This window comes from Triplophysa dalaica, chromosome 17 (genome assembly GCF_015846415.1).
Source record: "Triplophysa dalaica isolate WHDGS20190420 chromosome 17, ASM1584641v1, whole genome shotgun sequence".
NCBI lineage: Eukaryota > Metazoa > Chordata > Actinopteri > Cypriniformes > Nemacheilidae > Triplophysa > Triplophysa dalaica.
This window is the reverse complement of record NC_079558.1, coordinates 21,199,214-21,271,302: the sequence shown is the minus strand read 5'-3', so window position 1 is coordinate 21,271,302 and position 72,089 is coordinate 21,199,214. Positions and strand designations below refer to the sequence as shown.

The 72,089-nt window shown below is 36.6% G+C and overlaps 3 protein-coding genes and 4 long non-coding RNA genes across 7 annotated transcripts; 6 read left to right on the top strand and 1 right to left on the bottom strand.

The window, feature by feature from the left end:
- Positions 1 to 17,776: 17,776 nt before the first annotated feature.
- Positions 17,777 to 46,322, bottom strand: LOC130438685 (deleted in malignant brain tumors 1 protein-like). The gene is made up of 26 exons (XM_056770766.1): positions 46,200 to 46,322; positions 45,974 to 46,046; positions 45,846 to 45,872; positions 45,370 to 45,700; positions 45,012 to 45,310; positions 44,019 to 44,113; positions 39,261 to 39,333; positions 39,131 to 39,157; positions 38,680 to 38,985; positions 38,297 to 38,602; positions 38,230 to 38,240; positions 32,594 to 32,666; positions 32,464 to 32,490; positions 31,988 to 32,318; positions 31,630 to 31,928; positions 31,563 to 31,573; positions 25,925 to 25,997; positions 25,795 to 25,821; positions 25,319 to 25,649; positions 24,961 to 25,259; positions 19,488 to 19,498; positions 19,195 to 19,267; positions 19,065 to 19,091; positions 18,586 to 18,916; positions 18,228 to 18,526; positions 17,777 to 17,842 (listed from the first exon to the last, which is right to left on the bottom strand). The coding sequence occupies exons 2-26, from the start codon at positions 46,020 to 46,022 to the stop codon at positions 17,793 to 17,795; spliced, it is 3,786 nt and encodes a 1,261-aa protein (XP_056626744.1). The 5' UTR covers positions 46,023 to 46,046; positions 46,200 to 46,322; the 3' UTR covers positions 17,777 to 17,792.
- On the top strand, positions 19,824 to 21,311 carry LOC130438823 (uncharacterized). Its single transcript, XR_008909382.1, has 3 exons — positions 19,824 to 19,995; positions 20,744 to 20,830; positions 20,948 to 21,311. It is a non-coding gene; the product is annotated as an uncharacterized LOC130438823 (long non-coding RNA).
- LOC130438821 (uncharacterized) lies at positions 26,186 to 27,981 on the top strand. Its single transcript, XR_008909380.1, has 3 exons — positions 26,186 to 26,687; positions 27,414 to 27,500; positions 27,618 to 27,981. It is a non-coding gene; the product is annotated as an uncharacterized LOC130438821 (long non-coding RNA).
- LOC130438822 (uncharacterized) lies at positions 32,853 to 34,648 on the top strand. Its single transcript, XR_008909381.1, has 3 exons — positions 32,853 to 33,354; positions 34,081 to 34,167; positions 34,285 to 34,648. It is a non-coding gene; the product is annotated as an uncharacterized LOC130438822 (long non-coding RNA).
- Positions 39,520 to 41,294, top strand: LOC130438824 (uncharacterized). Its single transcript, XR_008909383.1, has 3 exons — positions 39,520 to 40,021; positions 40,748 to 40,834; positions 40,952 to 41,294. It is a non-coding gene; the product is annotated as an uncharacterized LOC130438824 (long non-coding RNA).
- Positions 46,323 to 48,937: 2,615 nt separating the features above from the next.
- LOC130438684 (deleted in malignant brain tumors 1 protein-like) lies at positions 48,938 to 50,382 on the top strand. Its single transcript, XM_056770765.1, has 6 exons — positions 48,938 to 49,102; positions 49,241 to 49,313; positions 49,416 to 49,442; positions 49,588 to 49,893; positions 49,968 to 50,144; positions 50,342 to 50,382. Exons 1-6 carry the CDS (start codon positions 49,100 to 49,102, stop codon positions 50,380 to 50,382), a joined length of 627 nt encoding a protein of 208 aa, XP_056626743.1. The 5' UTR covers positions 48,938 to 49,099.
- Positions 50,383 to 60,986: 10,604 nt separating this feature from the next.
- On the top strand, positions 60,987 to 71,040 carry LOC130438780 (alpha-tectorin-like). Its single transcript, XM_056770946.1, has 24 exons — positions 60,987 to 61,045; positions 61,592 to 61,734; positions 61,960 to 62,238; positions 62,317 to 62,409; positions 62,498 to 62,651; positions 63,008 to 63,261; positions 63,340 to 63,486; positions 63,575 to 64,148; positions 64,251 to 64,834; positions 64,923 to 65,490; positions 65,609 to 66,213; positions 66,299 to 66,851; positions 66,958 to 67,154; positions 67,322 to 67,531; positions 67,644 to 67,829; positions 67,921 to 68,210; positions 68,568 to 68,839; positions 69,188 to 69,304; positions 69,393 to 69,577; positions 69,715 to 69,875; positions 70,003 to 70,245; positions 70,414 to 70,576; positions 70,696 to 70,798; positions 70,902 to 71,040. The coding sequence occupies exons 1-24, from the start codon at positions 61,003 to 61,005 to the stop codon at positions 71,003 to 71,005; spliced, it is 6,228 nt and encodes a 2,075-aa protein (XP_056626924.1). The 5' UTR covers positions 60,987 to 61,002; the 3' UTR covers positions 71,006 to 71,040.
- Positions 71,041 to 72,089: the final 1,049 nt, after the last annotated feature.

The window sequence follows — 72,089 nt, the reverse complement described above, 5'->3', positions numbered from 1 at the left end:
AAGACAAAGAGAGATGTTAAAATTAAATATACACCAGTAACAAATGTACTCATGTTCTCCTTTTAGCGTAAATATCAAAACTAAAACTGGAACTTGAGACGTTGATCAAAAGGTAAAAAGCTATAAAATGTAGTCATAGCCTCTTTTGTTCTTTACTTAGTGCATTCGTGCAAACTTTTGCCGTGGTTCAATTAAGTAAGCTTTACTAGACTGTATTAAAAAAAATAAGGTCTAACTTTTTAAATAAGTTAAATGTTTCTTACTTTTCGGACTTAAATTTACTTAAATTACAGGCAAAATCTTGGCGATTGAACTTAATTAATTTATCTAAATACTTTTGGTGTCTTTATTTTACTTATTTCATAGTGTTGATAGGCTATGTATACATTATATTTATGCAATTCTATCTGAGCAAGAAGATGAAAAAAAAGAGCTTGATCGAATAATGTAAAGATTGCAAAAGGATCAAAGAAAATATGATGCGTTGTTTGCGTGAAATATTTTTGAGCACTTGAATCTGAAAGAAAGGTTGCTTACAGCACGTTATTTGTGAGAGCAATATAAACACACGATACAAACGAGCAAAATGTTAAAGGTTCTACGGATCTTCTTTAATCATCATTACCTGTGATTCCTGATGTGAGTGTGTTTAGAATCATTGATATAGCTGAAAGATTAAAACACACAAATAGACAACACTGAAACATTTGAATTAAGATGCTGAAATATAAAAAGTATTTGAGATTCTCTTGTCCGTTTTTCTCATACAGTTCTACAAGACTACAATTCATAGTCTTTGATAAAAATATCTGCTTTAAATTCAGGTGTTTGTGTTGTTACCTGTTCTCACTGGTGCAGTTGTTTGTGTCGAGCCAACTAAAAAAGAGATTGATAATTCTGGCATATTTCAGTGACAGATTGATTTATGTTTTCATTTTTAAAAAAGCAAATGGATCTTGCCATCTTTTTGACATATTACAACAAAATACTGAAGATTGATATACGAACAATTTAGTTGTTCTAAGAAAATTATTTTCTTATTTTTTAATGTCAATAGTTACCTGTCCTTGGTGCTGCAGTTGCAGTTTTCCAGCCAACTAAAGACAAAGAGAGATGTTAAAATTAAATATACACCAGTAACAAATGTACTCATGTTCTCCTTTTAGCGTAAATATCAAAACTAAAACTGGAACTTGAGACGTTGATCAAAAGGTACAAAGCTATAAAATGTAGTCATAGCCTCTTTTGTTCTTTACTTAGTGCATTCGTGCAAACTTTTGCCGTGGTTCAATTAAGTAAGCTTAACTAGACTGTATTAAAAAAAATAAGGTCTAACTTTTTAAATAAGTTAAATGTTTCTTACTTTTCGGTCTCAAATTTACTTCAATTACAGGCAAAATCTTGTCGATTGAACTTATTTCATTTATCTAAATACTTTTGGTGTCTTTATTTTACTTATTTCATAGTGTTGATAGGCTATGTATACATTATATTTATGCAATTCTAACTGAGCAAGAAGATGGAAAAGAGCTTGATCGAATAATGTAAAGATTGCAAAAGGATCAAAGAAAATATGATGCGTTGTTTGCGTAAAATATTGTTGAGCACGTGAATCTGAAAGAAAGGTTGCTTACAGCACGTTATTTGTGAGAGCAATATAAACACACGACACAAACGAGCAGAATGTTAAAGGTTCTACGGATCTTCTTTAATCATCATTACCTGTGATTCCTGATGTGGGTGTGTTTAGAATCAGTGATGTAGCTGAAAGATTAAACACACAAGTAGACAACACTGAAACATTTGAATTAAGATGCTGAAATATAAAAATTATTTGAGATATTCTTGTCCGTTTTTCTCATACAGTTCTACAAGGCCACACTTCATAGTCTTTGATAAAAATATCTGCTTTAAATTGAGGTGTTTGTGTTGTTACCTGTTCTCACTGGTGCAGTTGTTTGTGTCCAGCCAACTAAAACAGAGATTGATAATTCTGACATATTTCAGTGACAAATTGATTTATGTTTTCCTTTTTAAAAAAGCTGATGGATCTTGCCATCTTTTTGACATATTACAACAAAATACTGAAGATTGACATAAGAACAAATTAGTTGTTCTAAGAAAATTATTTTCTTATATTTTAATGTCAATAGTTACCTGTACTTGGTGCTGCAGTTGCAGTTTTCCAGCCAACTAAAGACAAAGAGAGATGTTAAAATTAAATATACACCAGTAACAAATGTATTTATGTTCTCCTTTAAGCGTAAATATCAAAACTAAAACTGGAACTTGAGACGTTGATCAAAAGGTAAAAAGCTATAAAATGTAGTCATAGCCTCTTTTGTTCTTTACTTAGTGCATTCGTGCAAACTTTTGCCGTGGTTCAATTAAGTAAGCTTAACTAGACTGTATTAAAAAAAATAAGGTCTAACTTTTTAAATAAGTTAAATGTTTCTTACTTTTCGGTCTCAAATTTACTTCAATTACAGGCAAAATCTTGTCGATCTAACTTAATTCATTTATCTAAATACTTTTGGTGTCTTTATTTTACTTATTTCATAGTGTTGATAGGCTATGTATACATTATATTTATGCTATTCTAACTGAGCAAGAAGATGGAAAAGAGCTTGATCGAATAATGTAAAGCTTGCAAAAGGATCAAAAGAAAATATAATGCGTTGTTTGCGTGAAATATTGTTGAGCACGTGAATCTGAAAGAAAGGTTGCTTACAGCACGTTATTTGTGAGAGCAATATAAACACACGACACAAACGAGCAAAGTGTTAAAGGTTCTACGGATCTTCTTTAATCATCATTACCTGTGATTCCTGATGTGGGTGTGTTTAGAATCAGTGATGTAGCTGAAAGATTAAACACACAAGTAGACACTGAAACATTTGAATTAAGATATTGAAATATAAAAATTATTTGAGATATTCTTGTCCGTTTTTCTCATACAGTTCTACAAGACTACAATTTATAGTCTTTGCTAAAAATATCTGCTTTAAATTCAGGTGTTTGTGTTGTTACCTGTTCTCACTGGTGCAGTTGTTTGTGTCCAGCCAACTAAAAAAGAGATTGATAATTCTGACATATTTCAGTGACAAATTGATTTGTTTGCATTCTAAAAAAAAGCAAATGGATCTTGCCATCTTTTTGACATATTACAACAAAATACTGAAGATTGACATAAGAACAATTTAGTTGTTCTAAGAAAATTATTTTCTTATATTTTAATGTCAATAGTTACCTGTCCTTGGTGCTGCAGTTGCAGTTTTCCAGCCAACTAAAGACAAAAAGAGAGATGTTAAAATTAAATATACACCAGTAACAAATGTATTTATGTTCTCCTTTTAGGGTAAATATCGAAACTAAAACTTTTTTTTACAGTGCGAAGCTTGACTTAAGAACAATTTAGTTGTTTTAAGAAAATTATTTTCTTATTTTTTAATGTCAATAGTTACCTGTCCTTGGTGCTGCAGTTGTAGTTTTCAAGCCAACTAAAGACAAAGATAGATGTTAAAATTATATATACACCAGTAACAAAAAAATAAGGTCTAACTTTTTAAATAAGTTAAATGTTTCTTACTTTTTGGTCTCAAATTTACTTAAATTACAGGCAAAATCTTGTCGATCTAACTTAATTCATTTATCTAAATACTTTTGGTGTCTTTATTTTACTTATTTCATAGTGTTGATAGGCTATGTGTACATTATATTTATTCAATTCTAACTGAGCAAGAAGATGGAAAAGAGCTTGATCGAATAATGTAAAGATTGCAAAAGGATCAAAGAAAATATGAAATGTTGTTTGCGTAAAATATTTTTGATCACGTGAATCTGAAAGAAAGGTTGCTTACAGCATGTTATTTGTGAGAGCAATATAAACACACGACACAAACGAGCAGAATGTTAAAGGTTCTACGGATCTTCTTTAATCATCATTACCTGTGACTCCTGATGTGGGTGTGTTTAGAATCATTGATGTAGCTGAAAGATTAAACACACAAGTAGACAACACTGAAACATTTGAATTAAGATGCTGAAATATAAAAATTATTTGAGATATTCTTGTCCGTTTTTCTCATACAGTTCTACAAGGCCACACTTCATAGTCTTTGATAAAAATATCTGCTTTAAATTCAGGTGTTTGTGTTGTTACCTGTTCTCACTGGTGCAGTTGTTTGTGTCCAGCCAACTAAAAAAGAGATTGATAATTCTGACATATTTCAGTGACAAATTGATTTATGTTTTCCTTTTTAAAAAAGCAAATGGATCTTGCCATCTTTTTGACATATTACAACAAAATGCTGAAGATTGACATACGAACAATTTAGTTGTTCTAAGAAAATTATTTTCTTATTTTTTAATGTCAATAGTTACCTGTCTTTGGTGCTGCAGTTGCAGTTTTCCAGCCAACTAAAGACAAAGAGAGATGTTACAATTAAATATACACCAGTAACAAATGTATTTATGTTCCCCATTTACCGTAAATATCAAAACTAAAACTGGAACTTGAGACGTTAAAAAATGTTAAAAAGCTCTAAAATGTAGTCATGGCCTCTAAAATAATATTTTAAAAAGCACAACAGGGTAACTTAACACTTATCACAAAACTTTTAGTTTCTTTATTTTACTTAGTCATAGCCTCTAAAATAGTATTATAAATGTGTCCCTGTGATGCTACACTGTAAAAATAAACTGAAACTACAGCAAAACATTCATAATTAAAACATTTTGTTGTACAATAAGAGATTTGTAAATAAGTTGTAAATAATATGGTAAAATGTTGTCACATACATTGGCAGATGACTCCAGCATCTTTACGGTGTCCACATTTGTGTTTTCCCCATGGTGATGCTGGACAGTCCTTCAGGGTCGTTTCATACCCTGTACACGCTACATCATCCAACCATATTTGTCCTGAACCTTTTCCAAAATAAGCTTTACTCTTTGCCTCTATAGCAGCACCACAGCCCAGCTGTCGACACACCACTGCAGCATCCGATAGATCCCAACCATCATCACAAACAGTTCCCCAATCTCCTTCATGAAGAACCTCCAATCTTCCAGAACACAAGCTGGTACCATTCACCAGCCTGATATCTATCATGAGAAAAACAATATGAAAACATGTCACTCTAGTTTATAAGACATGACCCATAATTTTATGACAAACATGTAAAACATGATGAATGAAACGATGGAGATAACACCATCTTGAGCGTCATTACATATGGATACCTGTTGTTTGTCCCTTTGGGATTTCACCTGTTAATAAACAATATGCACATTATAATTGAAAACTGGAAGATTATCTTAAAGGTTCACATTTTAAAAACTGCCAACCAGTTTTGTGTTTTAAAAGGTTTAAAACTCACCATTAATCAGAAGCAGACACAATAAGATCAGAAACCTCATTGTGAAAAACGTTACCTCTGACACCTGCATGTATACACAATAAAGCATGTCATATCTATAATCGAATTGATTAAAATTGTTTCTTTTAATCAGTCTCACAGCAGTTTATGACACGGTACAAAAAAATGTAATCTATTGATTTGCGATTATGGACGTGAATTTTCCACATTTTCATGTCACTTAGCTTGACTGAGCATGATTACATTTATGTTTATATATTCATATATTTATAACCTTTCCTGATATCAGGGGAAGTATGTCAAACATACAGTATGTTATGGAAGACCAAAACGTGTGAAACCAATTAATGGTTTCACAGAAACACAGAATAAAGTGACACAGAATAAAGGGGAAATTGGTGTCCATGAAGACAAATCAATAGATTAAATTTGGTCACCGGTTTCAAAGAGAAGGCTTAGGGCTAGTCCAGGATGAAAATGAATGTCTGACCTATCTTAACTGAATATAGCTTGCCCAGAAATATCTTAAAGTATATCAGGGCCATTGTTTTTTCTCCAGATGCACACCAGTAATATATTCTTTAAAGGCATTTGTTTAAAAAACGACACAAATTCCTGTGAGACTGTGTTGAAAGAACAATTAACAATTCAGATTGTAAACTCAATACAAAATAAATGAGAAACCACATTTTATCTTTACCTGTAACTTTATTTGATCACTTGGAGTGAATTCTCTGTTCATCAAATTAAAGCAACACTATGTCATTTTCCAACTTTAAAATGTAGAATTCATCATAAATTCTGTGTTATCAAATAACAGAAAAATATGGCCACAAACCCCCAAAAATATCCATTATTTTATCCACCAAGCCTTTATTTGGAGACTCACACTTTAAGCAGAAAATGTATTTATCAATAAATCCACCCCATCGCTCCTTTGCGGAAGCACCGCCAAGTTTGCATCTTTGCGTGTAGTTTCTTGCACAAATAATTAAATTCGCTCTTGTTGTGAACACACCATAAGGAAAAGTTTCTTTACTGGAGATACAGAGTATTTAGCAGTTTTACCAGAACACAGACTAGAATAATTCTCTTCTGATTTTCCATTATCGGGTGATCTATTGGTTTGAATAGGACCCTTTCAGTTGCCATCTAAATCAAGTTTTCATATTCATTTACATTTAGGCTACATTTAGTCATTTAGCAGACGCTTTAATCCAAAGCGATTTACAACTGGGGTTCCCATTATACGTAATTGAAACAACATAAGGACAACAAAACAAGCATAAGTGCAATAAAACTAGTCTCACAAAGCCTACCACAGTGTACAGAGCTAAGATTTTCTGATAGGAAGAGACATAAGCTAGAACTGATCGGTCTGGTGCTGACGGAAGAGATGTGTTTTCAGCCGATTCTTAAAAATGGCCACAGAAACTGATATTCTAAACAAATGATCAGATTTTACCTTCAGCAGGCGATCCACTTGAAAGAAGTCGCTTAATTTACTTACCTGTGGGAGATGCTGATCATTCGTCCAGCTGGATTCTTGACTCAGATGGACAACCTTCCCAGAACAGATTTTTTGTGCACTAATACCATTGAGTCGATCCGCAGCAATATCTGTCTCTTTACTTCGAGAACCAAATAAGCGACACACCCACACGCACACAAGGTTACATCTCAGTTGATTCTGTATTTATCTAACAAACCCGCCTTCATCCATACATCCTTGAGATACAATGAAGTTTAATCAGGGAACAGTTTGTCTCCAGTTATCAGAACAGAAATACTGGCAGCAGACAGCAAAGTATGTGTAAAGGTTATATTGGGGAAACGTCAGTATTGTAATCTTAAGAATAAGAGCCATGTTAGATGATTATTTTACTGGTGCTAAAAACTTCAGTTGTATTTAGTTGAATGTTGTAATGGATTCAACAGCTCCGGTGCTGGAGGCTAGCAGCTCCTTTTTTAATTCTCTGGGGATAATGTGTTTTAACCTTTAAAACTTAACCCTTTAAATCAAAGCCCTCTCTGGAAAACCATCCCACAGGCGTGGTTTCCCGGGACAGGGTTTAAACTTGTCTCAGACTTAAATACATTTTAGAGCAGTCTTAACTGAAAACTGCTTGCACTGACAGATCTGAAAATATATCAGTGCCATTGTTTTGTCACAAGATGTACTATATTTAATCAATAGTCTGAATGATTTCAGTTAAGTTGAATGCCAGTTGTTCATCGCCAGTGTCGTTCACAAAAAACATGCATATCTTAACAGACATCAAATAAAATATAGTATATAGTAAGAAGTATATGGTAAGACCAGGAGCCCTTGACTTTTTCGCTTATTTTTCATGGAAGTTCAGAGATCTGCCCACTCTCCAGGGTGATTTACACTTCTAAAGTTGGATAAAAGCGTCTGCCAAATGCATAAAAATTTAAATGTAAAAATGTAAAATTTGAAATGAATGATTTACAGTAAATATACAATTTGTCACTGAAGTGTAAACTATAAAACTTTGCTGTAGTTTTGGCAGCAGGTTTGCCAGTAACTAACTGTAGATGTATTTACTACTTAATATACTTTCCAATAAGTACTGTTTTCAATTCCTTTAATCAAATTAAAACACTTTGACTTTTGAGAATCAAAATGATCAAGAAGAGACTTCCATTAGCACAGCAACTCAGCTAAAATGACATTCTTAATAAGCATTTTAAAAAATTGTCCGTAGGGTGTGAGTGCGTGAGTGAATGAGTGAGTGTGTGTGCCCTGCGATGGGTTTGCACTCCATCCAGGGTGTATCCTGCCTTGATGCCCGATGACTCCTGAGATAGGCGCAGGCTCCCCGTGACCCGAGGTAGTTCGGATAAGCGGTAGAAAATGGAATGGAATGGAATAAGCATTTTTTTCTTGTTTTTAAAAATATATATAAGACTTCTTAAATTATAATACATTTAGATGACAAAAAAAGTGACCAAAGATATTTAGTCTTGTTTTATGAAAGAAAAATATATAAACTTTGAAAGTTTATGCATAATTATTTATTTGTACATTAAATCTACGGTAAGTTACTGGCAAACCTGCTGCGAAATTACAGTAAAGTTTTACAGCCTATGTCTTATGTTTGAACTACTTTTCCAAAAATTTGGAGTTTAAATGTAAACGAATGCAATTAGACGGTGTAATGTAGCACTTGGACGTTCATTCAAATATCAAGAGCCGTACAATAAATTAATTTACTGAGGAAAGAGGATTTTTGAACTCACAACTGAGAAGTCTTTGTTGTCCCTGAGACAAAGGTGAACGTTGCAGTGCAGATAAACATTAGTGGAGCATCCAGTTAACATAACCTTAAAGGAGAAACGGTCAGATCTGGAGATGCCATTCTGCATGACCTCCGCTGTATTTTTATTAGGGCATCTGAGAATATAAAACTATATATATATGTATATGAATGTAAACTCCTAAAGTATATTCTTTCCTGTGGCTCAATGGTTAGAGCAGGGCACTAGCCATGCCAAGGTCATAGGTCGATCCCAGGGGATTGCACAGAAACAAATGTACAACACAATACAATGTTATTCGCTTTGGATAAAAAAAGCATTGGTAATAGGTGTGTTTGTGCAGGTGTTTGTGTGAGTGTACCAACAGATTTCTTTACTTTAAATCTTTTAATTTGTGACTTAAAGTATGTGGAAGTGTTGCTAGTGTGTGGTGCATTTGCATTTGACTGTGTTGTGTAAAGGTATGTGTGACATTAGCAACTGTGCCAGGGTGTGTCTCTCTGCTGTCTTACTATCTCTATGACACTTTGCTCTTCTGCAATGCAACTGCTGAGATGTCTGCACTGTCCTGCAACATTCCAGTTTTGAATAGATGAACACACAATTCAATAAGAGAGTTTTTAAGTTAGCCAATGGCTTAGAATATCCCATCTTATTGTTGCATTTAAGTGCTTGCAAAACAACGCCTATGTTCCACAAAAGGATTAATGACATACTTTAATCTATATATGCATGTGTTCAATGTTTTAATTTGATATTATCACACATTTATTCAAAGTCAAATTAATTACAAATGTCCAGAGCTATGGCTTTTATTCTAGGTTTTTGACGAACAGAGCTACTATATCGCAAGTAACCTACAGCAGTCTTAGTCTGTTCGGTAAACACTGTTCACCTTAAATTCCACCTTATCTATTGATATTTCAGCCATGCAATTCAAGCTTAACCAGTGTAACCAGCTGTGTTTTCAGTTTTCTTACCTCTATTGCACTGTTGTCCTCCGGTGCAGCAGCCAAATTAAAACCTTTTGAAAATAGTTCTGTTAATTTAACGCATTTGGCAGCATTGGACTGTTTTTGCTTTCTCTGTCATTTTTTGGACCATCTTTCCTTTTTTTAAAGGGACATTTGACTCGGCTGAAACAAATATAATTTTTTGCTTTAGATGTACTGCAATGTGTATACGATTTAAGGATTTTCAAAATACCATGCATGTTTGAATCTCTACTTTTCTCCGCCTCTCTGAAATGCACTGATATTTTACTCATTTTTGCTCATCGCTCGGAAAAGCACAAAACAAAACGATACCCAATCAGATAGCCAGCTGACAGAGGCTTAACAATGCAGTCATGACTTTTCAACGTAATTACAAATAATTTCAATTTAAAAAATAAAGTTATGTGCAAGTGGCGGTTGTAGTAGGAGTCAGAGTGTGCTGACTCTTTAAAGAAGAACAGAAAAAATAGGTCTAGTGAAGCTAGTGAAGCCAGTAGACTCTTTCAGGTGTCAACAGCAGTTTTGTACAAAATAGTATTAATATTCTTTTTTAATTATTGTGAAGACATAAATACAACAATATTTGAAAGTTGCAATAGAAATAATAACGAGTGCTGTGCCACCTTTAATGCTATAGACAACGCTGATTGAGCCTTTTCCTCAAGATAAATAATATTTAAGAAATCACATAAAAGGTTATATGTACACATTTGTTTATATTGAATACATTTATAATAAACATATAGTGAAATAATAAAAAATACATTTCTTGTGTTCACAATCAGGACTCTGTTTGAAAATCTGTGACATCGTACATTTCTCTATACCCAAGGTTTCTTTAAACGTTCACAGAATCTTTCTGTTTGACCAAAAGTTCTTGTGGAAAAAGTTCTCTATTCTATTCTTAGAACCTTCTGAGTGAGTCCCAAAATGGTTTTAAGTATCAAGGATATCTGCAAAAGGAAAGAAAAATAAGATAACATCCCCTCTTTAAATAAATTGTGATCCTTCTAGTAGCCAAAGTTTGTTTGTCAATTACTGAAGTCTTTTATTTTAAAACCGGTCTTGAGTGAGCAGCTCTTACGTTGGTGAGGCAAACATCACTTTATAACTGTTGACTTTGTTATGTGTAATTTAATCAAAACTTTGTTCTTCCAAGAAATTCAAGTCAATTTATAAATGGGTTCAACATCTTTTACTCAAACAAAGAACAAGCATCAGTTTTTGAATACAGGTGAAAAATCTGTAAACAGCAGGATGTATGATGCATTTTTTTATAAAAAATATCTTCATTTTTCTGCACATCATGCTTTTCTAGTTCTCTAGTTGAAGAGGTGTGTCCGTGTGTACATTTAAAAGTCCCAGTGAAGACATACTCTTTTAAAAATTCATGTGCCCTCATAATCTTTAGTAAAAATCTAAAAATGCACTTCTTTCCTCTTATCTTAATGTAATATATGCATTTCATAAATAAAATGTTTAGTCAGTTAAGATTTGACAAATGCATATATTTATCTATCATGTCATCCTGTCCTTATCCTCGGGAGCTTTCTGTGTTTTGGACAGGGTCGTGACAGTATGTCTTGTGTCTTCGTTGCGTTCGTTGTGGGGACATGTGGCCTGTGTTATGACATTGCGCCATGTGTCCTATAGGGTGTGCTGAGGCACAATGTACAGTCAGCCGTTTGTTATCTGAGAAATTATTTCGCGACAACAACCGGCTGCCTGTAGACTTTTAAAAACTTAGCATGACCAAAGTGTGTCCATGATTGTGTGTGGGACCATGCTGGATCAGATCGAAAGTGTTTAAAACATTTTTGAGTTCATTTTGAGCGTTTTGTTTTCTGTCTTGTCGACATGAATATCATATATAGAATATACATTATGCAGGGATGCATTGCACACACAAAAATGTACATTAAACGCTCCCTCACACAAATACACACGATGCAAAGTGCAAAAACAAACCTGAAGAACCTGCTCAGGAGAGGTGGAGTCCTTATCCTCAGGAGCAGACAAAATTTGAGAAGACACTTGTGTGGCAGAGGAAGAAGTGGATGGCTTCTCATCCTGCCCAGTGCTAAAAAGTGCTCCAAAATATTTCAGAAGTGACCATGAATTTGCATTAAATACAGCATAAGTCTGTAAATTCCTCAATACTGTGAATAAAGAATAAATGCATGTCATTATGCACATTGTAAAATGTATTAAACTTTCAGAAAAGGAACCAAAGAAACATCCATTTCACCTGGGGTTTGGCTAATTCCATATACATATATAGAGACAGAGGCACATTTTTATTTTAGATGATTGTAAGGTTTCACAAACAGTAATAATCTTTTAAAAAGATAGCATAAACATTAGGAGTGGCCAAATAAAAAAATCAACCATTTCTAACTATACATATCGGAATCTTTTCTGAACTGGGCACCTGATGGCTTTGACCATTTTTGTCTTATCCATCGCTCACATCTATAGATTCCCATTCATGCTGCTCTTATTACAGACATCATTGTCGCCAAAAGAGATGTCAACAAACGCCTCCCCATCTGTCGAATTGCCCAGTAAGAATACAAGTGTGTTAATGATTTGGACAGCGGTTTTAACTGCTTGCTTGCGCAGCAGATGCAGATCCATCAAGGTATGACACAAAAATACAGCAAGAGCAATAAGTGCCCTCACGAGACGTGGGGGGGGGGGTAATTCAGGAGTTATAAGCCAATTGACATGACATGATTGGCATAAATCCCAATGGCCTTTTTTTGCATGGGCGGCTGCCCATGTCGCCCATACCTAAATCCGTCACTGATAGCAGGGACCCAACATATTTCAGGAACCAGCGCTCTTTGCAGTCCTGTATATACAACCACCTACAGCTGATGGTGGTTTGTGTGATCCCTGGCATTGCGGCAGAGGCCGGAGAGCTCTTTCAGAGGAAACGGTGGGCTAGGTTGACCCAGAGGCTTTGGTGGTTGTTGGCAGTGTTGTTTAAATTATTGTATTAAATTAGGTAATAAATTAGTTACTAAGTTACTATTTACATATGTAATGGTGTAATTAGTTCACTGTACAAATTACTCTCTACCAAAAGTAATTAATTACTTATTACTAATTTCTTTCTATATCCTACATCAACCTTGATTAGAAGTGATTCAAGTATAGACATAAAACAGATTATTTAATGAATTCATATAAATAAATACAAAAATTATTCTTATTAATTGACATAAGTATACAAAGAAAGAAAAATTAAAGCATATATTTTATTTAGTTCAATTATTTCAGAACTAATTAATGAAATTGCAGAAAAAATAAGTAATACGTAATCCCTTACTTATTTTCAAGGGAAAATAAATTAAATTACAATTACTAATTACTTAGTTACTAGTAACACCCAACACTGGTTGTGGAGCCCGGTTTTTTTTGTTGAAACTTGTGGACAGGCGACAATAGAGTGTGAGAGTTTTGTTCCCACAAACACTAGTTCCTTCTTTTTCTGAGAAGCTCAAAAGAGATGATGTAGGAGGGAGGGAGAGAGTGTGTAATGAGAGGGATAGCGAGTCTGGTGTTTCTGACTGCTGAACTATGTTGTTTTGCTTGTCCTGCTTGTTATCCACAGAAACGTCCTTGGGTGTTGAGTCTTCATCATCGTCCAACTGATGTGATGTCACTGGGCAGGGTACAGCCTGAATGGTGTTATCTAAATGTCCATCCGACTGCTGAGGTCACTGAGGCCAGGTGTATGTGTGCTATTCAGGAGTGAACGGGAACACTCTGCTGATAAGTGAAGCAGGGAGAACAGGATATTTTCCTTTAGCAGTCTTGAAACAAGTTTGTTTGGGTAGAGGCCATCTGTTCTAAAATTTTGTCTTTGACTCCAAAAGAGATTAAAGTTGTCAATGAAATTCACACCTCTCATGTAAAAGGTTTTTTGCAGGCTTGTATCCAGACTGAGTAGCCGAGAGAACAAATTTGTTTCCTGAGCTGGGAGAGGACCACTGATGAATGAACAAACTTTCAGCTTTCCAAGCATTTCGAACAGTTCTGAATGCTCTTTTCGAATATAATGTTTCCCCAAATGTACGACAATCCGATTTACAGACTTATGTTGGGTCAGGATGTAGGACAGTTCCTTGCTTACATCAGCAATCATTGCTTGAGGGAAATAGTATGTAAGTAAAGCCCTGCTACAAAAGTTTCTGATAATAGTCCCCCACTATCAGAGAATTGGGCTCGGCTGTTTTCTGAGTAGAGTGCCGTTGTCTGTTTGACACAGAGCGTCTGCCAGCAGCAGTGTTCACTTTTGATTTTTAACAGACAACATTTTAGAATTCTTCACCCATATTCATTAGTGCCTCAAATCTATTTTCAAGATGTACAGGGGGTGGTAGAATACCAAAATTGTCTAATCGAGTCTTAACCATATCTGGGGTAGATAAGGCTAATGCTAATGCAAATTTTGACAGTCTGATGTACAAGCACCTTTGTTTCTTACGCCCGGTTTCTGCCAACGGTTTGAGTGGTCAGTTACCTTTGTTTGCATCTGTACTGCAGGTTTGTCTGAGGTCACTATAACCTGTTGAGAATTACTGTGTACACAGAACTCACCGGCTAAATCCCGAGGGGGTCCAAGGCGAGGCTCAGCTGTGTGTTCCTGCAGGGATGGCAGTATTGCAAGTGACTTTCAAGAACTGCAATCTTTTCTCGAAGTTTATGGCAGTTTGAGCAATAGGTGGTTGTTGATCTAAAATAAGCCATTTTCAACCAGTTTGAAAGTGGGAATCGAGTTGTTATCACAGTCAGCAGCTGGAGTGCCCTCTCAAATCCACTAGAGGGCACTCCCCTCATCACACAGCCTGTCTTTGCTCACTACATTTCCCATAACCCATTACCTGGACTAATAGAACACTGATCACGCTCCTGTTTGCAATAACCTGTCTATATAGCAGGGTTCATTCTCTCTGTCATTGCGGAGTCTTGTTCGTGTCAGCTGCATTTCTGAGTGTTATAGATGTTTTGTCTATCAGTGTTTCGACCTTACTTGTCATTTGGATTACGACCGTTTGCTGCCTGCCTCGACCATTGCCTGTGACCCCGTTTGAAATTGTTGCCTGGCCTGGACTTATTGCCTGTTTATACCAGTTCTTCCTGCTAATAAAGCTGGATTTAGATCCGAAACTCTTGAGTCGTAGCAGTTCGTGACAGTTATCCTTAAGAATTTCAATTGTCGGCAGTAATCTTGTAGACCACTATCCTAAAACATCCTGGATGTTTAGTATTTCAAAAGCTTTGAAGTATTTCCCAGAGTCTATTTTGTCTAAGTGCCTAATTGTTTAGTCTGAGCACTTTACTGAACTGCTGGTGTTTTAATAAGATAAAGCATAAAAGCAGAAGCGCAAAGCACAGAGCGCTAGTAAATGTGTCCGAATAGTAGCAAAGCAAGAAGGAATTATTAGTTTTGAGAGGTTATCTGGGAATAACGAATCGGCAAATGTCTCGACTGGCCAGTCAGAAAACCAGACAGGATGTGGCTCCACGTTAACCCAGAATTCCACAAGGTGACCAGCAAAATCAGATATACCACAAAATAAGAACTGCCCTTTGCCTCTATAGCAGCACCACAGCCCAGTTGTCGACACACCACTGCAGCATCTGATAGATCCCAACCATCATCACAAACAGTTCCCCAAACTCCTTCATGAAGAACCTCAAATCTTCCAGAACACATGTTGGTACCATTCGCCAGCCTGATATCTATTAGCATCACAATCAATATGAACATGGAAGAATGTCAATGTTTTAAATACTATGACCCCTACTCTTATTATTATTGAGAAACATGTAAAGCGGAATCATCAAACGATTAATGTAGTGGGGTACACATCATCAGCCTACATATTACCTGTTCCTCACCCCTTTGCGATATCACAGAATAGGTTCATTTAACAATGGAAAGTTATATTTATGAAAGCTGCCTACCGGTCTGTTTTAAAGGTGTAAAACTCACCATTTATCAGCAGCAGTATCGACACACAGAAGAAGATCAGAAACTTCATTGTGACAAGTGTGGCCTCTGAAACCTGCATATATGCACAATAAAACATGTGTTATAAATATATATATATTATTGTTTTCAATTTAATATAAATATGAATCACATCGAATGAAATAAGTAGCCTACAATAAACAGATTATTAGGCCAATTTGCAAACGATAAATGAGAAAGCCTTTTATCTTTACTTTTATCTTTACCCGTACCCGTACCCTCATCACAGAGACTGCACGTTTGCTCACCCTGTAGTGATGGGAGAAACGAAGCTTTGAATCAATTGAAACAAAACATGATTCAGGTTTTCGAAGCGTTCGAAACACTACATGCACGCGACACCCACTGGGGAAAATGTTGTAGATGCATCGAGATCTCAGGCCAAACTCAATGACAGAAAATTGGAAATCATACGTTTCATTAAAAATCAGTGCATGAATTTGGGGATTTTAATTGTAGCACATTTAATTATCGTCAGAGCACTAACAAAATGTAGGAGAACCATCACTTTCCCCTTTTAATTATACACTCATGTCAAAAAAAGCTGTTTAGACAAATAAGCAAGTAAAGTAAAGATAGTATTATATATCTGAAAAAGGACAATGCAATGATTTTTTAAATGTTTCAGTGTTATGCAAAGTTAGCTTTAACTTTATTTCCAGATATTAATTGTAACACAAGATGTTTCTTGTAAACCTCAAAGATAAATGAACAAATTAATCTTTACTGAAATATATCATTTTGAAATTTACTGCCCAAAAGCATGCTTGTGCAAAGCATGCTGGGAACCCGAAAATTCCCTTCAACCAGTTGTGAAATATGAACTTGTTAATATTAATAAACTCCGCAATAGGTCTTATAATATTGAGTTTTGCATTTTACTCAATGTTAAGTTGACCAGTCAAACACTTAAGTCGACAATAAAACATTTTGGGGTATAAAAGTTATTTTTATCTATGGTTTAATAAAACTAACAACAGTTCATATTTTTAAGTGTGTGAGGCCGAGAACAGTGTTCGGTCTTGGTCTCTGCAGCCAGCAGTTAGCATGCTTTGCTTTCTTTTGCCATGGTGTAGAAACGAATTCACGCATGTCACTTGCAAAAACAAAAAATGGTGGCAGTGGCATGGGTGGACACGTTCAGAAAAAAGGACTGTAATATAAGAACGGCAACCTACTTCAGAAAGGGAGCAAAATCTGGATCAAGTACTCAGATACCCAAGTGGTGATTCTTTCCTCATGTCATGTGGGTGTCAGTTCTCCATGTTGGTGTTTCTCTTCCTTGAGATGTTACTCGTGAAGTCCATGGCTCTGACCAGTGCAGTCATGTCACATCAAACTCAAGCCAAGTCAAAGCTTGTCCTAGAGATTATTATGTCTACAAACCGTGCGATCGCAGGCCCTGTATATTGTGCAGGTACCTTCTGCTCATAGACTTGACATGTTTATCATATTGTATATAGGTAACATCATCCTGCTCGCATTTGCAATCAAATCCAATATAGACTATTAAAACACTTCATTTCCCAAAATACTTCAGCACTCCAAGTGTGGACCTCTGTGACAACTACACAAGTTTGGATGAACCCTGGAGATCCACTGATCATAATTACAACCACACTGTGTGATTCTGCGGTGGTACAGACCAAAACATTTGTTTAGTCTATACTACTAGGTACTTTCACAATACAGACTGGGTTAAAAAGAATTTCATTGACTAACAATAGATAATTCTGACAAATGCGCAAACCTAGTCGACTGAAACTTGACATTGGAAAAGGAGAACAACAGCTTGACAAGACTAAAACAGGCCACCATAAACAGTCTCCCATTCAAACTAAGATTAACAACTTAAACCTTGAAGGCAAACGAAAGCCTTTTCAACTATAGGGCCATTCATATTTCACATCTGAAACGACAAATCTTATCTTTGTGGGAAAACCGGAGCTTTAAGGGTGTCATCAGCAAATGACAGACCTGCATAAATAACCAATTAGAAGCGATATTTTGATTAGTCAATGGAGCTTTCAGTCACACACAAAAAAAAGACATTACAAGCAATATTAATAGGATGCCATTTATTTCATATTAATCTGTTGTTGTCGGTGCTGCTGCTGTCGGTGCCGCTATCAGTTCAGCTAGAGAAAAATAAAGATTGTTAATCAGAAAGAAGGTTTAAGCTCCAAAGTATTATAACAAAACCTGCCTTATTTTGTTCTCAAGACATTAGGGATTATTATGTAGTAGCCTAATAGTATATAAAAGCTTTAAACTGTTCCATTATAAACTGGTAAATGTTTCTAAGGGGAAATGAGTAATAGATGCTTTTTGTCAAGCACCTACTACAAGTAAGCTCCATTCACTTGAGTTTCAAAATGTTGTGGTCCTGCTGTAAAGCCTTTAAGGACTGTTCAGTAGAGCACCATCAGGGGTGCTCCATCAAAACCAACCTGCTCAACCTTACTGCAAGAAACACTAAAATAAAGGATGAATAACACCACCAAATAATAATGATCAACTCACCCTGGCAGATGACTCCAGCATCTTCATCATGTTCATGGTTGTGAGTTCCCCATGGTGGTGCGAAGCAGTTTTGTAGTGACGTTTCATTTCCTCTACACGCCACATTATCCAACCATATCGGTCCTGTACCTTGTCCAAAATAAGAACTGCCCGTTGCCTCTATAGCAGCACCACAGCCCAGCTGTCGACACACCACTGCAGCATCTTTTAGATCCCAACCATCATCACAAACAGTTCCCCAAACTCCTTCATGAAGAATCTCCACTCTTCCAGAACACTCACTGCTCCCATTCACTAGCCTGATATCTATCATCAACAAAATCAATATGAACATGTCACTACAGGATGGACGCCACACTTCATTTTAATGAGGTTTAACTCACCTTGGCAGATGACTCCAGCATCTTCATCGTGATCATGGTTGTGAGTTCCCCATGGTGGTGCGAAGCAGTTTTCCAGTGACGTTTCATTCCCTGTACACCCCACATTATCCAACCATATCGGTCCTGTACCTTGTCCAAAATAAGAACTGCCCTTTGCCTCTATAGCAGCACCACAGCCCAGCTGTCGACACACCACTGAAGCATCCGATAGATCCCAACCATCATCACAAACAGTTCCCCAAACTCCTTCATGAAGAACCTCCAATCTTCCAGAACACAAGTTGGTACCATTCGCCAGCCTGATATCTATTAGCATCACAATCAATATGAACATGGAAGAATGTCAATGTTTTAAATACTATGACCCCTACTCTTATTATTATTGAGAAACATGTAAAGCGTAATCATAAAACGATTAATGTAGTGGGGTACACATCATCAGCCTACATATTACCTGTTCCTCGCCCCTTTGCGATATCGCCTGCAAATAAACAATATGCGCATAATAGGTTAATTTAACAAATGGAAAGTTATATTTATGAAAGCTGCCTACTGGTGCTGTGTTTTAAAGGTGTAAAACTCACCATTTATCAGCAGAAGTATCAACACACAGAAGAAGATCTGAAACCTCATTGTGACAAGTGTTGCCTCCGACACCTGCATAAATGCACAATAAAACGTGATATATATATATATATATATATATATATATATATATATATATATATATATATATATATATATATATATATATATATATATATTTGTTGTTTTCAATAAAAAAATATGAATCACATCGAATTAAATAAGTAGCCTACAATATACAGATTAGTTGGCCAATTTGCAAACGATAAATGAGAAAGCCTTTTATCTTTACCTGTAACTGTACTTTACCGCTTCAGCGTGACTTCTCTCTTCACCAAGTTAACCAACACACACTGATGCTGATCGGAATCCTTTATATACTGCTCGATGTGGGTCGACCGCAGCTGAAACCAAAATTATTTCCAGGTGTAACAATTATCAATCACAGTCGCAATCAACTGTTAACTATTTTCATGAGTCACTATTGTTTCAGCATGAATTCGCCCACTATCTCCTATATAGTGAACAATTTCGGACAATGACGTAATATATCCTGAAAAATGCTGGGTTATTTGTTTAACCCAACAGCTGGGTTGAGCCTGTTGGGTCATTTTGTTCGGTTATTTTCTTAGTGTTGGGTCATTTTTTGAGTAACCCAAACGCTGGGTTACCAGTCTGGTCCAATTGAGTGACAGTTGAGAGAGTAAACCCCTCCCACTCCTCTACGCATCAGACAAACTTTACCTTCGCGGGCATTTTGATCCACTTCATCTCGGAAAGCTGTTATTCGGAGAATAAAAGTATGTTTTACGAGTTTTTAATGTATAAAACTATTACTGTAAAAAAAAATGCAAAAGTATGCAAAATTCGGCTGTTCGCATTAGGTTTGAAAGTAACGTTACAATCTAGCTTCGTTAGCTTTGGATAGCTAGTCTGTAACGTTATGCCCACGTTGTTCTAATTTACAGCTTTTTAATCATTTAAACTTCCTTTTTGGTGAACATTTCCTCTGAAATGTGTGACTTGTGTGAGGAATTTAGTTCAGTAACTTACGCAACTTGATATTAGTTTAAGGTCGACACGAGAGCGTCGTGTCAAAAGCAAACATCCAGCAATTTTTTTTTATAAATACCGCTAATGTTCGGTGACGGAACTTAGATTTAAGAGTCTTTTAGACGAGAATGTAGTTGTTAAGAACACAAATACGTGATTTATATATAAACATAACGCCTCTTTGAGAATTTGTTAAGACGCTGTCGGAGGTGTGAGCTTCAGGCTGTCAGCGGTCGTGTCTCCGTGGAGAGCAGCTCTATCTCGGCCATTGCTTCGGGAATAGCCGCTGGCTCTTATAACGTTAGTGGTTAACAATGCGATATAGTTAATTTTGGGTATATGAGACGAACAATTGTTGCTCTTTTTAGACTTATACTTATTCCCGAGTGTGTCGAATTAGTGAAGGGTTGTTTTAACGTTTATAATATTATTTTTTTAAGACTCTATTTCACTTTCTGTACTAGAGCCCACTCTTCTTTTTTCCCTCACTGACAGGTTGCAGAATAACAGCTAATATTAATGGATCATTCTATTCAAGAAAATGTCAACTGGAACTTGGATGTTTTCATAACAGGCTTAAAGGTAAACATTATTTAGGTAAAATGTTAATGTACTTCTTTATATATTTATTATAATCCATTGTGCTCTGGGTAGGCCAGTTTCCTTACATTCTTCTCTTGTCTCTTTTTCTCTTTCTAGATGTACAAATTGATAAAGAAACCCTCCTGCTGGACATCCACTTCCAAAAGTGCACACCACACTGTTGTCTACAACTCCCAGGAAAAGAATCCTCTTCAGTAAGACTGCTCCGTGGATATTTTAGGTTAAGCAGTGCTGAAACCGAAAGAACTAACACTATTTAAAATGTTTTGTGAGTTTATATGAAGAGGAAAGTTACGGTGTCCCTTTTTCACATCCATAACGCTTGTTTATTTCTTTTTTTATAGAAAACTTGTGCATAGACTTATATTTTATCATATAAATGCGGTTCTATTAACAAGGGTTTAGTAAAATACTTTTTAAAGTGTTTTGAAGTGTTAAGTTGTCTAACTGTTTATATTTACTTGCGCCACTTTAATAACCTTGTTAAATGTATATGTTAAAATCTAAACTAATGTAATTTATTGAAATTAATTTTCTTTAAATATGTATAAACATACATTTCATCAAAGTGTTTTATATGCCATTTTATTGTTCATTGAACATAACATATTGCATGTTTTTATGAATTCCTTTTGTCTTGCAATTTGATCCTTAATAAAACTATTGATTCTTACTGATGCCTCGAGTATTTCTCTGTGATTTTGTTATTATTTTTAAACATTTCAGGTTTGTTTTAAACCATCAATGTAATTTTTAAGCAAAAGTTGATTTAAATGAAACAACCCAGCATGTTGGGTCAAAGATTTAACCCAACTGGCTGGGTTAAAATAACCCAACGCTGGGTTTGTCCATATTTGACCCAATGTTGGGTTACCAAAATAACCCAAATTGGGTTGTTTTAACCCAGCCTTTTTTTAGAGTGTACTGACGTGACATTCTTCACAACGATTATTACACCTGTGTGGCTTTATGGATTTTTTTAATGATAAAGTTCATTGTTACATTATTTGTCACCTTTATTACATAAGTTTTAAATAAAGAGAACAAAACAAAAGATTGCCACGTTTATGTAGAATTACATTGCATAAAGGGAACTTAAATGATTACATATATTTAAAATAAAACACTGATATTTATAACATTCATTTAATCTGTTTATTTTCAAAAAGTAGAAAACTAACTGTAAACAAGAACAAACAAGTCTATAAACGTACACTTGTGGCATTAACAGTCACTCCGGCTAATTCGAATCAGACCTTCGCATTGTATCATGGGAAATATGAATGAGCGAGTGTGCATCGGATGTTTGTTCTTGTTGACACTTATTTTCTATTTTTTGAGAATACACAGATTAAATGAATGATAATAATATCAGTGTTTTATTTTAAATATATTAAGTCATTTTATTTAACGTAATGCAATGTAACGTTAAGTGTAAATAAACATGGCAAATATTTATTTTGTTCTCTTTGTCAAAAATAATATAATAAACGTGACAAATAATGCAACAATGAAATTTACCATTTTACAATAAGACACACAGGTGTATTATAATCGTTATAAAGAATGTCTGCGACAATTGTTGGACGCAGGATATATCACGTCGGTGTCCGAATTTTTCCCATTTTCATTCACTTCTTCCCCATATAGTGGACTATTTGGCATTCTATATATAGGGAAGAGTGAACGAGTGAAACAAGTGACTTAATTCATACACAGCTAACTTGTGTCACTGTTCCCCTTATCTCCCCAGTGTTTCTCCATGGACTTCACTTCCCACGATCCTCCACGCTCCCTCACGTGTAACGGTTTGATATCCCCGCACCTGCCAGCTGTTACCCTCATCACAGAGACTGCACGTTTGCTCACCCTGAAGTGATGGGAGAAACGAAGCTTTGAATCAATTGAACCGAAACATGATTCAGGTTTTCGAAGCGTTCGAAACACTACATGCACGCGACACCCACTGGGGAAAATGTTGTAGATGCATCGAGATCTCAGGCCAAACTCAATGACAGAAAATTGGAAATCATACGTTTCATTAAAAATCAGTGCATGAATTTTGGGATTTTAATTGTAGCACATTTAATTATCGTCAGAGCACTAACAAAATGTAGGAGAACCATCACTTTCCCCTTTTAATTATACACTGTCAAAAAAAGCTGTTTAGACAAATAAGCAATTAAAGTAAAGATAGTATTATATATCTGAAAAAGGACAATGCAATGATTTTTTTAAATGTTTCAGTGTTATGCAAAGTTAGCTCTAACTTTATTTCCAGATATTAATTGTAACGCAAGATGTTTCTTCTAAACCTCAAAGATAAATGAACAAATGAATCTTTACTGAAATATAACATTGAAGTTTACTGCCCAAAAGCATGCTTGAGCAAAGGATGCTGGGAACCGAAAATTCCCTTCAACCAGTTGTGAAATATGAACTTGTTAATATTAATAAACTCCGCAATAGGTCTTATAATATTGAGTTTAGCATTTTACTCAATGTTAAGTTGAACAGTCAGACATATAAGTCGACAATAAAACATTTTGGGGTATAAAAGTTATTTTTATCTATGGTTAAATAAAACTAACAACAGTTCATATTTTTAAGTGTGTGAGGCCGAGAACAGTGTTCGGTGTTGGTCTCTGCAGCCCACAACAGAGCAGTTAGCATGCTTGGCTTTCTTTTGCCATGGTGTACAAAACGAATTCACGCATGTCACTTGCAAAAACAAAAAATGGTGGCAGTGGCGGACACGTTCAGAAAAAAGGACTGTAATAAGAACGGCAACCTACTTCAGAAAGGGAGCAAAATCTGGATCAAGTACTCAGATACCCAAGTGGTGATTCTTTTCTCATGTCATGTTGGTGTTTCTCTTCCTTGAGATGTCACTCGTGAAGTCCATGGCTCTGACCAGTGCAGTCATGTCACAAACTCAAGCCAAGCCAAAGCTTGTCCTGGAGATTATTATGTCTACAAACTGACCAAACCGTGCGATCGCAGGCCCTGTATATTGTGCAGGTACCTTCTGCTCATAGACTTGACATGTTTATCATTGTATATAGGTAACATCATCCTGATCGCATTTGCAATCAAATCTAATATAGATTATTTAAACACTTCATTTCCCAAAATACTTCAGCACTCCAAGTGTGGACCTCTGTGACAACTACACCAGTTTGGATAAACCCTGGAGATCCACTGATCATAATTACAACCACCAAAACATTTGTTTCGTCTATACTACTAGGTACTTTTACAATACAGACTGGGTTGAAAAGAATTTCATTGACTAAAACAATAGATAATTCTGACAAATGCGCAAACCTAGTCGACTGAAACTTGACATTAGAAAAGGAGAACAACAGCTTGACAAAAGACTAAAACAGGCCAGCATAAACAGTCTCCCATTCAAACTAAGATTAACAACTTAAACCTTGAAGGCAAACAAAAGCCTTTTCAACTATAGGGCCATTCATATTTCACATCTGAAACGACAAATCTTATCTTTGTGGGAAAACTGGACCTTTAAGGGTGTCATCAGCAAATGATAGACCTGCATAAATATCCAAATAGAAGCGATATTTTGATTAGTCAATGGAGCTTTCAGTCACACACAAAAAAAAGACATTACAAGCAATATTAATAGGATGCCATTTATTTCATATTAATCTGTTGTTGTCAGTGCCGCTGCTGTCGGTGCCGTTATCAGTTCAGCTAGACAAAAAAAATTTGGTAATCAGAAAGAAGGTTTAAGCTCCAAAGTATTATAACAAAACCTGCCTTATTTTGTTCTCAAGACATTAGGGATTATTATGTAGCAGCCTAATAGTATATAAAAGCTTTAAACTGTTCCATTATAAACTGGTAAATGTTTCTAAGGGGAAATGAGTAATAGATGCTTTTTGTAAAGCACCTACTACAAGTAAGCTCCAGTCACTTGAGTTTCAAAAATGTTGTGGTCCTGCTGTAAAGCCTTTAAGGACTGTTCAGTAGAGCACCATCAGGGGTGCTCCATCAAAACCAACCTGCTCAACCTTACTGCAAGAAACACTAAAATACAGCATGAAAAACACCACACTTCATTTAAATAATAATGTTCAACTCACCCTGGCAGATTACTCCAGCATCTTCATCATGTTCATGGTTGTGAGTTCCCCATGGTGGTGCGAAGCAGTTTTGTAGTGACGTTTCATTTCCTGTACACGCCACATTATCCAACCATATCGGTCCTGTACCTTGTCCAAAATAAGAACTGTCCGTTGCCTCTATAGCAGCACCACAGCCCAGCTGTTGACACACCACTGCAGCATCTTTTAGATCCCAACCATCATCACAAACAGTTCCCCAAACTCCTTCATGAAGAATCTCCACTCTTCCAGAACACTCACTGCTCCCATTCACCAGCCTGATATCTATCATCAACAAAATCAATATGAACATGTCACTACAGGATGGACGCCACACTTCATTTTAATGAGGTTTAACTCACCTTGGCAGATGACTCCAGCATCTTCATCGTGATCATGGTTGTGACTTCCCCATGGTGGTGCGAAGCAGTTTTCCAGTGACGTTTCATTCCCTGTACACCCCACATTATCCAACCATATCGGTCCTGAACCTTGTCCAAAATAAGAACTGCCCTTTGCCTCTATAGCAGCACCACAGCCCAGCTGTCGACACACCACTGAAGCATCCGATAGATCCCAACCATCATCACAAACAGTTCCCCAAACTCCTTCATGAAGAACCTCAAATCTTCCAGAACACATGTTGGTACCATTCGCCAGCCTGATATCTATTAGCATCACAATCAATATGAACATGGAAGAATGTCAATGTTTTAAATGCTATGACCCCTATTCTTATTATTGAGAAACATGTAAAGCGTAATCATAAAACGATTAATGTAGTGGGGTACACATCATCAGCCGACATATTACCTGTTCCTCGCCCCATTGCAATATCGCCTGCAAATAAACAATATGCGCATAATAGGTTAATTTAACAAATGGAAAGTTATATTTATGAAAGCTGCCTACTGGTGCTGTGTTTTAAAGGTGTAAAACTCACCATTTATCAGCAGAAGTATCAACACACAGAAGAAGATCTGAAACCTCATTGTGACAAGTGTTGCCTCCGACACCTGCATAAATGCACAATAAAACGTGATATATATATATATATATATATATATATATATATATATATATATATGTTGTTTTCAATAAAAAAATATGAATCACATCGAATTAAATAAGCAGCCTACAATATACAGATTAGTTGGCCAATTTGCAAACGATAAATGAGAAAGCCTTTTGTCTTTACCTGTAACTGTACTTTACCGCTTCAGCGTGACTTCTCTCTTCAACAAGTTAACCAACACACACTGATGCTGATCGGAATCCTTTATATACTGCTCGATGTGGGTCGACCGCAGCTGAAACCAAAATTATTTCCAGGTGTAACAATTATCAATCACAGTCGCAATCAACTGTTAACTATTTTCATGAGTCACTATTGTTTCAGCATGGATTCGCCCACTATCTCCTATATAGTGAACAATTTCGGACAATGACGTAATATATCCTGAAAAATGCTGGGTTATTTGTTTAACCCAACAGCTGGGTTGAGCCTGTTGGGTCATTTTGTTCGGTTATTTTCTTAGTGTTGGGTCATTTTTTGAGTAACCCAAACGCTGGGTTACCAGTCTGGTCCAATTGAGTGACAGTTGAGAGAGTAAACCCCTCCCACTCCTCTACGCATCAGACAAACTTTACCTTCGCGGGCATTTTGATCCACTTCATCTCGGAAAGCTGTTATTCGGAGAATAAAAGTATGTTTTACGAGTTTTTAATGTATAAAACTATTACTGTAAAAAAAAATGCAAAAGTATGCAAAATTCGGCTGTTCGCATTAGGTTTGAAAGTAACGTTACAATCTAGCTTCGTTAGCTTTGGATAGCTAGTCTGTAACGTTATGCCCACGTTGTTCTAATTTACAGCTTTTTAATCATTTAAACTTCCTTTTTGGTGAACATTTCCTCTGAAATGTGTGACTTGTGTGAGGAATTTAGTTCAGTAACTTACGCAACTTGATATTAGTTTAAGGTCGACACGAGAGCGTCGTGTCAAAAGCAAACATCCAGCAATTTTTTTTTATAAATACCGCTAATGTTCGGTGACGGAACTTAGATTTAAGAGTCTTTTAGACGAGAATGTAGTTGTTAAGAACACAAATACGTGATTTATATATAAACATAACGCCTCTTTGAGAATTTGTTAAGACGCTGTCGGAGGTGTGAGCTTCAGGCTGTCAGCGGTCGTGTCTCCGTGGAGAGCAGCTCTATCTCGGCCATTGCTTCGGGAATAGCCGCTGGCTCTTATAACGTTAGTGGTTAACAATGCGATATAGTTAAGTTTGGGTATATGAGACGAACAATTGTTGCTCCCGAGTGTGTCGAATTAGTGAAGAGTTGTTTTAACGTTTATAATATTATTTTTTAAGACTGTATTTCACTTTCTGTACTAGAGCCCACTCTTCTTTCACCCCCCACTGACAGGTTGCAGAATAACAGCTAATATTAATGGATCATTCTATTCAAGAAAATGTCAACTGGAACTTGGATGTTTTCATAACAGGCTTAAAGGTAAACATTATTTAGGTAAAATGTTAATGTACTTCTTTATATGTTTATTATAATCCATTGTGCTCTGGGTAGGCCAGTTTCCTTACATTCTTCTCTTGTCTCTTTTTCTCTTTCTAGATGTACAAATTGATAAAGAAACCCTCCTGCTGGACATCCACTTCCAAAAGTGCACACCACACTGTTGTCTACAACTCCCAGGAAAAGAATCCTCTTCAGTAAGACTGCTCCGTGGATATTTTAGGTTAAGCAGTGCTGAAACCGAAAGAACTAACACTATTTAAAATGTTTTGTGAGTTTATATGAAGAGGAAAGTTACGGTGTCCCTTTTTCACATCCATAACGCTTGTTTATTTCTTTTTTTATAGAAAACTTGTGCATAGACTTATATTTTATCATATAAATGCGGTTCTATTAACAAGGGTTTAGTAAAATACTTTTTAAAGTGTTTTGAAGTGTTAAGTTGTCTAACTGTTTATATTTACTTGCGCCACTTTAATAACCTTGTTAAATGTATATGTTAAAATCTAAACTAATGTAATTTATTGAAATTAATTTTCTTTAAATATGTATAAACATACATTTCATCAAAGTGTTTTATATGCCATTTTATTGTTCATTGAACATAACATATTGCATGTTTTTATGAATTCCTTTTGTCTTGCAATTTGATCCTTAATAAAACTATTGATTCTTACTGATGCCTCGAGTATTTCTCTGTGATTTTGTTATTATTTTTAAACATTTCGGGTTTGTTTTAAACCATCAATGTAATTTTTAAGCAAAAGTTGATTTAAATGAAACAACCCAGCATGTTGGGTCAAAGATTTAACCCAACTGGCTGGGTTAAAATAACCCAACGCTGGGTTTGTCCATATTTGACCCAATGTTGGGTTACCAAAATAACCCAAATTGGGTTGTTTTAACCCAGCCTTTTTTTAGAGTGTATACGTGACATTCTTCACAACGATTATTACACCTGTGTGGCTTTATGGATTTTTTTAATGATAAAGTTCATTGTTACATTATTTGTCACCTTTATTACATAAGTTTTAAATAAAGAGAACAAAACAAAAGATTGCCACGTTTATGTAGAATTACATTGCATAAAGGGAACTTAAATGATTACATATATTTAAAATAAAACACTGATATTTATAACATTCATTTAATCTGTTTATTTTCAAAAAGTAGAAAACTAACTGTAAACATGAACAAACACAAGTCTATAAACGTACACTTGTGGCATTAACAGTCACTCCGGCTAATTCGAATCAGACCTTCGCATTGTATCATGGGAAATATGAATGAGCGAGTGTGCATCGGATGTTTGTTCTTGTTGACACTTATTTTCTATTTTTTGAGAATACACAGATTAAATGAATGATAATAATATCAGTGTTTTATTTTAAATATATTAAGTCATTTTATTTAACGTAATGCAATGTAACGTTAAGTGTAAATAAACATGGCAAATATTTATTTTGTTCTCTTTGTCAAAAATAATATAATAAACGTGACAAATAATGCAACAATGAAATTTACCATTTTACAATAAGACACACAGGTGTATTATAATCGTTATAAAGAATGTCTGCGACAATTGTTGGACGCAGGATATATCACGTCAGTGTCCGAATTTTTCCCATTTTCATTCACTTCTTCCCCATATAGTGGACTATTTGGCATTCTATATATAGGGAAGAGTGAACGAGTGAAACAAGTGACTTAATTCATACACAGCTAACTTGTGTCACTGTTCCCCTTATCTCCCCAGTGTTTCTCCATGGACTTCACTTCCCACGATCCTCCACGCTCCCTCACGTGTAACGGTTTGATATCCCCGCACCTGCCAGCTGTTACCCTCATCACAGAGACTGCACGTTTGCTCACCCTGAAGTGATGGGAGAAACGAAGCTTTGAATCAATTGAACCGAAACATGATTCAGGTTTTCGAAGCGTTCGAAACACTACATGCACGCGACACCCACTGGGGAAAATGTTGTAGATGCATCGAGATCTCAGGCCAAACTCAATGACAGAAAATTGGAAATCATACGTTTCATTAAAAATCAGTGCATGAATTTTGGGATTTTAATTGTAGCACATTTAATTATCGTCAGAGCTCTAACAAAATGTAGGAGAACCATCACTTTCCCCTTTTAATTATACACTGTCAAAAAAAGCTGTTTAGACAAATAAGCAATTAAAGTAAAGATAGTATTATATATCTGAAAAAGGACAATGCAATGATTTTTTTAAATGTTTCAGTGTTATGCAAAGTTAGCTCTAACTTTATTTCCAGATATTAATTGTAACGCAAGATGTTTCTTCTAAACCTCAAAGATAAATGAACAAATGAATCTTTACTGAAATATAACATTGAAGTTTACTGCCCAAAAGCATGCTTGAGCAAAGGATGCTGGGAACCGAAAATTCCCTTCAACCAGTTGTGAAATATGAACTTGTTAATATTAATAAACTCCGCAATAGGTCTTATAATATTGAGTTTAGCATTTTACTCAATGTTAAGTTGAACAGTCAGACATATAAGTCGACAATAAAACATTTTGGGGTATAAAAGTTATTTTTATCTATGGTTAAATAAAACTAACAACAGTTCATATTTTTAAGTGTGTGAGGCCGAGAACAGTGTTCGGTGTTGGTCTCTGCAGCCCACAACAGAGCAGTTAGCATGCTTGGCTTTCTTTTGCCATGGTGTACAAAACGAATTCACGCATGTCACTTGCAAAAACAAAAATGGTGGCAGTGGCGGACACGTTCAGAAAAAAGGACTGTAATAAGAACGGCAACCTACTTCAGAAAGGGAGCAAAATCTGGATCAAGTACTCAGATACCCAAGTGGTGATTCTTTTCTCATGTCATGTTGGTGTTTCTCTTCCTTGAGATGTCACTCGTGAAGTCCATGGCTCTGACCAGTGCAGTCATGTCACAAACTCAAGCCAAGCCAAAGCTTGTCCTGGAGATTATTATGTCTACAAACTGACCAAACCGTGCGATCGCAGGCCCTGTATATTGTGCAGGTACCTTCTGCTCATAGACTTGACATGTTTATCATTGTATATAGGTAACATCATCCTGATCGCATTTGCAATCAAATCTAATATAGATTATTTAAACACTTCATTTCCCAAAATACTTCAGCACTCCAAGTGTGGACCTCTGTGACAACTACACCAGTTTGGATAAACCCTGGAGATCCACTGATCATAATTACAACCACCAAAACATTTGTTTCGTCTATACTACTAGGTACTTTTACAATACAGACTGGGTTGAAAAGAATTTCATTGACTAAAACAATAGATAATTCTGACAAATGCGCAAACCTAGTCGACTGAAACTTGACATTAGAAAAGGAGAACAACAGCTTGACAAAAGACTAAAACAGGCCAGCATAAACAGTCTCCCATTCAAACTAAGATTAACAACTTAAACCTTGAAGGCAAACAAAAGCCTTTTCAACTATAGGGCCATTCATATTTCACATCTGAAACGACAAATCTTATCTTTGTGGGAAAACTGGACCTTTAAGGGTGTCATCAGCAAATGATAGACCTGCATAAATATCCAAATAGAAGCGATATTTTGATTAGTCAATGGAGCTTTCAGTCACACACAAAAAAAAGACATTACAAGCAATATTAATAGGATGCCATTTATTTCATATTAATCTGTTGTTGTCAGTGCCGCTGCTGTCGGTGCCGTTATCAGTTCAGCTAGACAAAAAAAATTTGGTAATCAGAAAGAAGGTTTAAGCTCCAAAGTATTATAACAAAACCTGCCTTATTTTGTTCTCAAGACATTAGGGATTATTATGTAGCAGCCTAATAGTATATAAAAGCTTTAAACTGTTCCATTATAAACTGGTAAATGTTTCTAAGGGGAAATGAGTAATAGATGCTTTTTGTAAAGCACCTACTACAAGTAAGCTCCAGTCACTTGAGTTTCAAAAATGTTGTGGTCCTGCTGTAAAGCCTTTAAGGACTGTTCAGTAGAGCACCATCAGGGGTGCTCCATCAAAACCAACCTGCTCAACCTTACTGCAAGAAACACTAAAATACAGCATGAAAAACACCACACTTCATTTAAATAATAATGTTCAACTCACCCTGGCAGATTACTCCAGCATCTTCATCATGTTCATGGTTGTGAGTTCCCCATGGTGGTGCGAAGCAGTTTTGTAGTGACGTTTCATTTCCTGTACACGCCACATTATCCAACCATATCGGTCCTGTACCTTGTCCAAAATAAGAACTGTCCGTTGCCTCTATAGCAGCACCACAGCCCAGCTGTTGACACACCACTGCAGCATCTTTTAGATCCCAACCATCATCACAAACAGTTCCCCAAACTCCTTCATGAAGAATCTCCACTCTTCCAGAACACTCACTGCTCCCATTCACCAGCCTGATATCTATCATCAACAAAATCAATATGAACATGTCACTACAGGATGGACGCCACACTTCATTTTAATGAGGTTTAACTCACCTTGGCAGATGACTCCAGCATCTTCATCGTGATCATGGTTGTGACTTCCCCATGGTGGTGCGAAGCAGTTTTCCAGTGACGTTTCATTCCCTGTACACCCCACATTATCCAACCATATCGGTCCTGAACCTTGTCCAAAATAAGAACTGCCCTTTGCCTCTATAGCAGCACCACAGCCCAGCTGTCGACACACCACTGAAGCATCCGATAGATCCCAACCATCATCACAAACAGTTCCCCAAACTCCTTCATGAAGAACCTCAAATCTTCCAGAACACATGTTGGTACCATTCGCCAGCCTGATATCTATTAGCATCACAATCAATATGAACATGGAAGAATGTCAATGTTTTAAATGCTATGACCCCTATTCTTATTATTGAGAAACATGTAAAGCGTAATCATAAAACGATTAATGTAGTGGGGTACACATCATCAGCCGACATATTACCTGTTCCTCGCCCCATTGCAATATCGCCTGCAAATAAACAATATGCGCATAATAGGTTAATTTAACAAATGGAAAGTTATATTTATGAAAGCTGCCTACTGGTGCTGTGTTTTAAAGGTGTAAAACTCACCATTTATCAGCAGAAGTATCAACACACAGAAGAAGATCTGAAACCTCATTGTGACAAGTGTTGCCTCCGACACCTGCATAAATGCACAATAAAACGTGATATATATATATATATATATATATATATATATATATATATATATGTTGTTTTCAATAAAAAAATATGAATCACATCGAATTAAATAAGCAGCCTACAATATACAGATTAGTTGGCCAATTTGCAAACGATAAATGAGAAAGCCTTTTGTCTTTACCTGTAACTGTACTTTACCGCTTCAGCGTGACTTCTCTCTTCAACAAGTTAACCAACACACACTGATGCTGATCGGAATCCTTTATATACTGCTCGATGTGGGTCGACCGCAGCTGAAACCAAAATTATTTCCAGGTGTAACAATTATCAATCACAGTCGCAATCAACTGTTAACTATTTTCATGAGTCACTATTGTTTCAGCATGGATTCGCCCACTATCTCCTATATAGTGAACAATTTCGGACAATGACGTAATATATCCTGAAAAATGCTGGGTTATTTGTTTAACCCAACAGCTGGGTTGAGCCTGTTGGGTCATTTTGTTCGGTTATTTTCTTAGTGTTGGGTCATTTTTTGAGTAACCCAAACGCTGGGTTACCAGTCTGGTCCAATTGAGTGACAGTTGAGAGAGTAAACCCCTCCCACTCCTCTACGCATCAGACAAACTTTACCTTCGCGGGCATTTTGATCCACTTCATCTCGGAAAGCTGTTATTCGGAGAATAAAAGTATGTTTTACGAGTTTTTAATGTATAAAACTATTACTGTAAAAAAAAATGCAAAAGTATGCAAAATTCGGCTGTTCGCATTAGGTTTGAAAGTAACGTTACAATCTAGCTTCGTTAGCTTTGGATAGCTAGTCTGTAACGTTATGCCCACGTTGTTCTAATTTACAGCTTTTTAATCATTTAAACTTCCTTTTTGGTGAACATTTCCTCTGAAATGTGTGACTTGTGTGAGGAATTTAGTTCAGTAACTTACGCAACTTGATATTAGTTTAAGGTCGACACGAGAGCGTCGTGTCAAAAGCAAACATCCAGCAATTTTTTTTTATAAATACCGCTAATGTTCGGTGACGGAACTTAGATTTAAGAGTCTTTTAGACGAGAATGTAGTTGTTAAGAACACAAATACGTGATTTATATATAAACATAACGCCTCTTTGAGAATTTGTTAAGACGCTGTCGGAGGTGTGAGCTTCAGGCTGTCAGCGGTCGTGTCTCCGTGGAGAGCAGCTCTATCTCGGCCATTGCTTCGGGAATAGCCGCTGGCTCTTATAACGTTAGTGGTTAACAATGCGATATAGTTAAGTTTGGGTATATGAGACGAACAATTGTTGCTCCCGAGTGTGTCGAATTAGTGAAGAGTTGTTTTAACGTTTATAATATTATTTTTTAAGACTGTATTTCACTTTCTGTACTAGAGCCCACTCTTCTTTCACCCCCCACTGACAGGTTGCAGAATAACAGCTAATATTAATGGATCATTCTATTCAAGAAAATGTCAACTGGAACTTGGATGTTTTCATAACAGGCTTAAAGGTAAACATTATTTAGGTAAAATGTTAATGTACTTCTTTATATGTTTATTATAATCCATTGTGCTCTGGGTAGGCCAGTTTCCTTACATTCTTCTCTTGTCTCTTTTTCTCTTTCTAGATGTACAAATTGATAAAGAAACCCTCCTGCTGGACATCCACTTCCAAAAGTGCACACCACACTGTTGTCTACAACTCCCAGGAAAAGAATCCTCTTCAGTAAGACTGCTCCGTGGATATTTTAGGTTAAGCAGTGCTGAAACCGAAAGAACTAACACTATTTAAAATGTTTTGTGAGTTTATATGAAGAGGAAAGTTACGGTGTCCCTTTTTCACATCCATAACGCTTGTTTATTTCTTTTTTTATAGAAAACTTGTGCATAGACTTATATTTTATCATATAAATGCGGTTCTATTAACAAGGGTTTAGTAAAATACTTTTTAAAGTGTTTTGAAGTGTTAAGTTGTCTAACTGTTTATATTTACTTGCGCCACTTTAATAACCTTGTTAAATGTATATGTTAAAATCTAAACTAATGTAATTTATTGAAATTAATTTTCTTTAAATATGTATAAACATACATTTCATCAAAGTGTTTTATATGCCATTTTATTGTTCATTGAACATAACATATTGCATGTTTTTATGAATTCCTTTTGTCTTGCAATTTGATCCTTAATAAAACTATTGATTCTTACTGATGCCTCGAGTATTTCTCTGTGATTTTGTTATTATTTTTAAACATTTCGGGTTTGTTTTAAACCATCAATGTAATTTTTAAGCAAAAGTTGATTTAAATGAAACAACCCAGCATGTTGGGTCAAAGATTTAACCCAACTGGCTGGGTTAAAATAACCCAACGCTGGGTTTGTCCATATTTGACCCAATGTTGGGTTACCAAAATAACCCAAATTGGGTTGTTTTAACCCAGCCTTTTTTTAGAGTGTATACGTGACATTCTTCACAACGATTATTACACCTGTGTGGCTTTATGGATTTTTTTAATGATAAAGTTCATTGTTACATTATTTGTCACCTTTATTACATAAGTTTTAAATAAAGAGAACAAAACAAAAGATTGCCACGTTTATGTAGAATTACATTGCATAAAGGGAACTTAAATGATTACATATATTTAAAATAAAACACTGATATTTATAACATTCATTTAATCTGTTTATTTTCAAAAAGTAGAAAACTAACTGTAAACATGAACAAACACAAGTCTATAAACGTACACTTGTGGCATTAACAGTCACTCCGGCTAATTCGAATCAGACCTTCGCATTGTATCATGGGAAATATGAATGAGCGAGTGTGCATCGGATGTTTGTTCTTGTTGACACTTATTTTCTATTTTTTGAGAATACACAGATTAAATGAATGATAATAATATCAGTGTTTTATTTTAAATATATTAAGTCATTTTATTTAACGTAATGCAATGTAACGTTAAGTGTAAATAAACATGGCAAATATTTATTTTGTTCTCTTTGTCAAAAATAATATAATAAACGTGACAAATAATGCAACAATGAAATTTACCATTTTACAATAAGACACACAGGTGTATTATAATCGTTATAAAGAATGTCTGCGACAATTGTTGGACGCAGGATATATCACGTCAGTGTCCGAATTTTTCCCATTTTCATTCACTTCTTCCCCATATAGTGGACTATTTGGCATTCTATATATAGGGAAGAGTGAACGAGTGAAACAAGTGACTTAATTCATACACAGCTAACTTGTGTCACTGTTCCCCTTATCTCCCCAGTGTTTCTCCATGGACTTCACTTCCCACGATCCTCCACGCTCCCTCACGTGTAACGGTTTGATATCCCCGCACCTGCCAGCTGTTACCCTCATCACAGAGACTGCACGTTTGCTCACCCTGAAGTGATGGGAGAAACGAAGCTTTGAATCAATTGAACCGAAACATGATTCAGGTTTTCGAAGCGTTCGAAACACTACATGCACGCGACACCCACTGGGGAAAATGTTGTAGATGCATCGAGATCTCAGGCCAAACTCAATGACAGAAAATTGGAAATCATACGTTTCATTAAAAATCAGTGCATGAATTTTGGGATTTTAATTGTAGCACATTTAATTATCGTCAGAGCTCTAACAAAATGTAGGAGAACCATCACTTTCCCCTTTTAATTATACACTGTCAAAAAAAGCTGTTTAGACAAATAAGCAATTAAAGTAAAGATAGTATTATATATCTGAAAAAGGACAATGCAATGATTTTTTTAAATGTTTCAGTGTTATGCAAAGTTAGCTCTAACTTTATTTCCAGATATTAATTGTAACGCAAGATGTTTCTTCTAAACCTCAAAGATAAATGAACAAATGAATCTTTACTGAAATATAACATTGAAGTTTACTGCCCAAAAGCATGCTTGAGCAAAGGATGCTGGGAACCGAAAATTCCCTTCAACCAGTTGTGAAATATGAACTTGTTAATATTAATAAACTCCGCAATAGGTCTTATAATATTGAGTTTAGCATTTTACTCAATGTTAAGTTGAACAGTCAGACATATAAGTCGACAATAAAACATTTTGGGGTATAAAAGTTATTTTTATCTATGGTTAAATAAAACTAACAACAGTTCATATTTTTAAGTGTGTGAGGCCGAGAACAGTGTTCGGTGTTGGTCTCTGCAGCCCACAACAGAGCAGTTAGCATGCTTGGCTTTCTTTTGCCATGGTGTACAAAACGAATTCACGCATGTCACTTGCAAAAACAAAAATGGTGGCAGTGGCGGACACGTTCAGAAAAAAGGACTGTAATAAGAACGGCAACCTACTTCAGAAAGGGAGCAAAATCTGGATCAAGTACTCAGATACCCAAGTGGTGATTCTTTTCTCATGTCATGTTGGTGTTTCTCTTCCTTGAGATGTCACTCGTGAAGTCCATGGCTCTGACCAGTGCAGTCATGTCACAAACTCAAGCCAAGCCAAAGCTTGTCCTGGAGATTATTATGTCTACAAACTGACCAAACCGTGCGATCGCAGGCCCTGTATATTGTGCAGGTACCTTCTGCTCATAGACTTGACATGTTTATCATTGTATATAGGTAACATCATCCTGATCGCATTTGCAATCAAATCTAATATAGATTATTTAAACACTTCATTTCCCAAAATACTTCAGCACTCCAAGTGTGGACCTCTGTGACAACTACACCAGTTTGGATAAACCCTGGAGATCCACTGATCATAATTACAACCACCAAAACATTTGTTTCGTCTATACTACTAGGTACTTTTACAATACAGACTGGGTTGAAAAGAATTTCATTGACTAAAACAATAGATAATTCTGACAAATGCGCAAACCTAGTCGACTGAAACTTGACATTAGAAAAGGAGAACAACAGCTTGACAAAAGACTAAAACAGGCCAGCATAAACAGTCTCCCATTCAAACTAAGATTAACAACTTAAACCTTGAAGGCAAACAAAAGCCTTTTCAACTATAGGGCCATTCATATTTCACATCTGAAACGACAAATCTTATCTTTGTGGGAAAACTGGACCTTTAAGGGTGTCATCAGCAAATGATAGACCTGCATAAATATCCAAATAGAAGCGATATTTTGATTAGTCAATGGAGCTTTCAGTCACACACAAAAAAAAGACATTACAAGCAATATTAATAGGATGCCATTTATTTCATATTAATCTGTTGTTGTCAGTGCCGCTGCTGTCGGTGCCGTTATCAGTTCAGCTAGACAAAAAAAATTTGGTAATCAGAAAGAAGGTTTAAGCTCCAAAGTATTATAACAAAACCTGCCTTATTTTGTTCTCAAGACATTAGGGATTATTATGTAGCAGCCTAATAGTATATAAAAGCTTTAAACTGTTCCATTATAAACTGGTAAATGTTTCTAAGGGGAAATGAGTAATAGATGCTTTTTGTAAAGCACCTACTACAAGTAAGCTCCAGTCACTTGAGTTTCAAAAATGTTGTGGTCCTGCTGTAAAGCCTTTAAGGACTGTTCAGTAGAGCACCATCAGGGGTGCTCCATCAAAACCAACCTGCTCAACCTTACTGCAAGAAACACTAAAATACAGCATGAAAAACACCACACTTCATTTAAATAATAATGTTCAACTCACCCTGGCAGATTACTCCAGCATCTTCATCATGTTCATGGTTGTGAGTTCCCCATGGAGGTGCGAAGCAGTTTTGTAGTGACGTTTCATTTCCTGTACACGCCACATTATCCAACCATATCGGTCCTGTACCTTGTCCAAAATAAGAACTGCCCGTTGCCTCTATAGCAGCACCACAGCCCAGCTGTTGACACACCACTGCAGCATCTTTTAGATCCCAACCATCATCACAAACAGTTCCCCAAACTCCTTCATGAAGAATCTCCACTCTTCCAGAACACTCACTGCTCCCATTCACCAGCCTGATATCTATCATCAACAAAATCAATATGAACATGTCACTACAGGATGGACGCCACACTTCATTTTAATGAGGTTTAACTCACCTTGGCAGATGACTCCAGCATCTTCATCGTGATCATGGTTGTGAGTTCCCCATGGTGGTGCGAAGCAGTTTTCCAGTGACGTTTCATTCCCTGTACACCCCACATTATCCAACCATATCGGTCCTGAACCTTGTCCAAAATAAGAACTGCCCTTTGCCTCTATAGCAGCACCACAGCCCAGCTGTCGACACACCACTGAAGCATCCGATAGATCCCAACCATCATCACAAACAGTTCCCCAAACTCCTTCATGAAGAACCTCAAATCTTCCAGAACACATGTTGGTACCATTCGCCAGCCTGATATCTATTAGCATCACAATCAATATGAACATGGAAGAATGTCAATGTTTTAAATGCTATGACCCCTATTCTTATTATTGAGAAACATGTAAAGCGTAATCATAAAACGATTAATGTAGTGGGGTACACATCATCAGCCGACATATTACCTGTTCCTCGCCCCATTGCAATATCGCCTGCAAATAAACAATATGCGCATAATAGGTTAATTTAACAAATGGAAAGTTATATTTATGAAAGCTGCCTACTGGTGCTGTGTTTTAAAGGTGTAAAACTCACCATTTATCAGCAGAAGTATCAACACACAGAAGAAGATCTGAAACCTCATTGTGACAAGTGTTGCCTCCGACACCTGCATAAATGCACAATAAAACGTGATATATATATATATATATATATATATATATATATATATATATTTGTTGTTTTCAATAAAAAAATATGAATCACATCGAATTAAATAAGCAGCCTACAATATACAGATTAGTTGGCCAATTTGCAAACGATAAATGAGAAAGCCTTTTGTCTTTACCTGTAACTGTACTTTACCGCTTCAGCGTGACTTCTCTCTTCAACAAGTTAACCAACACACACTGATGCTGATCGGAATCCTTTATATACTGCTCGATGTGGGTCGACCGCAGCTGAAACCAAAATTATTTCCAGGTGTAACAATTATCAATCACAGTCGCAATCAACTGTTAACTATTTTCATGAGTCACTATTGTTTCAGCATGGATTCGCCCACTATCTCCTATATAGTGAACAATTTCGGACAATGACGTAATATATCCTGAAAAATGCTGGGTTATTTGTTTAACCCAACAGCTGGGTTGAGCCTGTTGGGTCATTTTGTTCGGTTATTTTCTTAGTGTTGGGTCATTTTTTGAGTAACCCAAACGCTGGGTTACCAGTCTGGTCCAATTGAGTGACAGTTGAGAGAGTAAACCCCTCCCACTCCTCTACGCATCAGACAAACTTTACCTTCGCGGGCATTTTGATCCACTTCATCTCGGAAAGCTGTTATTCGGAGAATAAAAGTATGTTTTACGAGTTTTTAATGTATAAAACTATTACTGTAAAAAAAAATGCAAAAGTATGCAAAATTCGGCTGTTCGCATTAGGTTTGAAAGTAACGTTACAATCTAGCTTCGTTAGCTTTGGATAGCTAGTCTGTAACGTTATGCCCACGTTGTTCTAATTTACAGCTTTTTAATCATTTAAACTTCCTTTTTGGTGAACATTTCCTCTGAAATGTGTGACTTGTGTGAGGAATTTAGTTCAGTAACTTACGCAACTTGATATTAGTTTAAGGTCGACACGAGAGCGTCGTGTCAAAAGCAAACATCCAGCAATTTTTTTTTATAAATACCGCTAATGTTCGGTGACGGAACTTAGATTTAAGAGTCTTTTAGACGAGAATGTAGTTGTTAAGAACACAAATACGTGATTTATATATAAACATAACGCCTCTTTGAGAATTTGTTAAGACGCTGTCGGAGGTGTGAGCTTCAGGCTGTCAGCGGTCGTGTCTCCGTGGAGAGCAGCTCTATCTCGGCCATTGCTTCGGGAATAGCCGCTGGCTCTTATAACGTTAGTGGTTAACAATGCGATATAGTTAAGTTTGGGTATATGAGACGAACAATTGTTGCTCCCGAGTGTGTCGAATTAGTGAAGAGTTGTTTTAACGTTTATAATATTATTTTTTAAGACTGTATTTCACTTTCTGTACTAGAGCCCACTCTTCTTTCACCCCCCACTGACAGGTTGCAGAATAACAGCTAATATTAATGGATCATTCTATTCAAGAAAATGTCAACTGGAACTTGGATGTTTTCATAACAGGCTTAAAGGTAAACATTATTTAGGTAAAATGTTAATGTACTTCTTTATATGTTTATTATAATCCATTGTGCTCTGGGTAGGCCAGTTTCCTTACATTCTTCTCTTGTCTCTTTTTCTCTTTCTAGATGTACAAATTGATAAAGAAACCCTCCTGCTGGACATCCACTTCCAAAAGTGCACACCACACTGTTGTCTACAACTCCCAGGAAAAGAATCCTCTTCAGTAAGACTGCTCCGTGGATATTTTAGGTTAAGCAGTGCTGAAACCGAAAGAACTAACACTATTTAAAATGTTTTGTGAGTTTATATGAAGAGGAAAGTTACGGTGTCCCTTTTTCACATCCATAACGCTTGTTTATTTCTTTTTTTATAGAAAACTTGTGCATAGACTTATATTTTATCATATAAATGCGGTTCTATTAACAAGGGTTTAGTAAAATACTTTTTAAAGTGTTTTGAAGTGTTAAGTTGTCTAACTGTTTATATTTACTTGCACCACTTTAATAACCTTGTTAAATGTATATGTTAAAATCTAAACTAATGTAATTTATTGAAATTAATTTTCTTTAAATATGTATAAACATACATTTCATCAAAGTGTTTTATATGCCATTTTATTGTTCATTGAACATAACATATTGCATGTTTTTATGAATTCCTTTTGTCTTGCAATTTGATCCTTAATAAAACTATTGATTCTTACTGATGCCTCGAGTATTTCTCTGTGATTTTGTTATTATTTTTAAACATTTCGGGTTTGTTTTAAACCATCAATGTAATTTTTAAGCAAAAGTTGATTTAAATGAAACAACCCAGCATGTTGGGTCAAAGATTTAACCCAACTGGCTGGGTTAAAATAACCCAACGCTGGGTTTGTCCATATTTGACCCAATGTTGGGTTACCAAAATAACCCAAATTGGGTTGTTTTAACCCAGCCTTTTTTTAGAGTGTATACGTGACATTCTTCACAACGATTATTACACCTGTGTGGCTTTATGGATTTTTTTAATGATAAAGTTCATTGTTACATTATTTGTCACCTTTATTACATAAGTTTTAAATAAAGAGAACAAAACAAAAGATTGCCACGTTTATGTAGAATTACATTGCATAAAGGGAACTTAAATGATTACATATATTTAAAATAAAACACTGATATTTATAACATTCATTTAATCTGTTTATTTTCAAAAAGTAGAAAACTAACTGTAAACATGAACAAACACAAGTCTATAAACGTACACTTGTGGCATTAACAGTCACTCCGGCTAATTCTAATCAGACCTTCGCATTGTATCATGGGAAATATGAATGAGCGAGTGTGCATCGGATGTTTGTTCTTGTTGACACTTATTTTCTAATTTTTGAGAATAAACAGATTAAACGAATGATAATAATATCAGTGTTTTATTTTAAATATATTAAGTCATTTTATTTAACGTAATGCAATGTAACGTTAAGTGTAAATAAACATGGCAAATATTTATTTTGTTCTCTTTGTCAAAAATAATATAATAAACGTGACAAATAATGCAACAATGAAATTTACCATTTTACAATAAGACACACAGGTGTATTATAATCGTTATAAAGAATGTCTGCGACAATTGTTGGACGCAGGATATATCACGTCAGTGTCCGAATTTTTCCCATTTTCATTCACTTCTTCCCCATATAGTGGACTATTTGGCATTCTATATATAGGGAAGAGTGAACGAGTGAAACAAGTGACTTAATTCATACACAGCTAACTTGTGTCACTGTTCCCCTTATCTCCCCAGTGTTTCTCCATGGACTTCACTTCCCACGATCCTCCACGCTCCCTCACGTGTAACGGTTTGATATCCCCGCACCTGCCAGCTGTTACCCTCATCACAGAGACTGCACGTTTGCTCACCCTGAAGTGATGGGAGAAACGAAGCTTTGAATCAATTGAACCGAAACATGATTCAGGTTGTCGAAGCGTTCGAAACACTACATGCACGCGACACCCACTGGGGAAAATGTTGTAGATGCATCGAGATCTCAGGCCAAACTCAATGACAGAAAATTGGAAATCATACGTTTCATTAAAAATCAGTGCATGAATTTTGGGATTTTAATTGTAGCACATTTAATTATCGTCAGAGCACTAACAAAATGTAGGAGAACCATCACTTTCCCCTTTTAATTATACACTGTCAAAAAAAGCTGTTTAGACAAATAAGCAATTAAAGTAAAGATAGTATTATATATCTGAAAAAGGACAATGCAATGATTTTTTTAAATGTTTCAGTGTTATGCAAAGTTAGCTCTAACTTTATTTCCAGATATTAATTGTAACGCAAGATGTTTCTTCTAAACCTCAAAGATAAATGAACAAATGAATCTTTACTGAAATATAACATTGAAGTTTACTGCCCAAAAGCATGCTTGAGCAAAGGATGCTGGGAACCGAAAATTCCCTTCAACCAGTTGTGAAATATGAACTTGTTAATATTAATAAACTCCGCAATAGGTCTTATAATATTGAGTTTAGCATTTTACTCAATGTTAAGTTGAACAGTCAGACATATAAGTCGACAATAAAACATTTTGGGGTATAAAAGTTATTTTTATCTATGGTTAAATAAAACTAACAACAGTTCATATTTTTAAGTGTGTGAGGCAGAGAACAGTGTTCGGTGTTGGTCTCTGCAGCCCACAACAGAGCAGTTAGCATGCTTTGCTTGGCTTTCTTTTGCCATGGTGTACAAAACGAATTCACGCATGTCACTTGCAAAAACAAAAAATGGTGGCAGTGGCATGGGTGGACACGTTCAGAAAAAAGGACTGTAATATAAGAACTGCAACCTACTTCAGAAAGGGAGCAAAATCTGGATCAAGTACTCAGATACCCAAGTGGTGATTCTTTCCTCATGTCATGTGGGTGTCAGTTCTCCATGTTGGTGTTTCTTCCTTGAGATGTTACTCGTGAAGTCCATGGCTCTGACCAGTGCAGTCATGTCACATCAAACTCAAGCCAAGTCAAAGCTTGTCCTAGAGATTATTATGTCTACAAACCGTGCGATCGCAGGCCCTGTATATTGTGCAGGTACCTTCTGCTCATAGACTTGACATGTTTATCATATTGTATATAGGTAACATCATCCTGCTCGCATTTGCAATCAAATCCAATATAGATTATTAAAACACTTCATTTCCCAAAATACTTCAGCACTCCAAGTGTGGACCTCTGTGACAACTACACAAGTTTGGATGAACCCTGGAGATCCACTGATCATAATTACAACCACACTGTGTGATTCTGCGGTGGTACAGACAAAAACATTTGTTTAGTCTATACTACTAGGTACTTTTACAATACAGACTGGGTTAAAAAGAATTTCATTGACTAAAACAGTAATTGATCATTCTAACAAATGCTCAAACCTAGTCGACTGAAACTTGACATTAGAAAAGGAGAACAACAGCTTGACAAAAGACTAAAACAGGCCAGCATAAACAGTCTCCCATTCAAACTAAGATTAACAACTTAAACCTTGAAGGCAAACGAAAGCCTTTTCAACTATAGGGCCATTCATATTTCACATCTGAAACGACAAATCTTATCTTTGTGGGAAAACTGGAGCTTTAAGGTTGTCATCAGCAAATGATAGACCTGCATAAATATCCAAATAGAAGCGATATTTTGATTAGTCAATGGAGCTTTCAGTCACACACAAAAAAAAGACATTACAAGCAATATTAATAGGATGCCATTTATTTCATATTAATCTGTTGTTGTCGGTGCTGCTGCTGTCGGTGCCGCTATCAGTTCAGCTAGAGAAAAATAAAGATTGTTAATCAGAAAGGTTTAAGTTCCAAAGTATTATAACTAAAACCTGCCTTATTTTGTTCTCAAGACATTAGGGATTATTATGTAGTAGCCTAATAGTATATAAAAGCTTTAAACTGTTCCATTATAAACTGGTTAATGTTTCAAAGGGGAAATGAGTAATAGATGCTTTTTGTAAAGCACCTACTACAAGTAAGCTCCATTCACTTGAGTTTCAAAATGTTGTGGTCCTGCTGTAAAGCCTTTAAGGACTGTTCAGTAGAGCACCATCAGGGGTGCTCCATCAAAACCAACCTGCTCAACCTTACTGCAAGAAACACTAAAATAAAGGATGAATAACACCACCAAATAATAATGATCAACTCACCCTGGCAGATGACTCCAGCATCTTCATCATGTTCATGGTTGTGAGTTCCCCATGGTGGTGCGAAGCAGTTTTGTAGTGACGTTTCATTTCCTCTACACGCCACATTATCCAACCATATCGGTCCTGAACCTTGTCCAAAATAAGAACTGCCCGTTGCCTCTATAGCAGCACCACAGCCCAGCTGTTGACACACCACTGCAGCATCTTTTAGATCCCAACCATCATCACAAACAGTTCCCCAAACTCCTTCATGAAGAATCTCCACTCTTCCAGAACACTCACTGCTCCCATTCACCAGCCTGATATCTATCATCAACAAAATCAATATGAACATGTCACTACAGGATGGACGCCACACTTCATTTTAATGAGGTTTAACTCACCTTGGCAGATGACTCCAGCATCTTCATCATGTTCATGGTTGTGACTTCCCCATGGTGGTGCGAAGCAGTTTTCCAGTGACGTTTCATTCCCTGTACACCCCACATTATCCAACCATATCGGTCCTGAACCTTGTCCAAAATAAGAACTGCCCTTTGCCTCTATAGCAGCACCACAGCCCAGCTGTCGACACACCACTGAAGCATCCGATAGATCCCAACCATCATCACAAACAGTTCCCCAAACTCCTTCATGAAGAACCTCCAATCTTCCAGAACACAAGTTGGTACCATTCGCCAGCCTGATATCTATTAGCATCACAATCAATATGAACATGGAAGAATGTCAATGTTTTAAATGCTATGACCCCTATTCATATTATTGAGAAACATGTAAAGCGTAATCATAAAACAATTAATGTAGTGGGGTACACATCATCAGCCTACATATTACCTGTTCCTCGCCCAATCACGATACCTCCTGCGGTTAAACAATATGCGCATAATAGGTTAATTTAACAAATGGAAAGTTATTTATGAAAGCTGCCTACTGGTGCTGTGTTTTAAAGGTGTAAAACTCACCATTTATCAGCAGCAGTATCGACACACAGAAGAACCTCAGAAACTTCATTGTGACAAGTGTGGCCTCTGACACCTGCATATATGCACAATAACAGGAGTTACACAGATTATTGTTTTCAATAAAAAAATTTTTTTTTGAATCATATCGAATTAAATAAGTAGCCTACAATATACAGATTAGTTGGCCAATTTGCAAACGATAAATGAGAAAGACTTTTATCTTTACCTGTAACTGTACTTTACCGCTTCAGCGTGACTTCTCTCTTCACCAAGTTAACCAACACACACTGATGCTGATCGGAATCCTTTATATACTGCTCGATGTGGGTCGACCGCAGCTGAAACCAAAACTATTTCCAGGTGTAACAATTATCAATCACAGTCGCAATCAACCTTGTTAACTATTTTCATGAGTCACTTTTGTTTCAGCATGAATTCGCCCACTATCTCCTATATAGTGAACAATTTCGGACAGTGACGTAATATATCCTGCGTCTGACAGTACTGACGTGGACATTCTTCACAACGATTATTACACCTGTGTGGCTTTATGGATTTTTTGTAATGGTAAAGTTCATTGTTACATTATTTGCCACATTTATTACATAAGTTTTAAATAAAGAGAACAAAACAAAAGATTGCCATGTTTCTGTAGAATTACATTGCATAAAGGGAACTTAAATGATTTCATATATTTATTTAAACAGGAGCGCAGTACCAAGAAAGCCACAGTACACTGTGAAGACAGTGAAGCATGGTGGCGCAAGCATCATAATATGGGGAAGATTCTTATATATGCACTCTAAAAATGGCTGGGTTAAAAACAACCCATTTGGCAACCCAGCGCTGGGTAAATATTGGACAGAACACATACTGGGTTAAAGTAATTATTGGATTATTGAAAAAACCCAAAATGTAGTCATTTGAACTAATCATGTGTTTAATTCTTGCTGGGTTATTCTTAATTTATTCTGTACTTCATTGCCAATCAAGACAATTGACATTTGTTTTAAAAATATTAATTTTTATTTGACTTTAAAAATAATTGTTAATAAAAATGTCAACTTTTACACCCAGTAACAGCAATATTTTTAGATTTGCATACTTAAAAGAAAACAGTTTAGTTATAATACATAAAAATGTTTCATATCAAACATTAACAAGCATTATAAATAACATTATAAATGACTAATAAACATACTCCACAATATGTAGCAACAAATGTCAATTAATAAAACTAACTAAAGACATATAAATTATGTATAACACATTATGAATTACACCACTTAATACACTAAGAAACCACACGTGCAGCAAATCAACTCATTAAATACAGGCTCCCACACTCGTCTTTCTTTAATATGTGCACAAACCTTGAAATGTTTGGTTTAAAACAGAGTGCGCAACATAATTGACTGGCGCTTAATATCCAGAGTGGACACCGAGAGAGGCGTTCCTGAACCGTGAATGCTTGCCCGCGCTCGCGGGGCATTCGCCGGTTTGACTCAAATTTTGTTAAATTCTCACTAAATTTCATAAACTTAGCTTACATGTGACGGGGTACACTAAAATTTTATTAATTCGCATTTTCGCGCATCTTCAAAGGACTATGCGATGTCAATTTATCTGTAATGGTGATCTGAGGTAGTTGCTGGTCGTCTAAATTACATCACTAATGTTAGTTAAGACACCGTTGCCTTGCAAAACGTTACAAATTATGCTTATTTCAATAAATATTCAATTAAAACGTAAAACACTTAGCTTTAAATTGCTCCAGCCAGTGACTTTGCCCCTTTGTTCTTTATAAAAATGAAAGTTGCGAAGTACACTCAACGTCTTCAGGGCGGTAAGCCCTCGAGACTCTTCAAATAACCCAGCGGTGAGCAGAAACAACCCAGCACATTAACCCAGCGGGTTTAACCCAACACCTTGAAAACTAAAACTATACCAAAAAGTGTTTAACATGTGGAAAAATAACCCAACAAAACAACCCAACGGACTGAACCCAGCGGTATGTGTTAAAAAATAACCCAGCCATTTTTAGAGTGTTGTGTTGGGCCTATTTATCGGATTCCGGGATCATTGATCAGTTTGAGTACATAACAATATTTAAAGGATTATGTTGTCTTATGCCGAAGAGAAATGCCCTTTAAAGGGGTGTTAAAACAAGACAACGACCCTAAGACGCGAGCAGCACCTTGGATCCAGACCAACAAGATAAACTTTAAGAGATGGCCAGCACAATCTCTAGACCTTAATCCAATGGAGAATGTGTGGGGTGACATCAAGAATGCTGTTTCTGTGGCAAAACCAAGAAATGCAGAAGAATTGTGGTCTGTAGTGCAATTGTCCAAGACTGGAGTACCTGTTCACGGGTGCCAGAAGTTGGTCGACTACATGCAACACAGATGTGAAGCAGTTTTCAGATATTGTGGCTATTCAACTAAACATTAGATCAGTGATTCACAAGAATGCCAAATCTTCAATCATTTTTCATTTTACACAGCACATGTTTGACTTTTTAAAGAAAAATTCAGACACTGCCATTTTTTTTGAACAGCAAGAATCCTTTTTCTTTCTGTAGAGTATAAACAAATTTGATACTTTTCTTCGTGCTTTTGTTTAGAATAGAATGTGTTCCAATGAATATGTGTATCGATCTAATGTAATAAACGTGACAAATAATATAACAATGAACTTCTCCATTTATAAAAACGAATATATTACGCCAGTGTCCGAAATTGTTCATTCATTTTCATTCACTTCTTCCCCATAATAGTGGACCAGAACTCGCTATACGGGGAAGAGTGAATGAGTGAAGAAGTGAGCGAATTCAGACGCAGTTTACGAATTTGGACAAGACTACAAAATGGCGGACACCCGTTCAGTGCTCTAGGAGATAGTGGGCGAATTCATACACTGCTGAAACAAAAGTCCCTCATGAAAATAGTTAACAAGGTTGATTGCGACTGTGATTGATAATTGTTACACCTGGAAATAGTTTCGGTTTCAGCTGCGGTCGACCCACATCGAGCAGTATATAAAGGATTCCGATCAGCATCATTGTGTGTTGGTTAACTTGGTGAAGAGAGAAGTCACGCTGAAGCGGTAAAGTAGCTACAGTTAATGGTAAAAGGCTTTCCTCATTTATCGTTTGCAAATTGGCCAACTAATCTGTATATTGTAGGCTACTTATTTAATTCGATGTGATTCATATTTATAGAAAACAATAATCTGTGTATTTCCTGTTATTGTGCATATATGCAGGTGTCAGAGGCAACGCTTGTCACAATGAAATTTCTGATCTTCTTCTGTGTGTCGATACTTCTGCTGATAAATGGTGAGTTTTACACCTTTAAAACACAGCACCAGTAGGCAGCTTTCATAAATATAACTTTCCATTGTGAAATTAACCTATTATGCGCATATTGTTTAACTGCAGGAGATATCGCAAATGGGCGAGGAACAGGTAATATGTAGGCTGATGATGTGTACCCCACTACATTAATCGTTTTATGATTACGCTTTACATGTTTCTCAATAATAAGAATAGGGGTCATAGCATTTAAAACATTGACATTCTTCAATGTTCATATTGATTGTGATGCTAATAGATATCAGGCTGGTGAATGGTACCAACTTTTGTTCTGGAAGATTGGAGGTTCTTCATGAAGGAGTTTGGGGAACTGTTTGTGATGATGGTTGGGATCTATCGGATGCTTCAGTGGTGTGTCGACAGCTGGGCTGTGGTGCTGCTACCGAGGCAAAGGGCAGTTCTTATTTTGGACAAGGTTCAGGACCGATATGGTTGGATAATGTGGGGTGTACAGGGAATGAAACGTCACTGGAAAACTGCTTCGCACCACCATGGGGAACTCACAACCATGATCACGATGAAGATGCTGGAGTCATCTGCCAAGGTGAGTTAAACCTCATTAAAATGACGTGTGGCGTTCATCCTGTAGTGACATGTTCATATTAATTTTGTTGATAGATATCAGGCTTGTGAATGGGAGCAGTGAGTGTTCTGGAAGAGTGGAGATTCTTCATGAAGGAATTTGGGGAACTGTTTGTGATGATGGTTGGGATCTAAAAGATGCTGCAGTGGTGTGTCGACAGCTGGTCTGTGGTGCTGCTATAGAGGCAACGGGCAGTTCTTATTTTGGACAAGGTACAGGACCGATATGGTTGGATAATGTGGGGTGTACAGGGAATGAAACGTCATTACAAAACTGCTTCGCACCACCATGGGGAACTCACAACCATGAACATGATGAAGATGCTGGAGTAATCTGCCAGGGTGAGTTGATCATTATTATTTAAATGAAGTGTGGTGTTTTTCATGCTGTATTTTAGTGTTTCTTGCAGTAAGGTTCAGCACTGATGGTGCTCTACTGAACAGTCCTTAAAGGCTTTACAGCAGGTCCACAACATTTTAGAAACATTAACCAGTTTATAATGGAACAGTTTAAAGCTTTTATATACTATTAGGCTACTACATAATAATCCCTAATGTCTTGAGAACAAAATATGGCTGGTTGTAGTTATAATACTTTGGAACTTAAACCTTTCTGATTAACAATCTTTTTTTCTCTAGCTGAACTGATAACGGCAGCGGCACTGACAACAACAGATTAATATGAAATAAAGGGCATCCTAATAATATTAATTGTAATGTTTTTTTGTCAAATTTTTGCTTGTGACAATCTCCATTGAATAATCAAACGTTTCGCTTGTAATTGGTTTATGCAGGTCTATCATTTGCTGATGACACCCTTAACGGTCCAGTTTTCCCACAAAGATAAGATTTGTCGTTTCAGATGTGAAATATGAATGGCCCTATAGTTGAAAAGGCTTTCGTTTGCCTTCAAGGTTTAAATTGTTAATCTTAATTTGAATGGGAGACTGTTTATGGTGGCCTGTTTTAGTCTTTTGTCAAGCTGTTGTTCTCCTTTTCTAATGTCACGTTTCAGTCGACTAGGTTTGAGCATTTGTTAGAATGATCAATTACTGTTTTAGTCAATGAAATTCTTTTTAACCCAGTCTGCATTATATAAATACCTAGTAGTATAGACGACACATGTTTTGGTCTGTACCACCGCAGAATCACACATGGTGTAGTTGCTGTAGTAATTATGATCCGTGGATCTCCAGGGTTCATCCAAAGTGGTGTAGCTGTCACAGTGGTCCACACTTGGAGTGCTGAAGTGTTTTTTTTTTTTTTAATCTATTACATGCGATTTGATTGCAAATGGGATCAGGGTACTATTACTTATATACAATGATAAACTTGTCAAGTCTGAGCAGAAGGTACCGGAGCAAAATACAGGGTCTGGTCAGTTTGTAGACATCTCCAGGACAAGCCTTGGGTTGGGTTTGATGTGAAATGACTGCACTGGTCATAAGAGCCGTAGACTTCACGAGTAACATCTACTCAAGGAAGAGAAACACAAAGATAGAGAACTGACACCCACATGACATGAGAAAAAAAACACACCTTGGGTATCTGAGCGCTTAATCCAGATTTCGCTCCCTTTCTGAAGTAGGTTGCCGTTCTTGTATTGCAGTCCTTTTTTCTGAACGTGTCCACCCATGGCACTGCCACCATTTTTTGTTTTTGCAAGCGACTTGCGTGAATTCGTTTCGACACCAAGTAAGCAAAGCATAACTGCTGTTGTTGGCTGCAAGGACCAACACCGAACACTGTTCTCGACCTCACGCACTTAAAAATATGAACTGTTGCTGTTTAATTAAACCATAGATAAAAACTTCTTTATACCCCAAAACGTTTTATTGTCTGCTTTACTTTAGTGTTTGACTGGTCAATTTAACACTGAGTAAAATGCAAAACTCAATATAAGACCTATTGCTGAGTTTACTTAATATTAACAAGTTTATTTTACACGACTGGTTGAGGGAAATTCAGTTCTCAGCATGCATTACGCAAGCATGCTTTTGGGCAGTAAATTTCAAAATGTTATATTTCAGTAAAGATTCATTTGTTCATATATCTTTGAGGTTTACAAGAAACATCTTGCTTACAATTAATATCTGGAAATAAAGTTAAAGCTAACTTTGAATAACACTGAAACATCTTAAAAATCATTGCATTGTCATTTTTTCAGATAATTAAAAGGGGAAAGTGATGGTTCTCCTACATTTTGTTAGTGCTCTGATGATAATTAAATGTGCTACTATTAAAATCCCAAAATTCATGCACTGATTTTTAATGAAACGTATGATTTCCAATTTTCTGTCATTGAGTTTGGCCTGAGATCTCTATGCATCTACAACATTTTCCCCAGTGGGTGTCGCGTGCATGTAGTGTTTCGAACGCTTCGAAAACCTGAATCATGTTTCGGTTCAATTGATTCAAAGCTTCGTTTCTCCCATCACTACAGGGTGAGCAAACGTGCAGTCTCTGTGATGAGGGTAACAGCTGGCAGGTGCGGGGATATCAAACGCGTTACACGTGAGGGAGCGTGGACGATCGTGGGAAGTGAAGTCCATGGAGAAACACTGGGGAGATAAGGGGAACAGTGTCACAAGTTAGCTGTGTATGAATTAAGTCACTTGTTTCACTCGTTCACTCTTCCCTATATATAGAATGCCAAATAGTCCACTATATGGGGAAGAAGTGAATGAAAATGAGACAAACATTTCGGACACTGACGTGATATATCCTGCGTCCAACAATTGTCGCAGACATTCTTTATAACGATTATAATACACCTGTGTGTCTTATTGTAAAATGGTAAATTTCATTGTTGCATTATTTGTCACGTTTATTATATTATTTTTGACAAAGAGAACAAAATAAATATTTGCCACGTTTATTTACACTTAACGTTACATTGCATTACGTTAAATAAAATGACTTAATATATTTAAAATAAAACACTGATATAATTATCATTCATTTAATCTGTTTATTCTCAAAAATTAGAAAATAAGTGTCAACAAGAACAAACATCCGATGTACACTCGCTCATTCATATTTCCCATGATACAATGCGAAGGTCTGATTAGAATTAGCCGGAGTGACTGTTAATGCCACAAGTGTACGTTTTTAGACTTGTTTGTTCTTGTTTACAGTTAGTTTTCTACTTTTTGAAAATAAACAGATTAAATGAATGTTATAAATATCAGTGTTTTATTTTAAGGGACACTTGTTTGACAACAGGTTTTTTCAGAGGATGATTTTCCTCTCGAAATGAATTTCAATGCTATTATTTTTAACAGGCCCGCTACAATAAATGATTCAAGTACACAGAATTATCAGCACGCAAGTCATTTCTGTTGGGAGTTGTTGGTTTTCTATTACTCTACTTCACCTACTAGTAAAATATTTGCCATAAAGCAATATAATTTCTACCAAAAACAGTGAATGATCTGGTTAGTAATATTGGAGTGCTATTACTTTGAACATAACTGTATATGTACAGCAAATGGTAGTGAAAAAATCTAATGTGTGATACTGCCACCTTTTGGCCACAGGTATACAGTACAACTGTCTTATCTGATTCAGAGTGAGTGAATAAATGACGTCACTGTGTTACGGGTGAAAATGTGTTCCATCTCCTCCTGGTGGCAAGATAAGGATGCTGCAAAGACCCAAGTCCTTTCTTTCAAAATTTTATAGGCTACTGTACATGACCCTTTCAAGTAAATACATTATTTGCTTTTAATTGAAGTAAAATATAAATTATAATTATTCATTGTCTTTATTTCTCAAATCGAGTTGAAATAACAGTGGATGTCTTATTAAGTTGCAGTGGTCATTCTACTGTGTTTTTTAGTGTGTTTTTTCATCCGTGCAGTTTCAATTGCCTAGAAACGTCTTGATATTTTACTTTCAGTTCTGGATGATTTGAAGAATGTTGCTGGTATGGTGCTTTAATTGCACATCAGAGGGTGGTGAGCACTGACTTCTAAGAAAATCCAAATGTTCTCATCTTCTCAAAACTGTAATGAGAGGTGTGGCCACACACGCTACAAACTAGTGCGACAGTGGTCCACCCAGTCAAAGACGCCACAATATATGAATAGACAAGTGCGCTATAAATGATACCTTACAAGGAGTGCCACCTGACACTGTAAACTCAAATGATCAAATGAACTTGTGAATAGAAAATTAATGACACAAATGATATTACTTTATTTACTTTTTATACTTTTTGTGAGTGAACAAAAATCAGATTTTATGTAATCTGGACCTGTCACTTTAAATACAATATGTTTGTATGCATTCTTCTCACAATTTCACGTTTGTTTATATTGACATTGCTGGAATGGATATGGGGAGATGGTTTTTGAGTTCAGTTTCTTTAGTTCTTCATTTCTTTTCATCCAAGAATGAATGAAATACTAATAATATACATATAGGCAGGGGGACCTCCATCAAATTTCGCATAAAATAAGTAGAGTGTGACCGACAACATTTGATCAAAAAAACATTTTGATTGAATGACAGACAGAAATGATTTTAAGGGACAGTTCACACAAAAAATTAAGCTTCTGTTACCTGAAGTAATCAAGCTGTGTACTGTTGATTTGTTTAAATTAAAACTGAAATCTTATTTAAAATTAACACAACTTTGTGACCACAGAATATTTTTCTTCTTTAATTCTTTTGCTATCCTTTGCTCTTATGGGTAGTGTATAAGTAATTGTTCCGTATATGTACATGTGTGTTTTAAATGTATGTTTACCTGCCGAGGGAAATTAGCCTTTTGGCTATACGGTAAAATGCATGATATGGATACGTTAATGTTATAATTGTACATGGTCCCCTTCAAATATACTTAATATTATTATTATTAGTATATACTTAAATAATATTAATAATAATAATTTGCCCACCCTCGAGTTGTTCCAAATCTGTATGATTTTCGTTGTTCTGATGAAAACAGAGAAAGATATTTGGAAGAGTGCTTATAGCCAAAACGTTCTTGGCCACCATTGACTACCACAGTAGGAAAAATGACAATGACAGTCAAAAGTGACCCGGAACTGTTTGCTGTCCCACATTTTTCAAAATATCTTCTTTTGTGTTCAACAGAAGAAATACACATATATACATGCCATGTTTATGCTCAAGAACTGTTTGGTTACAAGCATTCTTCCAAATATCTTTCTCTGTGTTTCTCAGAATAAAGAAATTTCTACATATTTGGAACAACTCGAGGGCGAATAAATGATGACGGAATTCGATTTTGGGGTTACTGGTCCTATAAATACATTTAAAGTGGTTTTTTTATTCATCAAAATATTCAGATTGTCGTCCTCAATATTTCAAGTAAAGAGCAAATAACCAGCATACAAAACGTATGTTAACTAATGTGGAGGATATGAGATAACATGACAATAACAAACTGATGACGTTCATGTAAACACTTTAAATTGATTTCATTCGATATCTCAGGAAGTGAGTCTGGGCCTTCTGTGTGATCTTACCTAACACTTATGTTTTCTATATAATCAACAATGACACGCATCCTCAAAGGCAGGGCAGGGCCAAAAGACAACAAACTGAGTATTTAAACCCACTATTGATTTATGTGACAGCTGCACCTTGATGACACAGTAAAAATGCGGGTTCTCTGAAAGCAGCCTGCACGTCTTTTAAAGAAAGCATATTTCTTTTTACCTCCATTAATTAAAAGACAATAAACCTGTCCAAAGACTTCAGCAGATCTGATAATTATACTGTCATTCGGAGAAAGTCACGCACCGCGACAGTTTACACACGTGTCATGAAGACTATCAAAGAGGAAAGTGACGCTACATGACTTGACTCTCTTTCACTTCATTTTATATCTGATCAGGTGAACAGGGTTACTGTATTTTTAAACACTGTAGAAGAATAAAAATAAAATATGCTTTCTCTAGAAAAGAGCTAAATTGCTTTCGCAGAAAGTGAGCAGCTGGAGTAGGTCAAGGTTTACGTCCATCATTAGAAGTGGGGTTAATGACACATTTGGTTGTCTTTTGGCCCTGCCCTGATTTTGTCCTGAAAAGTATGTACACGATTAAATATTGATGAAGACACAAACTCACTTCATGACATCTAAAAATAAATCAGTAAGTTAGTTTTTCTCTGGTATTGTGGTATATTGAGCGCAGTCTGTAAGTTATTCACATATTAGTTAATTTTTCATTTGGACAGCTGAAAGTACTGTCAACATTTTATAAAAGTGCTTCAGATCTGGAATTACATAAATCCTATTTATTTGTATAATCATGCTTGTTAATTGTTATTATCCCAAAATACACTGTACAACTTTGCTGTAATTTTCTTGCGGGTTTACCAGTAACTGTCAATTTAATTTATAATTTTGTTTAAAATTTTGTCCAGCAAAGAAAGTCCATGTAGACTTAAGCTTCAGATCACAGGTCAGCGAAAGGCGAGGAGAGACAAGAGGGGATGTCAAATACAGTTTATCACAGATGTAAATGTGTGTGTGTTCCTCACGATTATTTGCTGTAAAAAAATTCTTAGTCTAACTCCGATTATGCTTGATAAGATGATATCAAGTAAGATCGTGTAAACAGTTTTGTTTTATCGGGGAAAGCTCTTAAACCGCGTAAACATACCCGCTAGAGGTAGTTTTTTGCTCATTGCTCCGATTTCTCGCTGCATGTAAACGGCTATAGCATTTGTTTCTCAGTTTTGTTTGTTGTTTATGTGTGACAGCTCAATAGTAAAAGTCCCAAACGGGAGTAACATCAAAAACGCATAAAAGTCCGCTCTCGAATCATGCAGTTGATGTGGAAACGACTAAATGAAAAACCATTGCTTCGTTTGCAGATACTGCGGACACGAGAAGAGATATGAAAATACAGCTTCTGACAGATTTCCTGTGGAATTTTTAATTACTAAACAGACTATCGACGATGACGTCACTGCACGCGAGAAAACCGTCAAGTCTGAAACTTCCATTTAAACACGGTTTCCTGCACAGCCGGTTTATTACTATGCATGTAAAAACGTGAAAACAGGTTTCCTTTAAGCAGATTTTTTTATGTATATCCGTTTATTTGCTGTATGTAATCGCACACATTGTTGAAGTGAACGGTTTCATCAAAACCTTTCAAATGGTACTTAAGTCAATCATTGGATGCGTCTGCTCAACAGTCCAGCAGTCAGGGTAGGCCTACTGATCAGTGAGTTTATTTTGGGAAAGGTACCGATCGCAGAATCCTTCGACTAACATTAAAACATCAGTTCCCTTAATTCTCCAAAGAAAACAACATTTTACACACGGATTTTTTTTTAATTGTAGAGAGAAAATAGATGCAATGTTCAAACGATGTCAGATAAAGGAACATACTGCTGGCTGAGTTCTTGTGTTAAAATATTAAAGGGAGAGTTTTCCAAAATAATGAACATTCTGTCATCGTTTTTTTACCCCTATATGGTCATCATCTCCCTCAAAAACATTTTGAAAAAGTAAACGTTGGTAAGCGTTCAATAAACAGTATTGTGTCGCTTCTACTGAATTTACAGAATACCAATGCAAGTCAATGGGGACCGCCATGGCTTGGTTCCCGAAATTCTTCAACATATCTTCTTTTGTGTTCTGTGGCAGAAAGATACGCATAAAGGTTTGAAAGACAAGAGTAAAAACATGATACACGTATTTACTTACAATTTCTTTAAATACTTCAGTCGGTTTCCAAAGATAGCTAATGTCATTCTGTGACCTTTTAAAATGTCAGTGATGATAGGGCGGGGTTTTGATTAACACAGAGAAATACAAGAAAGTCAAAGTTAATTAATTTGGAAAGAAACAAATGTCCTACTACAGTTTAAAAGTTATCATTCACAAATATGTTTTCATGGTTGTATTGAATCAGCATTTAATTTTCTTCATGAGTGGTGTGTAACATGACGTTACATGACTTACTCTCATTCTCTTCATTTTATATCTGATCAGGTAAACAGGTTTGTTGTATTTTTAAACATTTTCGAAGAATAAAATAAAATATGATTTCTTTAGAAAACAGCTTAATTGCTTTCGGAGAAACAGAGGAGCTTAAGTAGGTCAAGGTACAGGTGACACGTCAATCATTAGAAGTGCGGTTAATTACACATTTTGTTCTTGGCCCTGCCCTGATTTCATCCTTTAAAGTTTGTAGACGATTAAATATTGATGAAGACACAAACTCACTTCATGACATCTAAAAATAAATCACTTTGAAGTGTGTATAGCTTATGAACAGTTAGTTAGTTGTTCTCTGCTTTTGCATTATAACGAGTCCGTTTGTTATTAAAAATATAGTTTATTTTTCATTGACACAGCAAAATGTACTGTCAGAAATTAATAAATGCAATTACATAAATACTATTTTTGTAAAAGCATGCTTTTTAAATGTTCTTACCCTAAAACACATAGATAATGATATTTAAGAGATAATGCATATGTCTATGATTTGTTTTAAATGTTAACAAACCAACCAACAATTGGTGTTGACAAATTTTTGTTGACAGGAACATTTTTAGTAAAAGACAAAAATACATTGTATGGGTCAAAGTTATCGATTTTTCTTTAATGCCAAAAATCATTGCGGTGCAGTGTAACACAATGAGAGTTTTAATCTCATTGCATGTGTTCTTGCTTCTGGTTGGTGAGTCTTGACTTGTAAATTTTCTAGCTTAAATATATAAAAACTTTATTTTTGTGAGTGGATGGCCTGCCACAGTGCCCCTGATTAACAACTTCAGAGGCAATTTTCTCAATATTTAGATTTTTTGCACTCTCAGATTCCTGAGTTTGAAACGGTTGTATCTGTTATAGATACAGTCCTATTCTAACAACTTATACATCAAAATATATCTTATTTATTCAGATTTCAGATTGTAAAAATCTCAATTTCGTAAAATTGACCTATTAAGACTGGCTTTGTTGTCCAGGGTCACATACAATTCCAGAGATTTTAATTGAAAAAAGAAAGTTCAAAATACACATCAGTGTTAATAAAAGAAATGGTGCTATATAGCACTTAAAGTGGCTCTTGACTCGTAATAAAAGAGGAACCACATTAAGTGCTATATAGAACCACATCTTGGTGCTTCCGTGGTTCTTCAGCGGATCTTTGGCATGACCGATGTTCTATACAACACTGCTTCCGTGTAAAGAACTTGTTAATCTCCTGCATGATTCTTAAGTGGATCTATAGAGCACCTCAATCCTCAAGCACCACTGAAGCACCAAGATATGGTTCTGTATGGCACTTGAGCATACATGCCAAGAACCACTTTTAGTCAAAGACATTAAGAAACAGGCATTTGTCTTGTTGCATGGCAATACATCAGTGTGGACCAAATTTCAAATAATCGTATTATAAAACACAATGTCACAGTAGGTTTTGAGAAGTCCAGGGATACATCATACATTCAAGAATGTTCAAAGTTTACTACACCCTAAATTACAGACTGAAATTGTTACTCAGTGACAAAAGCCGAAACTAATTACCACCTTTCAGTGAGAAAAATGTTTCTGGGAATCAAATGCTTGGCTGTCTATGACGTGTGAAGATGCTGTATCAATCAAAAAACATACATTTGTTAACCTGGACTACCCTGGTCGTATGGGTCAATTTTACGAAATTGAGAATTTAGCATAATCTGTAAACTGAATAAATATGATGTCTACTGATGTATGAGTTGTTAGAATAGGACAATATCTGGCGGAGATGCAACCATTTAATACTATGGTATCTGAGAGTGCAAAAAAAACTAAATATTGAGAAAATTGCCTTTGAAGTTGTTCATCAGGGGCATGTGGCAGGCTATCCACTCACAAAAATCAAGTTTTTATATATTTAAGCTAGAAAATTTTCAAAATATCTTCATGGGACATGATCTTTACTTAATATCCTAATGTTTTTTGGCATAAAAGAAAAATCGATAACTTTGACCCATACAATGTATTTTTGTCTTTTACTAAAAATGTTCCAGTGCTACTTAAGACCAGTTTTGTGATCCAGGGTCACACTCATGCCTCCAGCCTCATTCTCAATTGTTGACTTGCTAACTACCAAACTTGATCTACTTTTGTAGTTCAACGTATTTTATGTTTTATTATTTAATGACTATAATTGAAATAAACCCAGTTTTAAATGTACACAATTATAAGAATCGAACATATTCATTTTGCAGTTATAATGTTAATATTCATTCTTGAGGTTAGTTTGTTATTCGGTTCTGTAGGTTCTGAAAATTAAAATATTTATCCGGCGCCGTGGAGAATGAGAAAGGACAAGATGAACAGCACCATACAATGTCAAAATATGACTTGTGCAATGTCGAACGCTATTGATCTTTGAAGAATATGCCCCATGTAATTACAGATGTTCTAACTTTATATATAAAACACGTTGACATGTATTGATTTTTAGTGTTATTTTATGTAAATAAACGGATTAAAAAGTTAAGAAAGTTGTGTTTTTTTAAAGATCCCTTGAATTGAATGATACTTTGTCGAACCAAGAATGCTTCATCATCGCTGTGAAAAACCTTTCAAGCACCTTTATAGTGTATTTGGGTACATTTGTGCAAGTGCACGACAGAGAGAACCTGTTTGTGCGTGTTTGGGGGTGGGTAGGAACTTGACATTACGTCAAAACTAACATGATCAATTATAGATCAAATATAGAAATGCAGTCTATAGGAAGTATTTAAATGTATTGCGTGGAGTACATAAATACGTTGCTCCGCCCACATGTTATTCAGCTACTGGTGAGCTCCTAAAACCAGCAGTTCCACATCACTAATATCATTTAACAGTTGAAGAGCAAAACTCACTGGCATTTCTCTACAGTAGCATCTCATCTCAGGTAATCACAAAACTTTTCCCATTGATCTCAAATCATCTGTTTCATTATACATTTGATTTATTGTAATGAATTCAATCGCAATATTTTTATATAGAAACACATCACCTGGCATTTTTATGTAAGATTGGCTGATGACAAATATTATATGCATATGTGTGTGTATACAGATGGCGGTGCAGTGTAACACAATGAGAGTTTTAATCTCATTGCATGTGTTCTTGCTTCTGGTTGGTGAGTCTTATTCACATTAATCCATGTACATGACAGTATATTGGTCAATTTAATTTGATTTAATCAATCAAGACAGTGTTGAACAAATCTTTGATATTAAATTATTTAAGCTGTATTGTCAAATTGAAAAGTACAACTATCAAAGGTATGTTTTTTATTTAACACTTGTAATACATTTAAAGTAGGGCTTCATTTCCATACAACAGATGATCAATGTTGATAGATTTATCAATGGTCTTTTTTGTGGAAACGTCTCATATTTTACCAGAGTAGAGTTTAAGTCCAGATGAATATTTACCATTGGTACTTAAGAAGTAACTTGGTTAAAATACTGTGAGCTGTGGTTAATAGTATAACTCAAGTGTACAAGTCTAAGTAATTTTCAAATTTAATTGTTATGTCCTTGCACCTACAAATGAGCTGCAATTTTATGAGCTTGAAAGTTTTTATATGACATTAATTTACAAAAGTGACATAATGTGTCATAAAAATTCAGAATTATTAATATTACATGTAGGTAACGTTTTTTTGTGTTATTAATTTCAGTCAGTTCCAATGGCACGGGCAGCCTGTTTTACCCATTTGGAACTGGAGACACACAGACTGAACGTTCTGATGATGGAAGTTCTCCGAAAATTAAACTCCTGCAACAATTTAAATTTTTTGGACACAAGTTCAAGCACATGCATGTAAGTGTTTGAGAGAGTGCCCGTAACTGAAGGTCACCTGTGGCAACAAATAAACATTTACTGAATGTGGACTGTTACAAATACTTTTGCCTTCAAATGATCTGAACTCTTATTAAAAATTATTTTAAAAAAAGAAAGAAAGTTTGCGGCTATGAATAAACATGACAGGATTTTCTATATTTTATTAAGTTCCTGAAGATCATAATAAATCCATATCTTTTTCAGGTCAACAACAATGGACACTTGACGTTTGATGGGTCATGGGACAGCTACAATCCATATGCCTTCCCAGCTAATGGCGATAAAGACATCATTGCTCCATTCTGGACTGATATCGATAACCGTGCAAACGGCATTATCTCATATCAGCAGTACACCTCTGGTGATGTCCTGACACTGGCTACACAAGACATCAACCAATATTTCCCCGACCTGAGCTTTTCTGCTTCATGGATCTTTGTTGCAACATGGGACAGAGTGGCATATTTTCCACAGTCAGGAACAGTAAGAAACTCACTTCCCTGCAGTCCATTAAAACATAATTAAAGTATAAAAGATTGAACAATGTTCACATTCCTACAGGAAACATCTTTCCAAGCGGTCTTGATTTCAGATGGCAATCTCTCATTTGTTATAATGAACTATGGTAGCATTGCGCCAACACAATATGTACAGGTATGAACATTATAAGAAATTAATTAAAAACTGTGTAATCTGTAACTAACCAAATAAAAAGACATGTGTATATCTGTCTTAACAATAGGCTGGTTATGACACCATCGGCTCGAGCCACCATTTCTCAATCCCTGGATCATTTCAAAATGATTCCACGAGACTAACATACAGCAGCAATGTCAATGTAACAGGCAGATGGGCCTTCAGGACAGATCATGGGTCAGAGGGTTGTCAGTTCAAAGGTATATAAATGCATATTTGGCATATTTTCATAGTTGAACAGCGATGTACCATATTGGTGACTTGCTGAAGCAACCCTGTTTTAAAAGTCTAGCACTGATTGTACAATTTGTTGTGTTTTGGGTAACGGTCCTCAGTGTTCAGTTGGATGCTTATGGTTACACCAGGCTTCTCAATCTACTTAACTAGAAAGGATTGCGTGGTCAACAACCTTTATAAGAAGGACTATCCAGGATTTTTTTTCTCCTGAATACAGTTTTACATGTCACTGGTTCCAAGCTGCAAGTCAGCAGGGTTTCTAGTGATTAAAATATAGATTTTGGTGATAATATCAATAATGCGTTAATCCTTGTTTTAGGTTTAGCAGTGCAGCTGGGAGATTCTTTCTGGAGTGATTCCACCTGTCAGGAGAGATGCACTTGTACCAGAAGTGGTCTCAAGTGCAGCCAGGAGCCCTGCAATTATTCACAAGCCTGCCGAAAAGCCGCATTCCAATACTCTTGTCAGAACATTAAAAGGCAAACCTGCACCATCTCTGGAGATCCTCACTATAACACCTTTGACAACCAGATCTTTCACTTTCAAGGAACTTGCACTTATGTTCTGTCTGAGGTTAGTTTTTAATTAATGTTTCTTTGGCTTAATATTTTCATGTTTTTGGAGATACTAAATCACTGTATCATTTTTTAGGCTTGTGGAAATGGTTTGCCGTACTATCGCATTGAGGGCAAAAATGAGCACCGTGGTAGTACACACGTGTCATGGACTCGGATGGTCAGAGTATTTGTGTACGATGAAGAAATTGAACTAAATAAGGATCACCATTTTGAGGCAAAGGTTAGTACCACTCTATGCCGTAATGCTGCTGATAATTTATTCATGTTTGAATTCTCCCGACAGTAATTCTCTTGTTAACACTTTCCAGGTTAATGGCACCTTTAGAGCAGCACCATTCAGTCTGCGTAATGGATCCATCCAGGTCTTTCAGTCAGGTTTTACCTTGGCCGTCAGCACAGACTTTGGTCTGGTTGTAACATATGATGCACATAGCTGGGTTTCCATTTCTTTACCTTATGAATACCAGAATGCCACATGTGGTCTGTGTGGGAACTTTAACCTGCATCCTGAAGATGATTTCCGTTCCTCTTCTGGGAAGATACTGAGTTCAGATGTTGACTTTGCCAACTCTTGGAAAGCAGTGGGGGACACAGACCCAGAATGCCACAGTGTCAGGTCCACAGGTCTGGCTGGTTGTAGTCTTGATGAAATTAATGTTTACAATAACAAAAACCACTGTGGAATCCTAGGAGATACTTCTGGACCCTTTGCTGCCTGCCACTCTGTGATTTCACCACAGACATACATAGAGAACTGTGTCATTGATATTTGTGTAGGAGGGGGGTACCAACCCATCCTGTGCAAGGCTCTCAGTGTGTATGCTGCACAATGCCAACAAAAGAGGGTACAACTAGGCCAGTGGAGACAGCAGGGATTCTGTGGTAAGGACCTTGCAATGTATTGTTTCGATGATGCTTTGCACAGACCCATTACATATCCGTCAAAGATTTGTGCGTATTCATGTCTATAACATTTATTTCCAGAGATTCAATGTCCTGAGCACAGCCATTTTGAGCCCCAAGGAACAAGCTGCCCTGCAACCTGCAGTGATCCCTCTGCCCCAATGAACTGTCCCTTGCCCAATCAAGAGAGCTGTATCTGTGATGCTGGGTACATTCTCAGTGCTGGGACATGTGTTCCTGAAGCAGACTGTGGGTGCAACTTTGAGGGATTCTATTTCACTGAGGGACAGTCAGTAGTGTTGGATGAGGACTGTGGGAAGCAGTGTGTTTGCAGCAACAGGACAATGATCTGCCATCAGCACCAGTGTGGTCCAGCAGAGGTGTGTGAAGTTAATAGCGGTGTTAGAGGCTGCAGACCTACCAGATATGCTTCCTGTTCAGCTGAAGCCCTAGGAATCTATCATACCTTTGATGGACAAACTTTCAAATATCCAGGAGCCTGTGGACTGACCCTTGCAAGGGTAAAAGAACCATCCCAACTACCATACTTTGCTGTTACACTTGAAAAAGTACCTAGAGGTCTTGACAACTTTACAAGATTCCTGAAGTTTGACACAGAAGGAGCTCAGATTTCCATAGAAATGGGAGAAGGTCACATTGTACAGGTTAGCCAAAGTCCCCTTTCCTATAAATTTGACTAACGTTAAACGTCTATGTCCTAAATATGTTTTTGCCATTCAATCTCCTGAACAGGTGGATGGACAGACAGTTGGTTTGCCAGTCATGGTTGACTCCAGTCGAATCCGCATCTATCAAAGCAGTGTCATGGGTTTTGTTCTGGAAACAAGCTTTGGGTTGACCATTAGAGCTGACTGGCCACACATGGTCCAAATCATGGCACCAGTCACTTACAATGGTACACTCAGAGGTCTTTGTGGGAACCTTAATGGAAATATTACAGATGAATATATAAGCCCTGATGGTGTCCTGCTGGATAACCCCCAAACATTTGCCGACAGTTGGCGTAATGGGTCCCTCTCTGCCCACTGTGAGGACCCAGCTGACCTCTGGGAATCTGGACATTATCTGAACAGCCAGTTCAGTGAACAGTGCAACATCATGACCTTACCTGATGGACCATTTGCTGAGTGCAGCACAATACTACTCCCTGCACAACAAATCCGGAATTGCATTCAGATGCTGGAGCAGACAAGCAGGGCAAGGGCAAGGGAGGCTCTCTGTGATGCCCTGCGGGGATACACTCTGCTCTGCCAACAGTATGGCATTGCAGTTGGAGAGTGGAGGAATGTTACCCAATGTGGTTAGTATCATATAAATTACAGTATATGAGACCTAAAACTTGTTTAGTTTATAACTTTTCATGGAGCTACAAAGTGATGATCATTTCGCATTTCATCATTGTGCTTTTTTGATTTCAGAACTCACCTGTCCACCAAATGCCCATTACGAACTGTGTGGCACATCCTGTCCTGCATCCTGCCCTAGTCTCTCGTTTCCTTTTCTGTGCACCCTGCAGTGCCAGGAGGGATGCCAGTGTAATGATGGGCTTGTTTTGAATGGAGATCAGTGTGTGCCTCCCATAGGCTGTGGTTGTCACTACGCTGGACGTTATCGACAGCCTGGAGAGCAATTCTGGCATGCTGAGGAGTGCCAGTCTCTGTGTGTTTGTGATGGGATTACTGGAAATGTCCATTGCACACCATCATCTTGCAGTGAACAGGAATTCTGCAGTGTGGTGGAGGGAGAGTATGGCTGCCATCCCAGTCCACATGCTAGTTGTTCTGCTTCAGGAGACCCCCATTATATCTCTTTTGATGGGAAATACTTTGATTTTCAGGGCACATGTAGATATGTGCTGGCCACAGTATGTAATGACACTCGTGGTCTACCACACTTCCAGGTGGATGCAAGAAATGAGGCTTGGCAGGAAATGCCAGTGTCAGTAACTGCTGAGGTCTTTGTAAACATCTCTGGACATCTCATAGAGATGTCACAGGACATGGATGGTTTTTATACTTTTAAGGTAAGCATATCCTATTCAATGTAATTTACTTTAAATACAATTATCTAATTTTTACAAACAAGCTGTTGGATTTATATTTAATCAGGTTGATGGAGAGACCAGAAACCTACCTGTTAAATTTGACTCTGGTCGTGTAACTGTCTCCTTCATTGGACAACAAATACTTGTTTCAACTGACTTCGGTTTGAGTGTGACTTATGGCTTCTGGATGGTAAACATCATTGTACCAGCAGACTACAGAGGAGTTACGTGTGGACTTTGTGGCAACTTTAACGGTCGTACAGAGGACGACTTCATGACTCCTTCTGGTTCTTTGGCTCCTTCAGTGGACCGGTTTGGGGCAGAATGGAAGGTTGAGGACGAGATGCCCTGCATTGAGGGGTGTGGAAATAACTGTCCTTCGTGCCAAGATCACACCATTGCTAATGGCCTGTGTGAAATCATCATAGACAACCAGGGCCCCTTTAGCTTCTGTCATGCTTTTGTAGATCCACAAGCGTACTTCAAAGACTGTTCATATGATGTTTGCCTCACTGCGAATTGTAGAGATGTATTGTGCTACTCTACCCAACGCTATGTGAGGGCCTGTCAGTCTTCCAATGCTGTCGTCTTCCCCTGGAGAGAAAATGCATCCTGTGGTAAGTGAAAAGGGACAAATAAAGCCACAAGTCATTTTATGACATTATGTTAAACCTTGAAATACATGTTTGATCATGAATCTTTTTATTTTGTTACCCTTGACAGTCATGACATGTCCAGAGAACAGTCACTATGAGCTGTGTGGTACAGACTGTGGTCGTACATGCAGCAGAGCCGTTAATACTAGTTGTGAACACGCATGTACAGAGGGATGCTTCTGTAATGATGGATTTGTGAGGTGTGGAGAACTATGTGTACTTGCAGATGAATGTGGATGCTCACACAACGGATTCTACTATGATGTGAGGGTTGCAAAACTATGTTTTTTTGCCACGTTTGTTTGATGGAGTAATGGCTAAAACTGCGAACAGTGCTTTAATATAATGGGTCTACATTATGGGTCAATTTCCATGATTGTATATTTATTGTAAATACTCTTGAATTTAATCTTTGTTGTTATGTTTTTTAGATTGGTGAGAAGTTCTGGAATTCAGAATGTTCCCAACACTGCGAGTGTTTTGGCACAGATGATCTGCGTTGTTCTGCATCATCTTGCCCTCCAGCCACAGAGTGTACTGTCAGAAATGAAAATCGTGGCTGCTACGGTGAAATGTCCACTTGTATGGTGTGGGGTGACCCTCACTACATCACCTTTGATGGCGCTGTGGTCCACCACCAGGTATGAACTGATTGTTATAAATCTAACAAGAGTCCAAAGATCACGCAACTTTCTTATCAACTAAGGACCCTTTACTCTTGATACTGATGATAATTGTGCATTGTGTCATCAGGGAACATGCTCATATGAGATTGCCCAGACTTGTAACGTTACTGAGGATGATCTGGGATTCCGTGTGGTGGCCACCAACAGACATCGTGGAAACATGGCTGTGTCTTTTGTGTCTGTAGTGGATGTTTGGTTGTCTCAACATGGAGAACAGACACGCATCACTATTGAGCAGAACAGAAAAATCCAAGTCAGTAATATTTCACAGTGTCAATACAAATGCATCCGTCCTCATTTTCCATCTTTGGTCTCATTGGTGTCTTGCTCAATTGTCTCTCCAGGTTAATGGAATTTACATAAGCCTGCCAGCATTTCGAATCAATGATCTAGTAGAGGTGCATGAGGAGCAGGGATTCGTGGTCATCAATGCTTTTAATAAATTAATGGTCAATTTTGATGGTGATAGCATTCTTGTAGTCAGACTCAGCCAAAGTTTTAATGGATCAGTAAGCGGAATGTGTGGCAATTTCAATGGAAACCCCGAAGATGACAAAGAATTACCCTGCGGGGGTCTTGCGCCTAATGATACTGTGTTTGGCAACAGCTGGAAATCAGACATCAGCACAAGAGGGTAAGAAGTTTACAACCTTAGAGAAGTGCCTCTAATATGGCGGCACAAATAGAGTTGTTCCAATCATTCAAATTCTACAGCATGTCTTTGCAAGTTAATCAGTCACTTGATCTGGTGGACTCTGGACAAATTTACAAATTTTAAAGTTCCTACGTGGACAGATTGCATGACATTCCCTCATCTTTGTTTTATGCTGTCAGTTACTTACTTTCGTGACCATGAAACAATACTTGATTGGTATCTTGGTCTTGAAATAAAGCCGGTTGAGAACCATCGCTTTGGGCTTTATGATATGTTGATAAAATAGTATAGCCATCTACTTGACCTCTGGTTTTCTTCATTCTGGGTCCTATTCAGCTGTGGTGCCAGTGACCAGACCGCAAATCCTGATGATTGTCCATTCAAACAGGAGTATTCTGATTTGTGTAGTATTATCACCAACACCACAGGACCCTTCCATAAGTGCCATCATCACGTCGATCCTGTACCTTACTATGACTCCTGCGTGTATGACCTGTGTCTCTACACACCGGAAAATGGCATGCTGCATGCCGACGTTCACGCCTATGAGACGGCTTGTGTCTACTTGGGCATACAGATCCCAGAATGGCTTTCCAGTCTTCGGTGCTGTAAGTTGAAATCCTCGACTTCAAATCATAGTTGTAGAAAGGACACAATCATATACAGACTGCAATGTTTATTTACTGTTATGCTGGCGAACATTGCAGTCGTCTGTAACTATTTCTGATATCAAGTGACGAGGATGCTGCATCATTTAAGAACAGCGACCTACTCTTGTTGGTATTTTGAAAATTGTATGTGAACAATTAGAGTACAACGAATCTTAAATGTACAGTAACAAAATAAGTTTTAATCAATTAGAAATGGATGAGGAATTTTAGCGAAAACACGACTCAGTTTGTCTTGATGTCTTGTTTAAATGGATTATTTATTTCATTCTGTGGTTCTTTTCTAAGATGTGAGAGACCCCTGTTCTGAGCTCAACTGTACTGATGATGAATGGTGTGGAGAGAAAGATGGTGTTTACGGCTGTTTCTGCAATGAGGACCATAGACCCAATCCCGACACTTATGGTTCGAATCATTCCTCCACAAATTCTTTTCTGCAATTATTTACCGTTTAATTTACTTATCCTGTCCACTTGTTTGTCTTTTCTTTTAGATTTCTCTCAAACTTGTTTGAGCAGTTCAGGATCTATATCTCTGTCTCGCTGTCAGCTGTTTGAAGCTGGTTTTTCAGCTAATGTTCTACATCTCAATGACCCCAGCTGCAAAGGAACGATCCAGAATGGAAGAGTGCAGTTTCATTATGATAACAATAAAGATGTTTGTGGTGCCAGTGTTGTGGTAAGACACAATACATGCCATATGCTACTATGCAAATTTGTATAGGCCTGCATAGTTTTCAATAAAACGAATTAGATTGAATATGCACAATTCTGTTGTTTGATTTGTTCTAATATGGGTATATTTCTGAACCACAGGCCAATGGCACTCATTTTATCTATGAGAACTTTATTCTTGGGACATCAGAGTCAGCCGAGGGTCCCATTAGAAGAGAAACAGATTTGCAGCTATCTTTCAGTTGTATTTATCCTCTAAGCCAAAACATTACCATGGAAAAGCAGATCAACCCATTGGAGAGGTAATACTTTATTTCAGCATCCAGATTGCATCTGATCTTCTCCATTATCCAGAAAGAAACAAATTCATAGTATTCAATCTCTAAACCAAGAGTTTACCCTTAAAACAACGTTCTTCTTCTTCAACAGCCGTGTGCACAAGAATCTTCCTTCTGGTGAAGGGAGGTATCAGGTTCGAGTAGTTCCATATCACGATTCAGACTTCTCTCAGCCCTTCAGCGGTGACGTGGACGTTCAGATAAACAAACCAATTTTTGTTGAGGTCGGTGTCGACGGGGTTGACAGCCAGTATGCTACAGTGATTGACACATGTTGGGCTACACCTGTGAATGATCCAGATTACAGTCTGCGCTGGGATCTCATCACTGGAGAGTAAGAGACATTCGATTGAAGATACCGTACAAAATTAAACAAAAAATCATTTGTCTGCACATTGTTGTCATGTAAATGTACCTTCAAACTACAAATCTTACAACAAATTCACATCAGCACAGTGTGATCAAATACAGAGATACTAACAATGTTTTGAAATATTCTCAGGTGTCCTAATACACATGAAAGTTCAGTGAAGCTTTTGCAGAATGGTGTCTCATCGTCCAGCCGCTTCTCTTTCCGAACGTTTAGCTTTAGCTCAAACTTCACAAAGGTTTATCTCCACTGTTCAGTTCATCTTTGTCACAAAGCGACCTACAACTGCACAGCGGTAAGTTCACAAATGCAATGTGATTTACTTTATATCATTAACTTTTTTAGTTTATTTTGCACTTTGGCTGTGTTCATGGAATTAGATGCATTTCTGACATTTTGTTTATCCACCCGAAGCATTGTTATCCTGGATGCCGACAGAGGGTGGGGAGATCTCTGGATTTCCACGACACCGCCTCCATATCCATGGGTCCTCTGGTCCTGTCGAAAAGGAGTTTAGGTAACATTCTTTTATTTTATACTGGAGCTCACAAATGTGATGGCGTATTAGTTATTGTGCCACTTTCTCATGCACTAAACCCTTTCCCGTCCGGCATTCACAGATACATGGGCCATAGACAGATGGATGGTATCCAGAGCACCAGGTCTGTCTGGATCTTTAATAATCCTGCTGGTTTTACTCCTGAACACCTGCACCATCTTCTAAAATATTTACACAAAAAAAATTGAAGTGATTATTTCTTTGTCATTGTCATCTTATGTTGTAATCTATGTAACATTTTAACTTATTTATTACTGTAAAGTATATTCATGTAAAAGCGTTATTAAATGTACGTTGCAGTTGTAAAATAAGATTGATTTTAATGATCTCTTATTTATAAAGGAATGGATTGTATATAAAACAATTGTCAATAAATAATTTAGTATTTCCTAAGGCTTGTTTTTGCAAAACTATTTCTATACTAAAAATATCAATTGTAATTTTGATAAATTATTAATATAATGATTTTTACAGGACTATTACGCACATCACACTGATCCCAGATAAAGTAGATCTGTGTTACGATCATAAGTCAAGTCAAGTCAACTTTATTTATGTAGTGCTTTTTACAACTTTCATTGTTACAAAGCATATGTCCATGAAACATATTGACTTTAAGCAAAACATTAAAGTTATACAAGTTAAAATAAAAGAAGTGAAACACACAGAATACAGACACACACACAGGTTCATACACACCCACATGCATAAAACACACGGACACACAGCGTGGCTATCTGAGAGAAGCACACGATAAATCAGGGAAACACAGGTCAAATATTATATGGACTATAAATTCCAATATGTAGTAATAAATAAATTTAGTGGAATGTTACATTTTAAAATTATATTCATAAATACGAAAACTTTAAATTCCAAAGCATATGTCAAGAAGTTCAGAAGTTGGTTTTGGAGGTGTGAGAACCTGAATTCTGGCAGAAATTCTGGTTCTTTGCACAAGAAATGACATGCACAGTGGGTGTGTTTGTTTAAAGCGAGTTGCTAGCCAAGATGACGGCAATGACACATCTAAAACAGCATAGCAAATTATGTAAATGAGCCGGGTAAATATCACATTTGATGTATCGTATTTATGTGAAATATAGGTAGAAAAATCGTGTAATCGTTTCATATGGGTTTCCTTCCTCTTCTATTTTCTTATTAATCGATATGTTCATGCACAGATGTGGACAGGAACAACCCTTCATTTATAATACATAAACACATTAAACGGATATATCGTGAGGTC

Bases quoted from the DNA above. Each gene is read 5' to 3' on its own strand.
- LOC130438685 (XM_056770766.1), bottom strand. From the start codon at position 46,022: ATGAAGTTTCTGAGGTTCTTCTGTGTGTCGATACTGCTGCTGATAAAT. The intron at 39,158-39,260 runs GTGAGTTTTACA...GTTTATTTGCAG, and splicing joins GATACTTCTGCTGATAAATG to GCGATATTGCAATGGGGCGA. The intron at 25,260-25,318 runs GTGTGGCGTCCA...GATAGATATCAG, and splicing joins TTAAACCTCATTAAAATGAA to GCTGGTGAATGGGAGCAGTG.
- LOC130438684 (XM_056770765.1), top strand. The intron at 49,443-49,587 runs GTAATATGTAGG...TGATGCTAATAG, and splicing joins CGCAAATGGGCGAGGAACAG to ATATCAGGCTGGTGAATGGT. The intron at 50,145-50,341 runs GTACAGGACCGA...TGTTTCTTGCAG, and splicing joins CAGTTCTTATTTTGGACAAG to TAAGGTTCAGCACTGATGGT.
- LOC130438780 (XM_056770946.1), top strand. From the start codon at position 61,003: ATGAGAGTTTTAATCTCATTGCATGTGTTCTTGCTTCTGGTTG. The intron at 64,835-64,922 runs GTTAGCCAAAGT...TCTCCTGAACAG, and splicing joins GAGAAGGTCACATTGTACAG to GTGGATGGACAGACAGTTGG. The intron at 69,876-70,002 runs GTAATACTTTAT...CTTCTTCAACAG, and splicing joins CAGATCAACCCATTGGAGAG to CCGTGTGCACAAGAATCTTC.